General features: G+C 43.3%; 1 protein-coding gene across 1 annotated transcript; it reads left to right on the top strand.

Moving 5' to 3' along the window:
- The first annotated feature begins 33,852 nt into the window (after window positions 1-33,852).
- On the top strand, window positions 33,853-71,696 carry LOC308058469 (amine oxidase [flavin-containing] A-like). The gene is made up of 15 exons (XM_080374277.1): window positions 33,853-34,050; window positions 45,431-45,525; window positions 46,788-46,925; window positions 54,453-54,557; window positions 55,569-55,660; window positions 58,659-58,800; window positions 60,634-60,783; window positions 62,076-62,235; window positions 63,534-63,630; window positions 65,192-65,245; window positions 66,156-66,213; window positions 66,644-66,741; window positions 68,203-68,314; window positions 69,785-69,847; window positions 70,329-71,696. Exons 1-15 carry the CDS (start codon window positions 34,005-34,007, stop codon window positions 70,482-70,484), a joined length of 1,566 nt encoding a protein of 521 aa, XP_080230403.1. The 5' UTR covers window positions 33,853-34,004; the 3' UTR covers window positions 70,485-71,696.
- The last annotated feature ends 393 nt before the right edge of the window (window positions 71,697-72,089 follow it).

Here is a 72,089-nt window from a genome sequence, read left to right as displayed (position 1 = left end):
CACCACACACACACACCCACCCCCACCCCCCCCAAATGCATTAGGTTTTTAATGGTAAGAGACTCTGGATGACTGGGGAGATATTGGACTTTAACTTTTGAAGAGTGCTAGTAGTATCGAGCCTAATGGCTCTGTAATTTTAGCAGAATACCACATGGGTGGGAAATGAAGAAGAGATTTTTTTTATTAAGGAGATGAAATGCAAGGTGTAATCCTACAGCAGATTAAAACTGGAGGTATCAAAGGTATTTCAAATTATCAAATATGGCTGTAGTTTACCACAGAGATACTACCATCATGAATGCAATATATATCAGTGTAATTTCACTGGGAAACTTTTGAGACTTTTAAGCTTTACTTAAATAGTTTCGCTTTCTGTTAAATGCCACTCTTCAGAAGTTAAGTCAAATCTGAATTAATTCCATGGACTTTTCATAGGGGACTGTGGCCTCCACATCAGTGTAAGTACGAATAACTGACTGTTCACACTATCAGTGTGTTAATGACGGCAGCAGAGCTACTGTTTCATAAGAAGTATTACAAAAATGACATACGCTCCCAAGAACCAAAAAAAGGAGTGAGGAGCTATGCCAAAAGGTTTTGGAATGAGTATTCATATGCTGAGCACTTTCACTGCATAATGGCTTTCCTTCACTGCCAACTTTCATATTTTGATGAAATAGCACTTCATCCTTATTATCTGTGAGATGAGTTTTGTGAGACGTTCATAGGCTGAAGTCTGCAGACAGAATCATTCAAGATTTTCTGTGGGACTGATTCTGCACCAGGGAAGTTGATGTGAATTTTATTGCTGATTTGTCAGGACATCTAATGCTTTTATCTTAGAAAATGTTCATATGAAACAAAGTTTAAAGTACTTTTGATATTACAGTCCATTCTTCTAATATGCTAACAGAAATTAAATGAACCAGTGTTGATGTAGGTTTAGATGGTGTGGACTGTATAAAATTGGAAGTTCTGAAGAGCAGCCTCCAAGTAGCAGGCAAAAGTAACAAGTAGCAACCAAAACTGATCTTTTAAATACATTAATTTTTATCAAAGAAGATTGTGCTGGTAACACACTAGACACTTTTAGAATATGGGAGGCAAATTGCTGAAGTGTTCCCTGAAAACTATGGAAATGCAAAAGGTCTGACCAATCTGTCCCTCCTTCCCTGCCCAAGAAAAAGTGATAAATAACACTGAGAGTTTCTATACTTTCCTGGTCAGAATGTAGTTTTCAGCTGACACTTTGATGTGATATGCAGATTTTAAAGACAAAATATTTGTCTTTTAATGTAGAATGAATAGTAACTGTAAAATAGGCTATTTCCTATAATTTCAGATCTGCTGTTCCCTTTTGTCATCTAAGTCTGTTCTGCCAATTTCTGGGGAGACAGGCTGAGAAGCCATTCACTGGACTATACAAAATGAGTCAGGATATTGCTCTGTCTTCAGAGATCATCCTTTCTATCACTAAGGTTTGTATTATATTATATTACATTACATTATGTTATATTAACTTCTCGTTTCTGGTGCTGTATCTATTAGAGTGTTATGGGTAAGCTGAAAAAGCACCTGTTTACTGCTGCCAGTGTTTGTGACAATTATTAAAACCACAAATCTCTGCACTTCTGAAACTGCATTTCAAAGGTTCCTGCTGTGCACAAAAAAAGGAGGCTTGTCATGGTGACACAGTGCCGTAGACCAGACCTTGCAATAGGTCCTTGCTACAGCACAGACTACGGGAAGGGCTGGAGAAGCAGTGAGCAGGGCATCAGCCCCGGGCTCCCCCACAACCGTCTGCCTGACAGTGCTTCAGCAGAGTTTCCCTGGGTCCTGCACAGTGTCAGCAGCCCTGACCTCCCGAGCGCTCAGACACCGTGGAAAAAAAGCTAAGTGTCAGCAGCTGACTGGCTCTGGTCACCCTTAAGAAGTCCCTCTGTAGGCCATGGAGATGGGTTTTATCAGCCAGGAGTGTCCATTGGTACTCACCGGCAACCCTCTTACTAGCCTTGATAAATATAGAATAGTGAGTAACTCTAGAGATGCTAGCAGCTTGTATTGAGACTGATTGTGTTTCAATGAGGAAAATTAAATGTTCAGAGTTATTTATTCATTACATGGAGAACCTTGGTTTGAACCAGGTGCCCATGAGACATTCATTTCACATCCCAAGGTTTCCCAAACACACAGTCTGCTAGTGAAGGCAGTACATGATTAAGGGTCTCTCTCTCTCTCAAAAACCCAAACCAAAACAAACCAAAACAAAACAAAAAAAACCAAACACAAACCAAAACAAAACCAAAACACTCCCCCCTGCCCCCCCCCAAAAGCCCCACAACCTACCACAACCAAAATAGATACAGATCTCACTTTTTATCTTTAGTGCACACACACTTCGTGGTCTGACAAAGATGGTCTGAAGAGTTATCAGGTCCTTACACAGCTAAAGGCTTTAAGCATGAAAAACTGAACCTGACTATTTTAACATGGTCCACAGATATCTGCAATTTTCCAGAAAGCAAGGACCCTAGATACAGTTCTAATAGCTTCCAAAATGGATGCCATCAACAATCCCTGACAGGTTTCCAGTACCAAACACATGTAATTTTACTCACATAAAAGTATACCATTCAAGGAGCTTGTGCCATTTTCTGATGGACATCTATATAGTACCAACCCAGTCTGTTTCATGTGGGCTCTGCAATGGTGTTGAGGAACCAGAGTTCCAGCAACACTATGCATTAGTGTTTCAGATTAAAAAAAAGTCCTATTGCAATTAAGAAGAAACAGATTAGGCAACAAAATCCTTGTAAAACCAGCACATTGTCCACGTGGGGAACTGCAGTGGCAATGGCAGGGTATTTTAGTCTGGGAAGGTAATTTAGACAGTATCAATAATGCTCCTTGCTAGTGCAAGCAAATCCCAAGTGACAAAACAAGACTGAATTCACCCACATCAGAAGCAGGTGCCAATCCATTGACTGCAGGCTCCAAGCCAGCCTACATTTAGCTCGTCTCATCTCTCATAAGATGACGGGGTATTGCTGACAGATCCTTTTATGCACCTCTCTTTCTACATGCAGAAGATCCCCCCTTTCCATATACAGGAAAATCCTTATCAAGATCAGCAGACACTGGCCAAGATCTCTTGTTAGTTTGACTTCATTTCCCTGAATCACAGTATAGCACCATAATTAACCCTTCAGTCTGCTGAAACCCAGAGTCACATACTGGGCTTGGTGTCACTCAAACTGATATCGTAGTCAGTCATGGAGAAAAAAATCCTCTAAGACTAGATCTGAAGTTTTAGATGGCAGGCATTCTTTATTACAGTGCTGGGAGCACTGGGGCAATGTTTCCTCCGAGCTTGCTCACCAAGTTACCCAAGAGTACACATTATATACAGCAGAGTACTTGCACATTTTAGTGTATTACAGATTCATTTTCATTCACATGCAGGATTGGTAAGAGTTTCTGGCTTCTAATGCAAACTAGAACTCATCCTCTGTTAGCACTACTGAAGTTTTTTACTAACTACACATGGACCCCAAGGGGGGTTGCCCTGTGCCAGGGGGGCTGTTCGAGTCAGAGGTGATGATCTCCCACTGCTGCAATCACCTTTGTCCTACTTTCTACCAGCTTTCTGCGGATTGCAACACTTTATCCATTTGTCTCCTCTTGCAGACAGGACTTCCTCGCTTGGAGGCTTCATTCTGCATAACTTAAGATAACGGTGTTCTTTTCACCATCCATTCTTTCCTTCCCATCCTTCCCAAGACTGACTCCCTTGATCAGAAATCCCTTCATTTGCCACCTTTAACAACTTTAGAGTCAACTTGGCCTAAACTTTGTGCACAGACTTCTTTAACATACAGCTAAATGCTGTATCAGAGTTTGGTAATTCAAGAGTTTAGACGTCTTGTCCCTTTGCTGAGCCAGCAACCTGCCCTTAACAGACTAGTTTGACAGAACCATCCCAGCAGGCGCCTGTCGGAGCACCGCTTCCTCCTGTGTCTCCCTATTACCTTCAGCTCTCTAAGGCAGGTGTTTCCAGCTTAGTGTTTGTGATCTGTGGAGAGGATAAAGCAAGCTAATGCAATCTGGTTCCAGTTCAGCAGAGCTTATAAGCACATAGCTTAATTGGATTGGAGTCCCTGGGACTATTACGTTGTGTGTTATTAGCCATGGCTTACATGCTTTGCTAGCTTGGGAAAGTGCTTCCCAATTTTGTAGATCTCTAATAGACAGCAGGACTGTCTAGACAATGCCCAAAACAACTATCATTTTTCAGAAGTTGTTTGGTAGGAGTCTTTCCTCCTCCATGCATTTTGTAATGAGGCTTTGCCTGAATATTGCAGTGAGCCCAAGAACCTGGGGTCTGCAGTCACAGAATTTATGCAAGTCACATCACTGCATCCTGAAGTTCCAAGCTCTGTTAAGAGAAGTTTCAGAGGAGGCTGATTATATAGCTATTTCAATCAGTCAGCTGTGTTGTGTTCCCTTTTTGCTGCTCCTTATTGCATCACACCACTGAAGTGAACTACTGTAAGACTCTGAGAAAAATTGTGTTGCCTATGTATTTTTATCAGCTGGTCAATAGCTTACTTTTCTTAACCTCACAAGGTCAAGACTGAAGATGGCCAGTCCTTTAGTCAACAGATCTGATCTGCCCAAGAACTGGTCTAAATTTTACCTTCTTTTCAGTTTTCAACTATTTCTTTCATGCATAAAAGATGACAGGGGGCTGGGCAATTGTAGTCATGGAAGAGCAGCTCTTCTACCTTCACAGGACATTCCTTTGTGCTGAGCTTTGAGGTGCCAGGCCTCCCTATCCACTTGTTGAATGCTTTTCATCAGGGATGCCTCAAAAGCACCATGAATGTCTCCTCATGATGCCTACGATGAGGTAGGCAGGTGCTACTACCACATATGTACCTCCAATGAATGTCTAAATTAACGAAGCATAAAAATAGCCACAGTTCCTTGAAATCAATCACTGACTTTAATGGTACGAAACCCTAATGTCAGAGTCTTTCCATGGAAAATGAAATTTCTTCCAAGAGAACAGATATTAACATCATAAATTAAAACATACTGAAGTCATAAATGTCTGTCAAAGAAACTGATCATAAAGCTGCTGTGCTAGAACACTATCCTGTAAACTGGACAAGAGAGAGATATAGCATTTAGAATTATTAGTTGTAACATTTAAGAAAAGCAGTGCATTTTTCTCTTCTATGTATCATAAATTGAACAAATCAGTGTTCATTCCCTGGTTGTTTGTGCCATTTCAAAAGAGCAGTTGCAATTAAATAACATATGACCTTCTTTTGTCCTTGAAGGAGACTCACATAGTGCTTTGGTGTAATGCAGCTGGGTGCAGCAAATAAAAACTTGTAAGCCATTTATCTGAGCATAATGGTGTTATACTAAACCAAAGAAAACTTCCTCTAACCACGTGTGCCAATGCTGAACACGGGGGTCGTGTGGCAACATCAGATGACCCATAACAAAACTCATGCGGTTCACAACAAAAATGGAAGGTAGTAAAAACCTGTGGATATCTTTCTACACTTCAGACATGGTTTTCAATTCATGTTTTTCCCTGGCATTGATCTATCTAGGTCTTTGATGGACATATCCCTGATTTCCCACAGATACAAAAGACTATAAAGCTTAGTTCTTAGGTCAGCACACCATTTGCCTCCCAAAATATAAAAATTAAAGCGTGTAAAAATGACCTGGGGTGTGTGCATGGATGTGTGTTTACACAGAGGTGCACTATAGATTTTCAAGTGATTCTTTGCACTAGGATCACACAGTAGTAGTTCACTACTTAAACTAGACGGTCAAGCATTTTTTAATGCTTAATTTGGGGGGATGAGGCCACAAAAAAAAGGTAGGAAACAATGTAAGAGTTTGAGAATATATGAATTATAGAAATATAGAAACTAAAATAGGCAACCAAAATAAAATCACATGCTTCTGAACTGATGCAGAAGGGCTGCACTTCCAAGGAGTGTTGTGGAAATGCTATAAGGTTATGGAAATAGGAGAGCTGGCACAGCTGCAGGGAGAAAAGAAATAAAAATGGGTCCCCATGTCAGGCACACACCATATAGATTCAGGCAACCCCTCTTCAAAAGAGAGGGAAGGATTCTACTGTTACATAAAAAACCAAGCCCCAGAGCAGTGAGGTCCCAACCCTGAGTCAGCCAGTTCTCGTCCTAGTACACAGAACAATCAGAAGTGATGAAAAAGATTTGTGAGACTTTGTCTTTAGTTTGCCCTTCTACATCAGGAGGAAAATATGAATTGCCTCTTATTTAGTGGGGTTTTAGATGGAATTAGCTGAGACTGGAGCTCTTTCCTTGTAAAGACAGAACCATCAAGGGGCAGCTGTCCATGGAAAAGCAAATGGTTCCCATTGTCTTTCCTGAGGGAATAACAAAATGGGGATAGTTCCGTTTCTCTTTTCTTGCCACAGGAGAGGGGTAAAAAACCCCCATGAAACCCAACAGTAGGGATTCCTAAGTGAAAAAAAGGCACAGCGAAAGTATCATCTGATTTACATTTTATGGCAAATTCTGCATGTTTGAATTTCCAATGAGCTCACGGTGCAGCTGGATGAAACTAATGCAACACGCCTGCTGGGGGCGGCCGGCTCTAAGCAAACCCTGCTGTAAACCAAATAATGCAAAGGGTGTGCAAAACAGGGGATGCCAGGGGCCCTCGGCGCCGCGGCGGTGCAGGAACATCCTCCTGTCAGCCTCCGGCAGCAGAAGCCGCGGTTGCCATGGGAGCACGGATGCTTTCCATTGCATCGGTACAAAATCCAGTGCTCTGCCCTTGCAACCGTGTGGTCCTTTTCTCTGCAAATGCAGGTGACCTGACAGACTTCGGGAGTTTTCCGTGTTTGGTGAAAAGACGGTCGACAGTTAAGCTCTGAAATGATTTTCTGCACCGCTGGATTTTTTTTTTTTTTTTTTTTTTTGGGGGGGGGGAGGGTGGGTGGAGGTGGGGAGGAGTAGGGGCCATGCAGTGTCCTCTGTCTTTTGAGCATAACGCTGCATGCAAAGGGCTCTGTAAAGAGCCGGCGCTCGATGCCAGGCAGGGATGCACGGAGATGCAGGGGGCGGGCGGCGGAGGCGCGGAGCTGCGGCGGGCAGCCCAGCCCAGCTCAGCGCAACCCAGTCCAGTCCAGCCCAGTCCGGCCCACCCAGTCCGGCCCAGCCCGGCCCGGCCCGGCCCGGCCCAGCCCCGCTCCCGCTCCAGCCCCGCTCGCGGGTGCGGGGCAGTGGGGAGCTCCCGGCGGCTTTCCCGAGCCGATGCCGCCCTCTCGCGGGCTGCGGGGCCGGGGAGCCGGTGCTGGGGAGATCCAGGCAACCTTATTTCTGTGGAGGAAGAAGAAAAAAATTAAAAAAATCCGGTTACCCCCTGCTCTCCGGGCAAACAGACTTTTCCAAACTCAGGGCACACACACGTAGACTTAGCAGAAGCAGCACTTTCTTTTTTTTTCTTTTTTTTCCCCCTTCTTTTTCTTTCTTTTTTTTTCCTCTCTGGTTTTCTTCCCCCTTTATACCTTCATTTATGTATTTATAGATCTATTTGTATGCGTCTCCCACCGCTGGGATACATGGGTATCATAACAACTGCTAGCACAGACAGAAAGCTCCGGGCAGAGGCAATCAGCACAGGCAAACCAATTGTGGGTTTGCTGTGTTGTTTAATTAGAGGTCTGCCAAAGCAAACACGCTGTCCTTTCAAATCAAACACACATCAGGCACTGGGTTTCCCAGGCAGCTTGGTGAAGAAAGCACCATGTGTGAGAGCTTTCCCATGACAGTACGTTATCACTGGTTTCAGACACCAAAAAGCCCTGCAAAAGCCGCCCTGCAGACCTGCCTTGCATGCGCTGTTTAGAAATTCTTACAATAAAGAAATTCTCCCTGTGGTAGCAAAGGTCCAAGAAGGAAGGCAATCTGGAGCCAGTCTGAGATTTCAGACTCTGGTTTAAATCATCTGGTCAAAGGTAGATGGTGTCCCTGCCCTGCCAAAGAGTTTTTCTGTTGCCTTAAGCAAGACTCATGTTGCTGGGACTTGACCTGGGTGCCCGAACACCTCTGAGATGCTGATCTGGGGGCCTCGGGTTCTCACTTGGAAAACAGGTAAGATCGTACCTCTCTGCTCTGCTTGCACATACAGGAAAGAGAGAAGACTTGGCTAGTGCAAGACAGGACATATGAAAACTACTGTCACACAACTTCAAGCATCACAGACTGAAGCATCTCCAGAAGGAAACACACTGACTACCTGAGCTCTGCCTGCACTGTGTGGCCCTCTCAGGGTCCATAACTGGTGGGTTTGCACTGGAAGGGAGGGTTTATGTCTTCTGAACTCCCTTGGGCAAAGATGATTCATTCCCATTATCTGAGAATCTAGGATAAACATAAACTCCACTCCATTTATTTGTAAGTTGGATGTACATATTCCAACACTGTAACACTGGATGGTATGAGATGTTTTCAGGTTGCTGTGCTCTGTAGGCATTTCTTGGTTAGCAGTGGGCTCCAGCAACATAAAAGGCTGCAAGCCAGCAGCAACAAGGAAGTCCATGCTTGCACCCCACCTGGCCCCAGACTGCAAGAGGACCAAGGAGCATGGAGCAGCAAGGGGAGTGGATAACACTTTTTCCATTAAATTAAGCTTTCCATGGAAATGGAGTGCAGGAAATCCCAAGACTTCATCTCAACAGGTAATTCTGTTTATTTGCTACGTTATTCATGAAAACTTTGGATCAATGGTGCCCAGCTTTCCAGCTCCCAGCACATCTTTGTGTACCTGGGAGCTTGGCTGCACTTTGGACACCACAAGGGAACAGCACTGCAAGTTGCTTGTCTTGGAAGGTTTATAGCAAAAAAAATATAAGCATTAGTACAAAAGGTCTGGAGGATATAGCCATGGCATCAGAGGGACGTGTAAGCATTTTACACTAAGTGATTTTCCCTGAAATGTGAAGGGTAAGAAGACATCACAGAAACAGCTCCAGTACAAACACTCACTTGTCAGTGTTGAAAACCCTCCACAAGTGTGGAGGCTCTTCCCAGGGTCTTTATTGCTTATCATAGGCAATAACAATTTATTTCAGTGTCTTCACTGTTAGGTATAATAGCCAAACAGAGTTATGAAAGACCCGAGCTGACACTCTGGTTGAAATCTATTGCTCTGCCTAATCATTGTATAACTTAGTCACGGCTAAACAACAAATCACCAGTGTGGTTATAAATTGTGTATTTGCATAAATAAATAAACAGGTAGTCTTCTTGCGTGTTCAGCTTTCCCATTGCATAATGTGGTTTCTCTAAGACACTTTTGGGTCCTCCTAAGTATTGCTTCTTAAGCTCCCAATTCTTCAGCAACATCAGGACTGTCAGTTTTTCACCAAGATGAAAGGCACCAACATCTTGTTTTGCTGAGTCTACCGAACTTGGGTGCATTTGGACTGCATCCATTTTGGAGAAAGGGATCCAAACCACACAGAAGAGGAGAGATTTTGAATGAAAAATAGAAGAGAAGTCCTGGCCATCTATTGCCATGAAATAATCAATTACCCTCCTTTACGAAGTTAGGAAGACTTATCATACTGTTCCGGGCACTGCCCAATCCTGCCTCCAAACTGAAATCTTCCCTACAGCTTTACTGTTCTGTGTGGTTAAAAAGCTCCTGCTTTCCAGCCCACTGTGTACATAATTATTGCTATATATTCTCATTCGTAGCACAGTTTTGTATCTTTGGGAAACAAAAGACAACAAATGCATGCAGAATTTGATGATTATCCATAGATTTCATATTTTCTGGATGAATGGACAGAGCAGCAGGATACTAATCACATCTGTATCAACCTTTACATTGTGTTTTCTCCATCTCAGTCTCTTTGGTGTTCATTATTGCTTTCCATTTCTGCTGCTTGATACAGTGAAGTACACTTGGACACTTTGCAGTTCCTTTAATAGGCTCAGTGCAGCAAAGTGCTTTCAGCTCATGCATGCTTCTGTTGATTTCAGGGAAAGAAAAGCAAAGTTAAGAGTGTCTGCACTAGTGATTGCTGACTCAGTCCTTCATATTTTGCTCCAAATCCTTGTAAGAGCTCATTTACTTGCATTTAATGTAGGTCTGTAACCATCTCCTCCCCTTAAAAATGGTCCTTTGTCACAGCTTGTATCTACAAGTACATGGCTTGTTTTCCCCATCTTCTTTCATACACTCAGTGCCAAGATCTGCACTTTAAACAAAAACACAAAATAACAGGAGAGGAAGGGAGGCGTGGGAGGTCACCATAAGAAAGACAATATGACAAAAGGATGAAAGACTTGGCAGATCTGAATAATTTTTTTTTTTTGGTTGTTTTAAATCTGATCATCATAGCTCTGTTCAGGTATTTGTGTGTGTACTGAACATGTGGTTTACTTTTTCATGTTGTCAATGATATTAAATATAAATTAATAAACCCATCTGAAATAATGAAATTTGGCATTTAAAAGACATCTAATTTAAGTTATTCTATTTCTGTGGACACACTATGGCCCAAGAAAAGGCTCAGTTTGCCTCACTAGTTTAGCAATGGGCTTTTCAAACTGTCTAGTTCTCTGATCTGTGACCTGTTCCAGCTGCTTCAGTGCCTGGGAGCCCTGAGACCCACCAGCCACAAAAGCCCTGCAGAGCTTTAAATCCAAGGTTAAAGAAAGCAAGTGAGGGGGATCGTGGTATTGCCTGATCCATGTTAAAGACATGTTTGTGTGCTGAGCCTCAGACGTATTGAAGGAAATGTAATTCTTTTACACAGCTGAAAATCTCAGTAAGAGATATTTACCAACAAGCTGTTATCTCTAAGGTTCCCTAAATGATTTATTTTAAGCAAGTTTTTCTAGACAGCTCTAGGCAGGTGCTGCCTTGGACCTGTGTGATATCCATAGCAAAACCCCAGAAGAAAGCAACAATGGTCTGACTCCTGTAACAAAGGTGTGAGCTCCTACCCTCCTACCCTCCGCAACATGGGGGCATTAATAGCACACACCAGGACTCTGCAGAGGTTGTTGTAATCAAAATACTAAAACAACCATTTAACCAACCATAGAATCACAGAAGGGTTTGGGTTGGAAGGGACCTCAAAGATTACCTAGTTCCAACCCCTGCCATGGGCAGGGACACCTTCCACCAGACCAGGTTGCTGACAGCCCCATCCAGCCCGGCCTGGAGCACTGCCAGGGATGGGGCACCCACAGCTGCTCTGGGCAGCCTGTGCCAGTGTCTCACCACCCTCACAGTGAAGAATATTTTCCTTATATCTAATCTAGATCTACCTTCTTCTAGTTTGGCAAAAGCCAAAAAAAGTCCTCAGGTAGCTTCTTGGCCTCATCAGATCACACCATGGTGATGAACCTCTCCACGGCCAGCCATTTGCTTTACAAATGGCTGTAGGCCTCTTTGCCAGCACACTGTATGGCTCTGATCTTGTTTTAACAGCTTAGCCTGTCTTCTGCTAACACAGATAAAATATCTTGCCTTGTTCCTTTCTATTTTAGAAAAAGACTCCACTAGCAACCCTGTCAGATTATGACTTTTCTTGACCTGGCTTATTTTTCCTCTATTTCTACCCATGTACCTGCCACATGTAGTCTGGTTTAAGGAAGACCGAGCCATTCTGGCAAAGTCCAGATTTTTAATTCCAACATAAAAATTTAGAAAGAAATGCCAAACAAATTTTACATTAGCTAGCCGTGTCTCCTGAGTTCTTGTCACCCTTTAACTCTGTCCTATCTTAATTTCTCCTTTCACAACTCCTTCCATTTGGGGTCAATCATCAAACAAGACCAACTAATCTTCAGTAGATCATCTGCAATAAACATACTAGTTCTCATTTGGCCAGTACAAAGCACCTCCACACTTACTGATGCTGACGTAATTTTTGTTGGGGTTTCTCATCATTACATTGCACTCAATCAATTAAACAAGGAATCTCAATTGTTACTTGAGCCACAGTTTGGCTATGGTCTCTGACTTGAATCATCCACATGCGACATACTCACTGAAACAGAGCATCTGTTGTAAATGAAAATAACAAAAATCACAAAAAAATAGAAAGCCCATAGCATTATGTATCACTCTGAAAGAAACCAAAGACTGAGTGATAAACCTGCCTCTTCTTTGTAGGGATGTAATCTTAAAACACCTTCTTCAGAGGCACATTTTCCAACCCTGGGAGCAGATTTCAATGGAAGTTACTCACATTCTTGCTTTGTCAGGAGCTTATAGGTTCAGGGTGATATTCTCAGCTGGTACCAGTGAGCATCACTTCTTTAGAGCCAGGCCCAGGCAATGACACCTAGATGTGGTCCAGTGGCTGCTCTCAGATATTTAATTTTTCCCACTAAGTCACTAACCCGCTAAAAGCCCAGACAGCTTTCTTATCACTATTTGAGAAAGGACAGTATGGGTCCTTCATCTCAGGTGTCCTTCATACTCTTTCCAGCATCTACTGGATATTTCTTCCAGACAGCCCTGTCAGGTAGACTTAAACAAGATCCACCAAAGAGAAAATTGTTACCAGAAGCGGAATATTTTATTGATCCCTGCATTCATTTGCCACATAGACATTTGGGCTTTGGGCAAAGACAATCAGAGGTTTTTGGCTTCTCCTACATTACTCCCTTTTCTGGTTATCCAAGTCATGCATGAGAAACAGGGGTTAGCAGTACAGTTTTGTGCCTAACGAAGCTTGAAATTATCGGTGGTGTCCACTGGCGCATTAATAGTGGACATTGACCCAAATCTCATGCAGTTTAAGCCTTTTTAGTTCAGCAGCTCATTAGCAACCATCAGCATACAGCATGCGGGACATCAGGCATTCTTCACCACAGCAGTCGGTGAACTTTCTGTGCAGCCTGCCAAACCAGTCATCTCGGGGTGTAGCTCTGACAGCGCGGGCTGGGGCTGGTCCATGCGTGAGCACAAACCAGAAGAGCTGAGGAGGGGAGGGCGTGCGCAAGAAGATAATCCTGCCTTAATGACAGCATTGCTACGCAGCCATCACTTTTGTCACTGATGAGGGCTACATCTAATCCACATCACCCTGGGCATGTCTTTCCTTAGCCTCTTCTTCTCCCTGGGCTGTCATGAGCTAGTAAGTGACATCCTGGGGTTTGCTGGGTGGGGAGTCAGTGCGGAGGCCCAGCTGGGCTTTCATCCTCAGCAGAGGTGTCCCCCCAGGCTCACAGGTCAGCACAGCCCAACCTGCACGCTCAATGCTGGAGCTAGGAAAATGAGAGGACCCAGCTTTTCTTCAGTTCAGCAGCTACGAGAGCAACTATTTGCCGAAGTGTCTCAACAGTGTTGAAGCGTTTGAGGTGTGCATGCCAGCTCATACGTCAGTGCTTTTTCTAAACTCTTCCCTGGGAAGCTCCTTTTCTTCAACCAAGCTCTATGCATCTTGCTGTCCTCCTCCATGAACAACTTGTTCTGTTGGAAATGTAGGACTGCATTTTGTTTCACAGCATACTTATTCTCAGTCAGCTAGGAGCTTGACTTGGCACAGCATCTGGCCGTTCTGCAGCAGTAGACAGTTATACCACAGAGTGTATGTTGGAAAAATGCCCATTTCCAATGCTTATACCTGATAATCCCAAATGGAGCTACTCACACAAAGCAAATATTACCAAGAACCTTAAAACATGAAATGGGACCAGGTTGATTAGACCATGCATGAAATACAGAAATCTGGTCGGTGAAAAGTAGTTCTTTGTTGCCTCCCAAGGGGAGCCACTATCTTCTCTCAGCACCAAAAGCTAAACAGGCAGAAATGACCAGGCAGCTCCCAGTGCATGCCCACAACTCATTCTCCAGACCCTTCTCCTTCCCCTTGCCTCTCTCCATGTGCCTGTTGCACCCTGCCCCAGGCTCTCTGGAGTCTCCTGCTGGAGACTGGCCCTGCCTGGGCCTCCTGCCTGGACCATGCGATTCCCCTGCAAGCAGAAGTGCTGTGGCTCAGGGCCAGAGCCCAGCTCCAGCCCAGCTACCTGCTTCTCATCTGCAGTGTTCATGGTCCTGGAGCATCAATTAGTAGGAGTGCACAGATCTCACAGCATCAGCCTACCAGATCCCCAGACAATCTCTAGCAATATTAAACAAGCTGCACAGAGGTTTTCTTAGAGCACGTCTGAGTGCCAAAACAACGTCCAATGTAGAAACAACATTTTTTTTATCTGCAGGAATTAACTATTCAATTAAGACAGAGTGGGGCTGAATCCATGATACTGGAGGCTGGTCAGGCCTAAGCTTTGAGAGAATATTCTGCTCAGGATGCTGCAGGCCATGGGCTAGGTGGGATGCAGGATGAAGAAAGGTCACCAGAGTGGCTTTTGCTGTCCCTGTAGAGGGTTGTCCGGTGGAAGCCTTGAAAACACAGCTTTCCAGAGACTGTTCAAGAGAGGAAAGATCACCAGATCTTTCAAAAGACACAAACACATCCAAAGTTCTTGTGGCATCAGAAGTTGTACCATCATTTGAAAGACATGGTGACATTTTGTGTTTCATCACATGTGTTTATCTCATTTGGTTCTGTACAGGAGCTCAGTTGGGAAGGCAGTTTGGTTATGTTAATAGTATAATTTGGCGGGGCGGGGGTGGGGAGAAAAAAAGAAGCAAAGAAAAACATGATGTCTTTAAATGTCTAAAATCTTAGTTTGAGTTCAAAGACCAGGAGAGTTGAAGATCCAGTACAGTTCTGGAGGTTTGCTTTTCTGGCAGGCAGCCGGGCATAGAGGAAGATACCAGTGCCTTTACTGAAGTTTCTGACGCTTTCAGAGAATCATACTTTATATCCTGAACATGTGAAATGCAAGACATTGGGTAGCAAAGGCTATTGCAGCAGCAGCGTGTGGCAGCTTTTTAAAAGCCTTGTTATAAAGCCTCATTCCTTAACCATCAGCCAAGGGTTTGCATGCTCCTATGTCAGAGGACATCTCTCACAACTGAGAAGTGACCCATTGGGAAAGCAAATGCCTTGGCTTGTCCAGCCAGCCCATCAGAGGTGGCACGGGGCCTGGCAGCAGCCTGCTCAGCAGCTGGGTACTACAGGAGGCAGTTCCCCCAAACCTGACTTACCTTCTTCTCTTGGAGAGGCTTTCCCACACAGTTTGGAGGCAGAGTGCCCAGGGCATCCTATGGACTGCCCTCCCATCTGGGACAGTGCCCTCCCTGCTCACAGCCTACTCACCCCTCAACAGGTTGCACCCCTAAGGCTGTTCAAGAAGTCTACTCAGCAGGAGTAGGGATGGTCTAATCCATCCCTGATGCAGTTTGTGAATACACACAGTAACAAAACCCAGCAATCAGAAAAAGCACCCCCAATCAGTCTGACAAAAGGTGTGGGGGCAGGGGAAGAGGCAAAGGGAGGTATCCAAAGGCGCTGGCACCAGAGGAGTCTCACTGTTAGCATGTTGCAAGTGTCTCTGGGAAAAGCAACCGGTTATTATCAGAAGCGGAATATTTTATTGATCCCTGCATTCATTTGCCACATAGACATTTGGGCTTTGGGCAAAGACAATCAGAGGTTTTTGGCTTCTCCTACATTACTCCCTTTTCTGGTTATCCAAGTCATGCATGAGAAACAGGGGTTAGCAGTACAGTTTTGTGCCTAACGAAGCTTGAAATTATCGGTGGTGTCCACTGGCGCATTAATAGTGGACATTGACCCAAATCTCATGCAGTTTAAGCCTTTTTAGTTCAGCAGCTCATTAGCAACCATCAGCATACAGCATGTGGGACATCAGGCATTCTTCACCACAGCAGTCGGTGAACTTTCTGTGCAGCCTGCCAAACCAGTCATCTCGGGGTGTAGCTCTGACAGCACGGGCTGGGGCTGGTCCATGCGTGAGCACAAACCAGAAGAGCTGAGGAGGGGAGGGCGTGCGCAAGAAGATAATCCTGCCTTAATGACAGCATTGCTACGCAGCCATCACTTTTGTCACTGATGAGGGCTACATCTAATCCACATCACCCTGGGCATGTCTTTCCTTAGCCTCTTCTTCTCCCTGGGCTGTCATGAGCTAGTAAGTGACATCCTGGGGTTTGCTGGGTGGGGAGTCAGTGCGGAGGCCCAGCTGGGCTTTCATCCTCAGCAGAGGTGTCCCCCCAGGCTCACAGGTCAGCACAGCCCAACCTGCACGCTCAATGCTGGAGCTAGGAAAATGAGAGGACCCAGCTTTTCTTCAGTTCAGCAGCTACGAGAGCAACTATTTGCCGAAGTGTCTCAACAGTACTGAAGCATTTGAGGTCACTGAGGAGTCACCATGAGTGTCTTGCAAGTGACTCTGGAAGAGCAGCTGTTAGGGCAGGAACTGGAGGCTGCTGAGGTGCAGGTACAGTGCTTACCCTGCTGATGGGATGTAAGTCCATTACAAATGGCAGACAGGCTACATAAGCTAAAGGAAACTCTGGTAATTGGGAAGGCAGGGTCAGGAAGCTCCAAGGATGGGAAATTCATCTAAAATATTGCCTTTCCATTTCGTACCTCACAGCCCCCTCCCAGAGAGTGAAATACTCAACCAAAATTAAGTTGCAATGAAAAACATCCTTTGCTTTCCCAGAACGTGTATTTTCTTTTCATTTTATTGCATTTAAAGAGAAGCCACCTGACTCCAAAAACCAGGGCCTATCTTTTACTTCTCCAGAGGTATCCAGCATTAGCATTGCTATGCATCTACTCTGCATGTCTACCAGCAGGCAGGTGGGGCAATGTCAGGATGTGACTCCTTACCCACCAAGCTGGCAAGTCACATAGTCCAGGATGATCATAGAATCATAGATTCATACAATAGTTTTGGTTTGAAGGGACCTTTCAAGGTCATCTAGTACAACCCCCCTGCAATAAGCAGGGACATCTTCAGCTAGATCAGGTTGCTCAGAGCCCCATCCAACCTGGCCTTGAATGTCTCCAAGGATGACGCATCTACCACCTCTCTGGGCAACCTGCTCCAGTGTTTCAACACCTTCACAGTAAAAAAATTTCTTACTTGTACCTAATCTGAATCCACTGTATGTTAGTTTAAAACCATTACTCCTTGTCTATCACTACAGGCCCTATTAAGTTTGTCCCCAAATGGGGTGGTCAAGTAACCAGAAGCTTGAAAGAAAGAGGTAATGGAGTCCCATCAACCTATGACTGTGTAACTCTCTATTGTCACTCTTTTGGCTTACGTACCTTCCTTACTATTAATTAGTGGCTGGGGTTTATCACTGAGGTTTTTATTCATGTTCTGGAAGTGGGACACTGATTCAAGCCATCTATGTTGGACCACAGGCATGTTATCTTTTCTTTGCCTGTGAGATATCTGTAATTCACTATTCAAGGTCTGTTACAAGAAGCACCCATAGCTCCTGATCTTAATTATTTTAATAATAACAAATCTTAATAATAATGATCTATAATTATTTTTATAGTTTATTGTTATTAATATTAAAACAGTAATAATTCAAATAATAAAATAACAAAAGTATGGAATAATTAATAAATAGTAAGTTTAGCTTAGCCAGCTTATGATTTTAATTCTGAATGTCTACATATAAGCCACTGGTGTCTCAGCTGGGATGGTGGCTGTCACACAAGCACATACCTTGCTGTCTTTCTGTCTCCAGATACAACTGAGGTTGTACACTCCCTTGGGAAATGTCATGACGCAGGCTAAATCTTTGTAATGACAGCCCTTTTCAGTACGTTTAAGAATAAGAAGTCTGTCACATTCCTGCTCGTTGCCATGTTTTCACAATGTCTCAGTTACATGCCACTGAAGTGAAGGAGGTGAACATCATTATTTCAATTAAAAAGTTATGTGAAAGACCAGCAATGTTCTCTGCTGTCAGTAAGATCACCAGCTTCAGAAAGCCTGTTCCACTTCTGTGGCTCTTAATGTCCTGAATTTAAACAGAAGCAAAAGTGAAGCTCCCCCTACCTCTGGGTCACTTTCCCCAGCAGCATTTCTCCGACACCTGGGCCACCACCTCTGTCCTGAATGCTGGAACACCCTGAGGAAGGGACTCTGGTGGCTGTGGCCCTTTCCTCCTCAGGTCTATGCATTGCTCATGAGGCTGGGGAAGGGAAGTCCTGCAGCTTAGCAGGGTCCAACCCATGGTGACAGCACTTCAGGGGGTAACATCAGTGTAGGTGAGCATGTCCTCTACCCCAGCCTCATGGCTTCTGAACGGGAATGTGTCATGTTTTGGCCTCCATCCTGGTGCTCTGGGAGAGGAGTGTGGAACCTGGCAGGGGTGGCTCGGGCAGGCTCCTGGCCACCAGCGCTGTGGGAGGAGCAGACAAGGGACAAGGAGACAAGTGAACACAGCAATGTATTCAGTGTCCAGGCAGCCTGGGAGCCTGCTCTTGCTGCAGTCCCTGGGAGATAACCTGCCGTTTGTTGTGCCAGCTGTCTCTGTCCCTGCCTGCAAAGCAACACCTGGTTTATACCACATGTCTTATAGTGCTAACATCATGCATTAAGTGTATTTTGCATAACTTATTTGCAAATGTTGTATAAATATTTCACATGTCATCCAGCCTGTGTTTTGGTCTGGCAAGAAAGAAGGAAAGCATTTATTACAGCTAAATGTTAGTACAAGTGCTGTTGGTAAGTGTGGAAGGAGATCTGTATTTCTAATCGTCATAAAACATCTTGTCTCCAGAAGCTTGCTCCTGAGGGTGCCATTAGTTTTTATATAAATCATTATACTTGGACAGAAATCATAATTGCACTACTTGGAAGTGCTGTATTTTTATATCAGCTACCTTGGGCCTGACTATAGAGAAAAAGGAATAAAGAAAACAACCCTCGAAAGCTCAGGATTTCTCTTCTAAGAGCCATGCCAAAAGTTTGGGGTGTTTTCTCAAAGTTTCTACAGCTGTTGAATTCTCCATACAACTGAGATGCAAAGCAAGTACTGCCAATTTTTGTGACTCCACCAAAAATCTTGCAGTTATGAAACTTTGTCTTTACAGCTTTGGATTCCAGGTTCTTAGGATTATATGAAACTCTTGAACTGTGCTGTTTTTAAAGAAGCAAGCTTCTGCTGTCCATAGCTGCAGAGAACTGTAGCTGTAACATTGGTATAAGTTAACAATGCAAAAGAAACAGTAGAAATACCTCTTTTCTTTCTGGGTTTTTCCTTTTTTCTAAATCTCAGCACCTAGCAGGGCCTGTATGATAGTGCTTGGACATAGGCCACCCACAATCCTGGAAACTTTGTAAGAATAAGATCATGATTTGGGAGCAACCACTGCCCATGTGGTTCCTTTCTGTCACCTGCTTAACTCTCTGGTCATCAGGCTTTATACATCTCAGCTTTATCTTTATGGGTAGCTGGAGAAGGACTGCTCAGCCACAGAGAGGTCATGTTGTTGTGGATGCCCGATCCCTGGAAGTGTTCAAGCCAGGCTGGATGGGGCTTTGAGCAACCTGGTCTAGTGGAAGGTGTCCCTGCTTGTGGCAGGAGGGTTGGAATTAGATGACCTTTAAGGTCCCTTATAACCCTCTGTGATTTCTCACAGCTTACATATTATCAGATGGGCTGGAATAGTTGGGCAAGGAGAACATCACATCCACAGGCTGTTTGGCTTCAAAAATGCTCCTTAAACCACTTCCAGAGCATGACGAGAAAGGGTTACGAGAGGATGCAGTCTGAGGAGTGAGGTCTCTGATGGTCACCCTCATCCTCCTCCCCAGCACACAGTGGGACCAAACCCATTGCTTGGAGCCACTAATCCTCTGGAAGGAAAAGTGCATTCTGACTCCTTTAAGACGAGCCATCTTTGTAGTATCTCAGCTTTTATATTCTGTATTAATTAGATGGAGCATTGCTAGAGATGCATGAAAATGCAAAATAAGTGGGGAGAACTATGGCCTTTATTAGCCTAGGAGGTTGAAATGATCATAGCCTAGCTTTGTGGAAGCTGGAACAGGTTCAGCATCAGCGTTTCACCCACATGTGCATCAGAGTTGCACATCTGCTTCTGCAACAGGTGCTGTGAGCGTGGCAGCGTGCAGTTGCAGCAATGGCCACAGGCTGCCTTCAAGTCAGGCCAGTTTTAACAGTAGATAAAAGTCTATGCCATGAACTGTGTATGCCAAATAACACAAGAAAAAGCGTTGCCTTATGGCACTGCATCATTTTAATTACAGCTTTGCATCACCAACTTGATGATTAGGTTTTAGCTCTGCCTATGCCTATGTAATCTTCAGAAATCAGGAAGGTTTAAGAAGCAGATTTTTTTCTTGCTTGCCTACTTTTACAGTAGGTGTTGCAGGCACCTACCTGCTATTCATGGAAATGAGAGAAAAGTTCATCAATCTGCTACATTCTCTATACTACAAAAAAGTTCAGCAGCTGCTAACAAAAATTCAGAAATTAGTTACTTTTAGGAAATGAAATTATCAATTAATGTTTAACAGATACTCCAGGATTTTGATGTTTTCTACATTCACACCACCACAGCTGCAATCCTGGACAAGAGAAAAGCATCCTCATTCCTTTTTCTTTTACAGGTGCTTAAAAATATGTGCTGCCTTCTGAAACGGCTTTCTGCTAGATCGCCAGAAAACACATTTGTTAACTACCCAAATATTCTCTTTGTTAATGCATTTGTTTATTTATAATGGGCTTTTCCTTTTCTGAATTAGCATTTTAATTTTTAAAAGCTTTGTCAGCTTCTGGTATAATGGATTGTGGAAGTAATCTTACCATGTGGACTTTTGTTTATTCTAAATTCCTTCAGACTAGTGCTGAGCAGAGGCTAATGTGTGCTTGAGCCTTAAGGATTTTGTGTGTTTATGTGTGTACACATACATGTATGAACAATAAATTTTACACGCACACAGTTCCTTTGTTACAAGGATCTGGGAACAAGTATGAGATTTTGGCTACAGTCACCACTGCCAAGTGTTTGCTGGAAAATCTCTTGCCTGACAGATTCTGTACTGCAATATTAGCAGGTTGATGGCTGACAACTATCAAAATGCAGGTAAAACTAGAAGCATGAAAGCACTAAATTTAGGAGCACTAAAAATGAAAGCTGGATAGTTACCTGAGCTGTCCACACATCTCAAACTAAAAACCAGTACATCTTTATTTATTTAGACAAACTTGGTGATGGGCTCAATAAGAAATTTCCCCAAGGGAGAAAATAAAGTCAGCACATCTGCCTTGGGGATGATAAAATGGGAAATTTTTCACTTGGGATCTCAGCACTTTCCTTTCCAGTCTCAGCCATGCCAAAGAAGTACTGAAGTACACAAAAATATAGGAAGTATGAACCCTGATCCTGTCTCTTGAGCTCGTGCATCTCATCGCTGTACATGCACAACATGACTGTGAACCTGGAGGCAGCATCCCTACATGCTGTGCAGGGACTCATCAGGTCCATGTCATTTCCTTTCCATTTCTAGTTGATGCTGGAAGGAAAGTTTTTATTTTTCTGAAGGATCTTTGTTTTCTTTACAAGAATGTATTTCTATTGCCTACAACTGTCACACATTTACCTGTACATACAATTCAGGCAGGATAAATTGTGCATGTGAAATACACCCCTCTGTGAACTGTACAGACAGCCTAGATGTCTTCTTGTTAGATGAAATCAGGAGAGATGAATTGTACTCACAGTTACTCTCTCCTTATTTGGCCTGACAATAAGGGATGGTTTTAGTTATGGGTATCCTAGAAATAAATCCACATACAGGTGGCTTGAACTTTTAGTCCACCTGAGTGCTTAAGCAGAAGTCATGCAAGCAGGTAATCCAACTTCTCCAGGCTTTGGGAGGAGAAGCCCGGCAGCCAGCACCCTGCAGGTCAGCAGCTGGGCTGTTAGCAACTGCGCCATCGCACTTGCTTGCAACCTGTTTTCTTGCCCTTGGCTACTAGACTGTGGCTTTTTTTCCCAGCCAGAGGGAAAGCCCCATGCTAAGCATGGGCTGAAGGTCTGGGACCTCCCTGTGGGGCGTTAATGTGGCACTGGCAGGGGACACAGCTGCTGCAAGGTGCTAGAGACATGGGCAACCAGATTATCACCCCCACAGCACCTCGCAAGCTCTGTCACTGAATAGGTCCAAGTCTGTAGCAAGTTGACTGGGAACAAGCGGCTCAGCTGCCCAGCCAGGCATCCAGGAGGACCAGAAACACCATACCCTGCCTGGGGCGGTGGGTGGGGGGCAAAGCAACAAGGAAGACTGCATCAGTCCTTGCGCCTCGAAGTTGTTCCTCTGCTCAAGTCTCCCAGTGCAGCCTGTCCCTGGATGGCCAGAATGCCCCCTCCTCTCCCCCAGCTGTGGAAGATCACTGCAATGTGTTTCTCAAGTCACCAGGTCGGGGCTGCTCCACCTAGATGGCCATTTGCTCTCGGACAGTATTAACCTGTCAGCTCCGCGTGTGCACTGATTGCTGACTGCAGCAGGCAGGACAGCCAAAGCTTTTGTATAAAGGATTTTCTACTTTATTGCATAGCACTGAATGATATGTAAAAAAAGACCCCACATGCAGATAATCAATATATTTTACTCCATAAGTATCAGAATTACATGGCAGAATACCTGAACAGATACTTTTCTTCTGGGGAAAATAAGATAAAAAGTTCTAGCACAGTCCTGATAGGGGAATATTTAATAAATGGGATTATTTCCAATCAGATTAGTTACCAAGGGATCTGAATGTGAGCAGCACACCCCAGACAAACAAGGAGTCTGAGAGATGGCAAGCATGAACTAGAAAAAGAGTAGCTACTGAAATGAAAACAAGCATAGCTCTTCCACAAGGTTGTGGTTCAAATAGGCACAGAAAAACATACAACAAAGTGTTCTGGGGGTGGCTCATGCTAACACCCATGTCCTAGCGCCCCCCCCCCCCCCCCCCTGCAATTGTAGACCTAATACTTTATGGTAATGTTTCTTTCCAGGAATCTCCTGTCAGTAGTCATTCCCTCACCACATAACTGTTTTCTCAGGAAAAAAATTATAACCGGGTATAATCTCTTTAGAAATAAATTTGAAAGCCAGTCAAATTGCAGAGGAAGAAAAATTCTCCCTTCAAAAGACTCAGTGATTCACCACTGTGTAACCTTCAACGCCTGCAAACACAAAACCTCCTGCAGGTAAGAAGTTCAGGCAGATATAAAACCTCACATACAGGAGGTTCCCACAGTTCAGAAAGCGTACCTTCACACTGAAGAGCAAACACATTGAATTGTTTACTGCTGTAGGCTCCTTGTAATAGCTCTATGACATTCAAGATAATAAAACTAAAATTTGCCAGGAGTCAAAATCCAAAAAGCACCAAATAAGACATATGCTTCCTTAAGCACTGTACAGTTGATACACAGAAATAGTCTTCACACTGAGGCATTGCACCCCACATCAGTAGAGGCTAGCAAAGCTGCAGGAACTGGTTTCGGTGGCTCTGTCATGCAGACAAGAAAAAAAGTACAGAAAGGGAAATTAGGGTACAGAAAAATACCATGAGATCGGTAGTCAGACCACTTGGTAATGGTGTTTGCACCTCCTGCTTGGCTGGGCACTTCAGCCTGTGCTGTCACCCCCAGCCTCTGCAACCTGTGCAAGCTTCTTCAGAAGGGGCAGAAAGCAGTCCTTGGAGGCACCAGCTTCCTTCCAGTGCCTTCTCAATGCATTGCAAATGCGCAAGAGAAGGTGCTGTGAATCACTTCTCCCAGCCGGATGCCTCCACTTCCAAACCCTGGTGTAGGCATCGTATCACCCTGGGCTGATGGTGCAGTCCCCTGTCCCTGCTGCCTCCCCTGGGTGGTGGGCAGAGTGTTTCACCACGAAAAGTAGCCCTGGTGGACACTGCTGATGGAGCCATGCCCATGCCTGTCCAGACTAGCATTGGGTGACTGTTCCTCTCCGGCTGTGAACTAAAAGTAAGCGTACACTCCTATGTGTGGTTTTCCCTCAGTCCTCTTTTCACAGGTGTAAGATGGACATCGAACTCATAATGATGCCTGTATCTTATAACACTGCTCACAAGAATGAAAACCGCTTTACAGTTCTTTAAGAAATACCTCCAAATACCTAGAAAACCTGCACCAATTGCCCTATCTCTTAAACAACTTACTAAGAAAAGAGACAGCCGGCAAGGCGTTTTTCTGACTCAGGAGCACAAGGTACCCTGCAAAGCTTCCTGCTTCCTTGCTCATTTCCAGCTCTATGGATAGATGCACAGCTTCATGGTCTGGTCAGACAGTGACAGCAAGGGCTTTGCCACCCTGACCAGGCACCTGTGCTGGCAGTAAAAGTACTGTACTTGTAGTCTGTGGCAAAGGCATAAACAGAATATAAATACAGCTACCTCCCGCTGCTGTAAATTATCCTCACATCTGTGCTCGGCATTTTGGCTCTAGGTAAATCAGCGCCACTGAGGCAGGCAGCGAGCACTCAAGAACGGTTTTCCTGTCCTCCCTCTCTGTTGCCCTGACACTACAAATTGAGCTCTGATTGCTTTGCTTTGCCCGTGCTATACATCACCCCGTGAGGCTCTGCAGACTCGCACTGCTTGCCATGTACAGCCAAACGCAGCAGACCCACATACCTATTGATTAATCGAGAAGGTGTGTGCAGCCAGGCACCTCCGTTTGCCCTCTGGGGCTACCTTGTGAAGGTGGCAGTGACTACTGCTGAAGAGAGCTCTGAGAAACTGCGTAAGGTGCTGTCGATGGAAATCATCACAGGGTACATTCAATTTTTTCTTTTCTTTTACTGGAAGAACATTGCCCGACTTACCTTGACCAGAGATTAATTTCAGGTTTGCTTTTTTTTTAATCTAGAGCCAGGTTAAGACTTTTTTTTCTCTGAAGCAGTCAAAAAGTTTAATATGTTACTAAGTTGCATGAAGCAGAAGTAATCAATAGTATTCTAGAGCATGTTTTGATATCACCAGATAAGTAATAGTGACTATCATAAATACTGCTGAGATAATATAGTTACGCCAGAGGTGAATAAAAATTACGAATAATTCTCATGATTTTAACTTTAACCAATTTATTCACAGTTCTTAGTTACAAACTCTGCTAATTAATTTCTTTGGCCAATTTCTAATAATTTATTATCTAAATTTGAGTAATTGCACAAGGCAAAAGGATACACTACTAAATGCACTACTACTTAGGAACGAGCATGATGTTGAGATCTCAGATTCTCTATCTGGGTTTGAAAAAAAGGAAAACAGGCAATTAATTTTATTTACTCAATACAAGAATGTGATTCCTTGGGTCACGCTAGAGAGTGTGCTGCAGCTACACGGTAACTTGAAGTCAAGGACTTTCAAGAAAAGATGAAACGTCACTCTGGAAATTACTTTTTCTCTCCTTCTCAGCTCAGCTGCCTGACAGGGATGGGGAAATGTGCTGTGTGACTGATTTCTACCTGGTGGTATTTGAGGCTGGGTCCAATTGCAAAGTGCCAGGGTCACTGCACAGGGAGAGGAGGGCTGGCAGAAAGGTTGTTCATATCCCAAACCCCACAGTAAATTTGCTTCTTGGGAGGGGTTCTGATGGTTTTAGGTATTCAGTGAAGTAGCCATTAATCTAGAAAAGAGATGAAGCTTTCCACATGGCTTCAGCTGGCTGCATCCCATACAGGATTTGCAGAGGAGAACAGTCTTTATTTCCTTTTGGATGCTTTCTATAGGTTTCCAGTGCTGTTTTACCTGATAGACAGTGTGAGGGCATGACAAATTGCTCTGACCTACTTTTAGAAAAGCTTTTTGATATTTTTTGTTGTTGTTGTTGTATCAAAGGCTGGAGTTCAATGGCTAACTGGATTCTTTATTCTGGCTGGTGTTTCCACCATGGCTTTTTTTTTACTCTCAGATCAAACCTTATTGCACTTCCTTGGTATTTAAATGTCTCCACTAATGATCTCCACTGATCTCCCTGTATTCCTATAATGGCTGCTGTACTTCTAAAATCCTGTTCAAACTGCAGCCAGGCTTTGTGATCTATAACGAATCCTTGTTCTCTGAATGTACTACCATGTTCAGCTTGTTGTTATCTCTTATACAAGCTTTGATCTAATCTCAAACGATACCAGAAATCCATAAGCTATATACAAACCACTTTTTAATGGAGCTGGTAATTAAAGGAACATTTTGCTAATATCACTGAAAGCGCATTGTAAAACATGACGCATAAAAATTATCTGATAGTGTGACAGTGGTGAAGGGCACAAAGAAAACTTGATAGCAGCAATGACACTTCACAGTATAAATCTTTTTCAGGTGCCTTAAAGAACGTGAGCAAAGTTCAGGTCTTTGCATAAAGTCCTCTCCCCCAGCTGGAGCATATGTTGTGCAATGCCAAAACTCTCCCCTCCAAAGGTCAGAAGGCACTTGCACTCATCTGGTATCTAAAGCCTAAAAAGCAAGCCTGAAAAGTGCCTGGGCAAATCAGCAGGAGCTGCTAAACTAAGAATGGGATTAAGTCCATTTAATAAGCCCTCAGAAATACTGTAGTGTAAGTCTGGGACACAGTGACAGAAGAGACCTGAGATGAAGAGGTTGAATGTTAAACCCATGCCTGCTGAGGGGCTGAGCCCAGGAGGAAAGACTCAGAACTTTCTCCTTCTTTCCAGAGGCCAAGCCTGCTCCATCATGGCTGCTCCTTGCTGTCACCTGTATGTCTGCTTGGAGTCTTTTGTGCCTTTTGGCCAATACTCTTGCAGATATCTCCCACCACCAGCTATTTGGTCAGCTCCTTTTGAACATGACCTCATGCTCTGAACTGCTTGCATGGCCACTTTGCCTCCAGCTTGCTCCTTCTTTTGTGCAATGAAAGCATCATTTGTGCTGCTTAGCAAGGTCTTAACCTGTGAAGATGAAAGGAAGGAGCTCCAGAGGTCTGAGCAGTACCTGAAGTCCTTCTTCTAGGCCTCCTTTGCAGTTTGTCCCACCTACTGACTTCCTATTGGAGCTTATACTGGAGCTGAACAGTGTTAGTAGCATCCTGAAGGGTTTATTTAATTTAAACTTGTTGAAATAATTCCAGTGCTTCTTTTATTTGAAAGCAAATGAAGGCATACACATGTATTTGAAATCCTCATTACTACGGTCAGTGAGTATATTTTATCTCATAGTTATTAAAATAAACTCCCTTTATACACAAATGAGTCATGAAGGTAAATTAGAAAGACTTCATGTCTGTCTTAACACTGGCAGTTGAACTAATGCACGTAATAAAAGACAAAGCCTAGTGAGCTAGAGATTAAGAATGAGTTACCAGCATAATCTTTTTAGTTATACATGCTGACTTTAACTTGAATTGCCTCTATTTGTTTTATTAGCGTGAGTCATATATCTGAAGCTGTTTCTTTCACATCTTATGTAAAAAGCCCACACACACAGCGGTGTGTGCGTGCGTTGTAAATTTTTAAAGGTGACAATAATATGTTGTGATCACCTAGCACAGCCCCCAGAGGATGTTTATCAAGAGGTGGTTTGGAATCTGCTGGTGCTACTGTGGTGGAACTTAACTAGCTATGACATTACAAAGATATCTAAAAATCATTGCTTGCTTTCAGAAAAGATCTGTATGGGAGAAGGCTAAGTTCTGAGAAAAATGAATCTTGCCGCACTTCAGCTACTTCTTCCTGAAGCGCTGTGTCATGTCTTGTAGTCCCAGGAAGAGAACTCTCCTCTCTCTGCCTATGGCAATGCCACACAACCACTCCTCTGTGCCAGAGCCGCCTGGGCATATCTGACTTCTGGTACATGGAGATCTGTGCCTTATTTCACCCACTGATGAGCCTGCCTGCCCAATGGTCATTAATATGATGCTCAAATTTTCAAGATCTACTTCATTAAAAAATATTTAATGATTTTGAGACTTATACAAAGAGGAGCGTTTGACGCTGTTAAAAGATCTGTAGCTGTTTCAGTCAGCCTGCAAAATCATGCAGGGAAGTTACCTTAAAAATGTTTAATGAGGTAATTCAGTTTCCTTCCCAAACTATCTTCTGAATTTTTGCACTCCACATGCAAAAATATGTTGTATTATAAAATGAAATCAAGAGTTGGAAATGTTTCACAACATGAAATTATTGATGGTATTCTACACAGAAAGAAAACATTTACCAAACTCTTTGGTGGCTACAAAAACTTAAAAATTTTATTCCATATTTCTGTAGAGTCAAAACAACTTTTGGTGGCCTGCGGTAGCGAGACTTTATCCAGTGAGTATGTAATAGGTTTCTCTGGGGGAACAGAAAACTTCATTGTGTGTAGCTGAAGGCATTCCCCTTTAGGGAGTAAGTCTCAGCTTCTCTTTTATTTTCCTGTTTCCAGGTGTAGAGGAGAACTTTGAAATTTGGATGAATGGTTTAAATATAGTCTAGTAGATTTACCTAGGACATTAAACTCATAGTAGTTGACCTTTTCCTCATGGTTTTAAGAAAACTCCTTACATGCATTTGCTTATTTTCCCCATTCCTATCAAAATTTTCCCAACCCCCAAATGCAGCGCAGTCACATGAATGATGCCTTCTGCATCCAGCACTGCCAAGGGAACCAATGTCTATGGAGTGCTGCAGGGGAGGGAAAGCGAATCAGTAGGTCTAGTGTTGATCGGTCACTGAAGAGCAGAAACCCTGCCAGTGATGGGGGCTGGCTCACAGCACCCCACTCCTCATGTGCCTCTCCACATCCCACTGCCACCGTCTTGCACTGAGGACAGGTACCACACCAGAAGGTCTGTTGGACGCTCAGTAATTGAGGGAGTGGGAAACATGGGTCAAGGAGAGGGTGAACAGTGAGGTTTTATTGCCTGTGTTTATATTTCAGAAGACTCCTGGTTGAGGTTATACGGTAAAATGAACTAATCAAATGTTAATAGCCATGAGTGATGATAACTTGCTTCAAGGTGATTATTCATTGATTAGAGTTTAGTGTGGTGCCTGAAATAGAGCTAGCCAGGAAGCATGAAGTTGCTATAGTTGTTGAAAACACACCAGTAAAAATTAATAGTGATGAATAAAAATGTCACATCCATCTTTGTGTACAAAAGCATTTTTCATACAAGCAAAGACTGTTTCATAATATCAGACTGGTGATTGTTTTCTGATATTTTTGGATACACACCTAAGTAAGAAAGTGGACTTTCTTAGTCAATTAAAATATCCATTAATACTGTACAATACCATTCACAGCTTACCAATTTGATTCTTACCGATTTTTACCAACATGTTGTACAATTTTCTAATGAGTCCCCTGCTGGGACCATTCCAGTTAGTCTAGATAACTACCTACTTGATGGACCAGAGAAAGGCAGAGAGGTTGTATGAACATCCCCTAGGGGACTCAGTGAGGACATGAGATCATGATGGTTTATGTTTAAGATCTATTGTATAGTGTCATGTTTTTAATGCTTCTTGAAATACCTCCAACGGAAGACGTTGAGAAAGATTTGTTCCAAAAGAGGAAAGCATCCAGGGTGCCCTGCAATGGGAGAAGGGCAACCGGTACAACCTGGAGGCATGCAAAATTCCAGCTCAATATGAGGAAAAAAAGGTCCACTGCAAGGGTAGTCAAAGCCTGCAGCCTAGGCAGGTTATGGAATCTCCATCCTTGAATGTATTCAAACTAGACAAGCCCTGGATCTGCCTTGGGCAGGAGGCTGGACTACCCCTTCCTTGCTGTTTGGGAACATGAGTTTTCTCTATTTCCTCTTTCTAAAAACCCTTGGGGACACTATGATCTGGGGTTGGTTGTTTGGAACTTGTTTCAGAGGAAAGTGCTCTAAAGCCCAAAACATTTTACAGAACATTTCATTTTTATTTTACTCATGGTGTACAACATTGTCTATTTCCATGTGTTACATGGTCTTCTATCATTTCCACTACTGATAAAGTTCTGGGGAGTAAAAAAACCCCAACCAACTACTCTGTAAATATCATTAACATTGTAAATTAATTGATGACCCCAGATTTAGCATAAGATAGTCTAAGATACTGATCCAAAATAGAAAACTGTCCTTAGGAAATACACCTACAGCTGAGGTTTGAAGTTACTCCATACCATGCACACTGTTGCCCAAGAAAGGGGCTCCCAACAGAAGTACCGTGTCTGATGTTTGGAAGAGTTTGAGTTATTTTTCAGTTTTTCATATTTCAGCTTGATGTAACCCAGAGTACTAAACATATAATTACCAGAATTAAAATGTGTGTGAATGTAAATTTATGTGAATCAAGCTTTGCAAAAGGCTCTGATACTCTCTGGAAAGCTCATCTTTGTGCCTGCAGAGTAGAGTGCTAATCAACACAGATGATGAGTTAATGGCAAAAATTTCAGCTGGCAGTAACTCTTGAGATGGCATGTTCTAGGATATTTCAGATAAGCTCTGTTGATATCATTAAGATACAAAAATGATATGACTTGAGAGGTCGTTAAGTGGTGGTAATTATGACCTTAGTAATGATAATCAGTCTTCTAGCAATAATGCATTCTTGCCTTACAGCACTTAAGTTCTATTTACCTGTCAAAAGACATTCATAAAACAAATAACTAAAAAATTATACTGTATACATGAACAATAGATAATGTTTTTTTCTTTTGACAAAAACATTTTATTTTACTACCAGGGTGCTGGAGTTTTTTCTTTTGTGTTCCAGTTTTTGGATGCATTGGCAAAACAGCTAACAGTGAAAACAGGAAGGAATGTAAAACATCTGTGTCTTCCACAATAATTATGACTGATTTTACTCATCATTTGGGGTAGTGATCAGACATAAAATAACACATAACTGTGACTACTGATGACATGACCTGAGAAGTTTGACTTCCTTACATCAGCAGTTGGCAAAGCTGAAAGCAAAACACTTGTAGTATAATAAAGGACTCGGTGATGACACTTACCTTTGGTTATTTTTCTTCACATTCTTTGATCACGAAATTGATGCATTTTTGCCCATTCTTGGAGCTACCTGACAATTTTTATTGCTGCTGACACAGCTGTGATCTCAACTGAAAGCCTTGCTCTGGATGTTTCACTGTATTTCTCAGCAACTTTCAGTGCTTTTTTCCTGGTAAATGCAAAAGTCAGTGTCAGTCCTGTGACCTTCTATACCTTCACATTAATGATCACGCACATTCTGCAAGCTCAGCAAATTACTAGTACAACTCATTCACTGAATTATTTTTACTTATTATTTTCTTTATTTTCTGCTGATTTCTAAACATATTTCAAATTCCTTTTTGAAAACATGGTCAAAACATTTAGGAAAGAAGGATCACTCTCAATATGACACACCCTTCCTTCCCTGCTTCTTCCATTTTCAGCAAGTCCTCAGCAAACCCCAATGGACCCAGCTGAGAGGTTAACAAGATCTCCTTGACTATCTCCCATTGGATTCAGCCCATTGTTCTCAAGCAAGGTTTTGGCATCTGCTTGGGCTTTTTCCTAAATCCTCAGTGTCTGCAGGTCTATACAAGTTGAGGCATAATTATTCTGAAGCCTCTTATTTGTATCATACAGATGGTAAGGGCTTAGCAGTTACGTGGTTCTGACAGCCATTGCTACCCCTGGAGGCTGCTAATGCCCGAGATAATCCTTGGTAGCCCCTTAGATACTATTTCCGTCCTTACTTCAAGAGCTGAGGATGCCACAATTTGTACAATTCACACTTCGACATCATCTCTCATGGTTAGAGCTGCTCTAGGTAAAACCACTTCAATTTCCATTGCTCTTTAACAAGCCTGTTGCAGCTTTAAGCACTAGAGATTTTTTGGCAAGCTTATCTACCAGCAAGTTATCTAGAGAGACACAAGTTTCCTGTTCTTATCACAGAGGATGTTTTTGTTGTTTTCCTCCAAACTTGGCTTCTGGATTATGAGGGAGGTGCTGCCTGGTGAAGCTTTTTATTTGGCAGATTCCCTGTGACCTGCTCACTGAGGCCAGCAGAGCTGTGGGAGCCGGTATCTTTATACACCCTCAAGAGGCAAAGACTTTTTTCCCCATAAGCACAAATGGCTGGTGGTACATTGCATTTTCTGTCTTGGAATCCATATCGCTCTCACAGTCTTGGACTGTCCCCTTTTTGCTCACTTGCAAGCAGCAGCAATCTTGGTGATAATGAGCTTCTATGTCAGCAGACAATCTCTCAGAGCAGTAGAGATTTTGTTCTTATTATGCTAAAGCACCTGGCACTTGTGTGTCTGCAGCTAGTACAACACACTTGATTAGCACTGCACATGTACTTTACTTTTTTAGAGTACCTGGGTTCATTTTTGAAGAAGGTCCATTATTCTGCCTCTCATATAGTTGCTTAGGGATTTCACAGATGTTTTTGCACTCAGTCATTGCGGTCATAGAACCATAGAATGGTTTGGGTTGGAAGGGATCTTTAAAGGTCCTCTACTCCAGCCCCCCTGCAATAAGCAGGGACATCTTCAACTAGATGAGGTTGCTCAGAGCCCCATCCAACCTGGCCTTGAATGTTTCCAAGGATGACGCATCTACCACATCTTCGGGCAACCTGCTCCAGGGTTTCACCACCCTCATGGTAAAAAAATTCTTATTTACATCTAGTCTGAATCTATCTTTGTTTAGTTTAAAGCCATCACTGCCTGCCCTGTTGCTTAGGCTCTTTTAAAAAGTCTGTCCCCATCCTTCTTATAAGTCCCCTTTAAGTACTGAAAGGCTGCAATAAGATGTCCCCAGAGCCTTCACCTTTCCAGGCTGAACAACCCCAACTCTCTCAGCCTGTCCTCATAGGAGAGGTGCTCCAGTCCTCTGATAACCATTGCACTTGATGATCTTAAAGGTCTTTTCCAACCTAAATGATTCTATGATTCTATGATAATTTTTATGGCTCTCCCCTGAACCCACTTCAACAGATCCATGTCTTGCTTATTTGGCACAACTAGCATAAATGAAAAGTCTTAATTTTTCCCACTGTAAGAGAGCCAAGGCATTTCCAAGGACACTGAGTGTGTATTATTGCACTCTGAGTTCTTTGGTCCTACCCAGGTATGGCATATGATTGCAGAACTGGGCAACTCTCAGAACTTGTATCAATATTTACACGAAGTAGCATTAGGTTTTTCTGTAATAGTGTGAATCGTAAAGGTCTTCTGTGCTTACTTGGAAGGGGATGGACAGGCTCTCTGTTTTTTCTACTTAGCTTCACAAAGGTGACATTTACACTTTGGCAATAAAAATTGTATGAGCTGTAAAATGCATGAAAAAATCACAACCGCCATGTATTTCAGAGCAGTAATAGCAGCTAAGTACAAACAAAATTGGTATTTTGGCAAGCAGTTATTATCCCAGGCATCATCTTTGGGAAGCTACTTTCATGCAAAGGTTAACCCTTCATTCCCTGGCTCACTGACCAAGTGCAGTTTGATCCTAGTCCACGGTGAGGCTTGTATACTGCTGCAAACTGTGACACTCCAGCTCCACCGCTCTCCTCCCACACTCGGTGCTAGCAGACTTGCTAAATAATAGCAAATAAAAAGGGGTTGGTGAGCGCAGGCTGGTATTGCTGCTGCATCCCGCAACCGGCACGCTGTCGCCTATCAGCCCCCAGCCCTTCCGTCGCACCGGGGACGGGCTGGTGCGAGACCGAGCCGGCACCGAGCCGGGCCCAGGCCAAACGCGCGCTCGGAAGCAGCGTCTGGCGGCGCTTTGTCCCGAGCGGCCCCCGCCGCCCTCCTGCTCCGCCGCGGCCTCGCACCGCCCCGTCGGGCCGCCCCGGGCGTGGGCGGAGGGTCGGGGGCGTGGCGAAGCGAGGCCCCGCCCCCCCCCCCGGAGCGTCCATTGGTGGAGGTGGTGTGGGGTCCCGCCCAGGGGCGGGTCCGGGGCGGGCGGGACGGCGCGGGACGGCGCTGTCCGCCCGTCAGAACCGGGTGGGGGCTGCCGCCGCTGGTACCGGAGGGAGAGAGCGGACGGGACGGGGGGCAGCGACATGGCTGAGAAATACGATGTGGTCGTGGTCGGAGGCGGCATCTCAGGTGGGTCTGGTAGCGGCGCGGCCACCGCGCCGCCGCCGGCCTTCGCCGGGGCATCACCGCGGAGCGGTCCCAGAGCCTGTCCCGCGCTGCGGGGGGCGGCGGGGCCGGGGCGCGCCCGGCTGGGCAGCGCGGGGCCTGGCGCGGCGGGGCCGGCGGCGGCTTGTCCCCGCGGCTGGCCTTGAGGCTCGGGCGGTGGTTCACGAGAGCGCCAGGTCTGCAGGGGCAGCAGACTTGGGGGAAAAACCGGGGGAAATTATCCGGGTCGGCGGTTCGGGGCGTTTTTGCTGGTGCTGGCGCGGGTTTGTGCGGCCGGCCCGTCTGGGGGCTGCGGGAGCACTGGCGGTGTGAGCCCGCAGGTGCTGGAGAGTGCAGGGGTACAGCCTTGGGATCTTTGCATCCCAATAAAGACAGGGTTTTGAAGTTCTGGTTTCTTTAGGTTGGCCTTGCAATTGTATTCTTTTGATAAATACTGCAGAAACGTAGCTGGAAATATCTGGAAAAACAGGTTAAATCTTGTTACTATGAGAAGAGCTGTACTACAGCCAGCCAGATGCCCCCAGTGCGATGGACTTATCACACTTTACTAGGAAATACTTCCCCAAATACTCTTCAGATCTACTTTAACACTAGCAAGTGCAGTGTGGCCTCTGGTCCTCATGCTTAGAAAAGAGAAGTAATGATTCTTATGGCACCTGATGGTACCTAAGGTGAGAACGTTGCTATGTCAGAGGAAATCTGTATTTGGTTTGTTTATCAGATAAATTCTGTGCTAACAGCTCTGGCCAGGTTTCAGTTTTCAGGGATTCTTCACTTCGCCGGTGATTCAGAAAAGGCGAGTTATGTGACCGACTGACTTCAGTGATACTACAACCAATATTGCTATAGGTAAAACTAGCTTTTATTAAAATTAAGAAGGAATCAGAGTTTCTTTTCTTTGATCTGCAGTGAATGAATGCACAAAACAGCAACTTGTTTACTTAATTACATTATTTTATTTGCTAAAACAACAGGAATTGTTTAAATAATTATTTGTGACAATGTAATTATGTAAATAATCTGTAGTATCACTGAACAGAAGGAAGGAGTTTGAACCTAGTTTTGCTTGCTTTTTAGTTTTAGCACATGCCTGGGTATTTTTCTGCTAGCACAAGTCATTTGGTCTTCATTCTTAAGGTTCCTGTAATGCACGGAATGTCCTTAGGGAATTACCACCTGTACTGTGTGCAGCTGATGGTGATGTGATCCTAATATGTTTTTTAGGGCTCTGAAAGGCTCTTCTTCCCTTGAAGGTACTTTGCTTCTCTGGCTTTCCAACCTGTAGAAGTGTTTTGGAAAACGCATCAAGCATTTCTAAGTGGTAGCCTCACTAGTACAAGAATCAGTAAGTTACTTCAGAACACTTAGGCCTTGGACTAAAGCCTGGTGTGGAGGCTGAAATGGAGCCAAGCAGGAAACTTCAAGGTGTTACAGTCCCTGAAAATTTGTCAGTGGCATTAGGAAGACAAATAAACATGTCACAGCACTCTTGGGGTACAGGAATGTTTTTCTTGCCAATGGAAACCCTTACGTCAGTGACATAGAAATTGGTGTTTGCCTGTTATGAATTAGAACAGGCATCATTTTAAGAAAGCAGCCTTAGAAAAACTGACAATAAATGCCTTACTTCCTAATTAATCCATCTTTAACATACGGTACCGTTCATAGCTGGGCACTCTAATTCCTACAAGCTCCTGGTTTGTTTTGGTTTTCACACAGCTTCTCTGTGGCTGCTGTTCCTGTACCAATATACCTACACTCAGTTCTGTAAGAGGTTAGACAGTGCTGCTTTCTGGTCTTAAAAAAGTAATCTGTATCTAGAATTTTTCTTCTAGTGAGATAAATAGTAAGACATGCTCCAGTATGGACAGGGTTTCCCTCAACATCTCTATGACACCAGTCTTGACTTGCTGCTGCTTCTTCTCTGAAGATACATTTGAAGTTGCCTCATCTGGTAAGGTCCTCACTCCTCCTACTGTATTTGAAATGCTCACTACAGAATGCTTGCAAGAAAGGATAGGAAACTAGTTCTTTACCAGTAATACATGAAATGTGTGTCAGGTATAAGCAAGGTGCGTATTACGTAGTGTGAGCTTCACAGCAGTGAGATTGTGGCTTTTAAAATTATTTGTACAATATTTGCAAAATGAAGCTCACGTCCTGACTGGCATCTCTGGAGTTACCTGTTCCTCAAAGTGAAGCGTGGTCTTGAGAGTCAGTTTCTGTACAATATAACACACTCTTCTCATCTGTGCTCCTGGCCTCTGCCTGCACGTGGCTGTACGTGGTCATTCACAGGGACACAGAATCAACCCTGCCTGTAGGAAGCTGCAGTCTAGGGATGGAGGGAGATTCTGCAAAGAGTGCTTCGCAGTAGGGAAGCTCTTGGAAGAACAGCTTGGCTCTGGTGGCCTCAATCACTGAGATTTTCTTGCTGTACCCCATAGAATTGTGTTCAAACTGTCCAGATTGCATCAGCAAGTACAGTTAAGCCCCCACTGAGAGAGCGAGCAGAGCCGGGGCTAGATTCCTCTTTTCACATGGGCATGTATGTTAAACATGTGAATCATGGCCTGGAAAGGCCCCAGGCACAAGTTTGTATCATTCTTAATGGATAATGCCCCCTGTAATACAGTTAATATTAATTATAACATTTGCTACTTGAGCATATTAAACAAAATGATGCCTGAAGTTAAATACTTTCCCCATACCAGAGGGAGTTCTTATTTATATCCCTGGAGTAATGCTCCCATTTTCTATTTATAGAGTTTTCTACGGAACTGAAGAGGGTGTTCTAGGTTGAATTGATTTTGAACTTTTGCTTGTGCATTTTGGTTTAGGCTATGTAATTCCCTCACTTGTTAAACACAGCAAGCTGACAGCACATAATCTGCCATGGATGCGTGTCTGATTAATCGGCAGGATCGTAACTCTGACGTCCCATCAGAGTGTCCTCTGCTGCCTGGGTCAAGGGCTACACTAGTTGAGGACTAGGAGATGTCATCCTCTGTGTGGACTAACTACTACTGTATTGATGGCATCCAAAAGTTGTCCCTTTTATGCAGCAAGTCACCATACCTCTCCTGACACGCTGTCCCCATCCCAGCTCCATTAACTGCTGTGCATACTAAGGCCATAGTTACAAGGAGATTCAGGTTTTGGTTCCATAGCCCTAGGATGCAGCCTGCACAGGTGCTCTGAGATACAAAGAGGTCCAGGATGCTCAGTCCTCATTCCTTGAGGACTGCTCGATAATGACTGGGCAGCTTTAAGTGCTCTGAGAGTTTTGATAGAAACCTCAGATATTTGAGCTTTTCAGATCTAGAAGATGGCTGCTGCCTATGTGTGACCTGTAGTCCCTCAAAACTTTCTTAACTGACCTTATTGGGACATATTTTCACAACGATAACAAAATGTGCTATGTTGACTCAAAGGCTGCCTCCTTGCCAGATTTCAAGGGGCTGCTAAAACTTCCAAAATAGGAATAAAAAAAAAAGCCAGGAGTTTTCAAAATTGAAGAATGTTTGTTTCCTAGAGGCCAGCCAGTTGTGACCAAGATTTCCCAGCAACAGAAAATCAGCCTGCAAACCACACCCTGAAAATTCAAGCTTAAATAGTTCATAAATTGGCAAAAAAAGAGCATAAGCAAGATAACCCATTTTTTTTCAGCAGGAAGTTTGGGGTATTTTCATGTGCAAGCCTCATCTTACTTACATGTGATGTTTGGGCACTGGAAGCCAAGTTTATCAAAAGAAAGTATGGAGAATTGAGAATGTTTGTTTACGTAATGCAGACATTTTTGTCTACATGGTGCATAAGATACGGATAAATATGTCCAGAAGCAGGCAAGTCCAAGAAAACTTGTACACAACTATCTTTTGGAGGAAATTTCAACACATCATGTTACAAGCACAAAGCACAAGGGAAAAACAATACAGCCATAACTGAAACTTACACAGAAGATTATAATTCTTTGACATGGATAGTTCCAGATAGTTCTCCTCTTCTTTCACATAAACCCCACATTTGTTCTTAACCTAGAAACAAGGAGATCTCGTGGCTCAACAAAACAGACACTTTGATTTGCTAGCCACGTGCAGGAAACAGCACTGTTTTCTGTTGCACTTACGAAGGAGTCCAAGGGCCACAAACTGCAGAAACTGGGATGTAAAAATAGTAGTAATTAGTCTTTATATTGAAATAAAACATACGATACACTATCAAGGCTTTTTTTTTTTCCTCTGCATGGAAGAGCATGTTGGCATTTCCTGCTCCACAGTGTGTGATTGGTAACCTTACCCCTTGAGCTACCTACGCATTGACTGTGGTCTCTGAGTGAAAGACTGAATGATGAGGAAATGCAGATTTTCCTTGCTTGCTATAATGGCAGCACAACTTACGTTGTATACTGCTCTGTTTGTTTTGACAGCATGCCAAGCTGCTGGTGGGTGGTGGTGTCAGATAAACTGTCAAATACACGGTTACTCATAGAAGATATAATCAGTCCCACCTGTGTAAAGCTGGAGTCGTTTTCAGTAGATTTTTTTTTCAACTGATACTTCTAAATTTACCCAGAATTTGAACTATGGGAATGCAACAGCTGGTTCCTAAAATGTATCCTGTGTTTTACATCTGCTCTGTGCTGCACCCCAGCTATCCCATTTCTTCCCACTTTCTTTTTGGATCCAACAGGGAAGCTGATAATCCGTGCTATTTTCACTTAGTACCAGAAATTCCTAAAGATCATTTTTTGGCATGCAGAAACAAATAGCAATATTTCATAGAGCTCTCAGTTCCCCATGTACTGATAGCAATCTGTCACAATGAGAAAAAATTGGCATCAGGAACAGGACTATCAGAATACCCTCACATAAAGTGTAATGGTCATTTTATACAATACTTGCAAATAAGCAGAAACACAGTTTTCCATTTACCTCCTTCATAATATGTTCTAATGTTTTGGTGCTAAAGATGCAAAACTTTATGATGTGGGGCATGAGTTTTAAGACACTCCTTTGTGTTATGCTTACTGCTAGATATTCAGTTTTGGCCAAAATATGATTGTGACATGTTCGTTACATAACCAGGTGTAGAAATATTGTTATTTTTTTCATCTTTCCATAGTTTTCATGTGTTTTTTTCTGGTAAATGCATGATTTATAAACATTGTCTAACTCAGGGGCTAAGCTAAGTAGTCACAGCTGGTTCTGCTCCTGAATGAAGAATATGTGAGATTTGTTTCTGGCAAAAACACCAACACGAGTCATAGGTTAGCAAATTTAGAGCTCCTAAGAGAGCACTGTAAATCTATGGTTTGTCCTTGAGGAGCAGATTTTGCATCATACCTCAGGTTTAGGTGAAAGGTGTTGAAAGGTAGGAAAGAGTATGCCTGTTAGCTGGGTAACACCTGAAGTCTTAAGAGCACAAGAAATAGCCAGGTCGTTAGGACAATCTCTAAATATCCTAGCATAACAAAAATGGGCATGGGACAGGCATCATGTCTTTCCTGGGAACACCAGTGCTGATGTTCATGATATTTGTGGCAATGACATTGATCAGAGTTTAGCAGCAACATTTTTTCACGTACTTATTCAGCGGAAGATCACCATTTAGCTAACAGGAATCTACTCTGCATACTGACCCAAACGATTATCTGTAGTTAGAAAATGTGTGCAATTACCTTAGATGTTTGTGTTAACTAGATGGTACCAAACCATAGTTATCTTAACTGGTGCTACACATTTTAATATATAAGGAGAAGGATGCTGCTGAATTTCTAACCCCATGCTTATACCAATTACCTTTTTTCTGCCTTTGTTTTTGGGGGAAGGTGTTATTCTGGGGAAGAGATGTTCACTGCAATGGAGTTTGGACTTGAAAATTCCAGTGGATTGTATGGAGGAGTGGATTCATCCTGAATACAATTCCCTGTTCCTGCCCACTCTGTTTCTCTTAACACGGTCTGTGAGAACTGTCTTTGTACCCTTCAGAACAAGACTTGCATCTGTTGAAAGTGTTTAGACAGTAGTACCATTGAAACCGGTCAGAATGACTTGATCTCAATTGGACAATGTGGTCTGTAATAGAAAATATTTGTCCTCTTTTGGTTGAAATCTTTGCTGAATCAACTGGATTATTCTTGCTAGAGATGAAAAAAGACCTGATGAAAAAGAAATGTGAAACATTTTCCTGAGGATAACAAAATAAATAAATGCAACCTTATCCCCCAGTATCAAGTAATCTACACCAAGAATTTTGAAAGAACATATGCAAAGATAAAATACAATTTTTGACAAACAGGAAGTTAGTGATGTTATGGTAGTAGGCAATACTGAATAAGAAGTGAATGTAGACTTGTGATCCACACTGTGTATTCTTGCTGTTTTGTGCAAATGTAAGGGGCTGTAATTTAATTAATACTTTTTTCCATTTTCAGTGACTATGTAAAATATTAAAATCCTTAGTCTGTGAATGAAAGCAGTTCTTTCATTCTCATCCTTCTTTAAGTTGTTGCCCATTAGTGATTTCTCTGGTCAGTCTGATATAACTGAGTGCTTTTAAGCTATTATTTTTAAATTTATGTAAATATCATGGTGTACACAAAAAATCCAATGAAAAGAAAACCAGGAAGGAGGGAGAAGAAGAAGAAGGAGGTGAGGAAGGGAGATCTTACCCTATGGTCATGGCAGAAATGTTTTGCATCTCTTAATGACAGGTTAGTGTTTACTTGTCAAAGAAACTTCTAGCTGAATAATGAGGGCTGATTCTATGTGTGCCATTGCCAGATTTAATTACTCGATTTTGTTTGCAAAAAGTTAAGTTTTCCATCAGTGAAAGAGTAAAAATAATCACAGCATTAGCGAGCTGTTACAATGAGGATATATTGGCAATTGTCTTACTTTACTGATGTACATTGGAATAATGAGCAAAAAAAATGTAAAATTATTCTCCTGCCTAAGATCTGAAAAATGGAAAGATTTTCCATAAATATTTTTTCTGTATGTTGCTCAATTAAAGCCTGCTAGAACACTACAGTAATGGGTTAGTCATCTTTCACAAGATGTAATTATCCCACGCCATGTACTGTAGGGTGGCTTAACAAGGATTTATGAAGGTACGTTGTATTAAGTTGGTTTTGGTAAACTTTCAACCTGATAGTGGATCTATAAAAGGCAAAGAAACTTGTCAGAGAAGCTAGCAAGTAGGCAAACAATGCATATAGAAAGCCAGCAGTTACCTTTTCAGTAGTAACAGGTAACTTTCTCTGCCGTTGTTTCGGTATTCTCAGTATGGCACATACATAGTGGCCTCAGTTTGAAAGGTTAATGGTTTCATACTGTCATCGCTTCCCTTTGTTGCCCTTGCATGTTTTGGAGATGCTCAGCATGCACCAGGTAAGAAGTGCTGTCTCTTGGAAAGATGCTCGTGGTTTTTGCTTCTGATCATGGTGTTTCAGTGGATCTGTTTGATGTGGATTTACAGAGCCTCGATTCTGAAAAGTAGAATTACTATACTGTCACTACAGAATTACTATCGCATTTCTAGTAAAGTAACTTTTTAAAAACTCCCACCATTTGTGCTACAGACCTCTTACCTGTTCATATGCCTTGTACTAACACCAGTGTTGAGGCAACTTGGAATTCTTGTAAATGCTTCCCTGAAAAATATGGAAACATTCCCACATTATGGGGCTCAGCTGGGAATCAAGCTGAGGTCTCCTGAGTCCCATTCTTGTGTACTACTTCTAGAGCTGAACCTTTCTGTCTTGTGAGGTAGAGACATGTTTTGTTGTCTTTACCATCAGGCTACATGCAAAAATCAGTATCTCTGTGTTTCAGCCATGGTGTGTGTCTTGTAGTCTGCAGATTGGCATAAATTCATCTTAATTTCTTTCTTTTTTTTGTTTTGTTTTGTTTTTTTAAAACTGTGTATCCAGTGTTTTGATGCTCTTGAAACTGCTTTGCTTGATAGGATTATGACAATTTTCTGAAATGAAAGCAGCGGCAGTACGTTCTGTGGCAGCAGCAATTCCAAGTCCTTAATAGCACTGCAAAATCAATAGGAGTAGAGCTTTCCTGCATGGCGTCTTCACACAGGGGGAGGTTGTTGTGAGATTGCCATAGAAACCCTTCTGGAAGATGTATAAGTCATCTCGCCTTGTTTATTCTCATCTAATAACAAGTGAATTTCTGCAGCCAGATACTTGACATGAGGCATGGTTTTGGAAGGCTACTTTCATCTCTCTGAGGCAAGAAGTATATTTCTAATTCACAGGATTAGAGCGGTATTGGGAAGGAGTGCGGCCAGTGATTTGGGCTGCTTGGCAGCTTTCCCCCTCGGCTGCGCTGGGAGGCGGTGGAGGCGGCCATGGGGCACCGCAGCGGCCTGGGCTGTGGCAGGTGTGTCTGTGCTGCAGTCGTACAGCCATTCAGGTCTGTTTGAAAATACCTGAGCCTTGGCTGTGGCCCGAGCGGTCACAGCCCAGGGCTCGGTTTGGCCCGGTACAGCACGCTTGCAGGACACCGTGGATATCCACAATATCCCAGGACTCTGTGGCTGGGGTCAGAGCCCACGCGTGGCGGAGGGCCATGGCTCTAGAGCAGCGCTGGTGTTGTGGGAGGCCCTTGTGGTGTGAAGGTCCTGCCCTCTCCCTTGATGGCTCCGGGAAGATGTGGGGTGTCCTCTGGGGAAGTGGCAGAGATGCCGGAGAGGAGGTGAGAGGCTCTGCGGCCTGAGGGAGGCTGAGCAGGCAGAGGTGGGGCAAGGAGCTGGGAAGGAGAAGGCCTGGTTCCTTCCTTCTCTCATTCTCAGCCCGTCAATCAAACAGAAATAAATGGTCATTCTCTGAAGTCCAGTCCTGTAGAGGGTACTGAGACAGCAACAAAAGTCTTGATAATTCAAGTTACGGAAAAGGTAAAGGGAAAATGTGCAATCTATTTGGAGGTTAATTGTGTGTCAAAAGCATGCAGGCTCCATGACCTGTGGGGTGAAGACGTGCCTGTGGAAACACGTGTATTTGGTGCACTTTGGTCACACCAGAATGGAGCTGAAGAGTTGGGTGCAATAGACAACTACATTGAGATACCTCATGTGTGGGTGCTGTTGCTAGTCCTCCATTTTTAAAGCAAACTCTTTCCGTGCTTTAAACAAATAAATGTGTAGTAACAATCTTTAATCAACATATTTTTGCATTGTTTGTATTTCTGAGTCAGGCTCTCCCAGCTGCCAGTAAGCCATCGCTGTCCCAGTGTATCTCTTACCCTTTCCCAGCCTGTGTAGCTCCAAAGCCTGTTCCTGGTTTTTTTGGATCCGTGTCTTAAGGTGACACTTGGGTTAACAATAATGAAACTGAAAGCCTGTAAGGCTGGAGTGCAAGAAGTATAGTTTAACAAGTAAACAGGCTAGAGAACCTCAGTCATATTTACCACGTGTTCTTCATCCCTTAGCAGTCCTTCTTCATTTGGATATGGGATATAATTAACCTATAAACAAGTAGTAAGCTTAACTTCCAACCCAGTCCAGTGCAACCATTATTCTTCCTAAACAGCTGTGGTGTGAATATAGCTATCATATACAGCATGAAGTGATGGTTTTACGCACTGAAGGTTTGCATACAATGTTTTTTTCATACCAAGGCAAGATTTTTTGCTGCTTCTTCTTCTATACAGCAACGCAGAATGTGCTGTGCATTTTTTCAGTACTTGTATATCTACAGTAAACTTTCTTACAAAAGAATTTCCCACTTGTGCCCGAGTGATATTTATGCAGAATAGAGAAATTGAACCTTTTATTATGTATCTGTAGGAAATTCACTTTTTTTTCTGACAAAACACACTGTATATTTTGAAAAATCTTTTTTCCTCATATGAAAAATATAAATACTTGTAAGAAAATACTGCAGTTTGTGTTTCCAGTTACAGGCTTGTGTCTTCTATGTTTATGTTGAGGAAGAAGGGAACGCCATCACCGAAAGGATTAAAGCATTAGCTATTAGAAGCCTGTAAAATATTCTCTATAGACTTCCATGCAGGAAAAAAATGATTAAAAACTACTGAAAGAAATCGGGTTGATTTATCAGATGTTCACTCCACTGACAAATGGCTTGCATTTTTAAAAATTCGTTTATTAAATTGACAGAATTAAGTATACTTCTGCTCTAGCAGCAATCTAAAGAATATAGTGTAAGGAAATAGTTATTTTTAGAGGAGTATGGAAATTGTATATATAACTTTTGTCAATGTAAGTAATTTGAACTTCCTCAGTTCTGGTTTCCAGTGAATGTTGTTCCGCTTCCCCATTAAAAGATTATGCGCACAGAAGTTTATGGGCAATTCTGTATTGTCCTCAGAATAAATGAGTACACTTGACGCTGCCCAGAATGATTCCTCTCCTCTGGTCTTTTCAGACCAGACATGCATTCTTTGTAGGCTCATGAACAGTTGTTTTTAATCGCATTTCGAGGTAGTATAATAAACATGAATATAATATTATTATTCCTTACTGCAGGGTATCTTGGAAGTTCTGATCAATAAGGCTGGCTTTTGTATACTCAAGGAGGGGAAACAATGCCAAAGAAACAATGCTTCAGTACCAAATTGGCCTGCAGGCCAATGAGATAATCTGATTTCAAAAACTCTTGATTGCTTTTTACATTTTCAGCTCGCATTTGTCAGAAGCAAAGAGGACTCCTGTCCTGTTGAATTTTCAGTTGTCTCTAGTGCCTCCATCACAAAGTCCCATAATTAGATGATTTTTTTCTGAGACCATAATTCCTTTTATAGAGTATCTTCATACTGCCTGTTTGATTGCCATGGTCAGACTCCATTGCTTGAAATGAATCTTGACAGTGTAGCAGCTTTACTTTCTGCATGTCAATGAGGACAATGGATAGCAATAGAGTCGAGAGTTGACGAGTGAGAGAAGTTGGAAGCCTACCTTGCTAGAACATGCCTATTTAGTTTAATATTGTCTCTATCACTTCAGTGCTGCAAGCCCCACGAGCTGGGTTCTGCCTTTCTATGGACTGCACAAACGAAGAGTAAGACGCGTGTCCCTTAATAGCTGAGATTTTAAATTGCCAGTTGAAGTTTTTAAAATGCCAAAATGCTAACCTGAAGGAGGAAACGTCAGTCTGTGAATGCTATTTATAGAGATGATTATAACATGCAACTCAGCAGCAGCCACGATTTCTGTGGTAAGACACCACAAAAAGTTTTTGACTTCTCTCAGGAATTTTTGAAAACAGTATTGAAATCTCTGATTTTGAAGCTTTGGTTGAAGTTTTGACCATTAACGTGGCTGATTGTTATCACTTGCTTTAAAGCACTTTCTGTTCTTCTGGTAGGTTTGTCGGCCGCCAAATTGCTCTCTGAGTCTGGGGTCAGTGTGGTGGTTCTTGAGGCCCGGAACAGAGTTGGAGGAAGGACATTCACTGTCAGGGTAAGTTCTACATGAGATGCTGGACTCTCACTTGTGCTGGTCTACAGTGTGGCAAATACCACTCCTAACTTCAAGAAGGATAAGGAGGACCCTACCCTTTGTCCACGGCAGGATCTACTCTGCCTTCAGCATTCCAGAGGGAAATTATCATCTGAAACCATGAGTATCAAAGCATTTCTCCTCATTCCCATCTCACTTTGCATACTGTAGCAGGTATGATAACTAAGAGCCTATAAGAAGCAGCCTGAGCAGGGCCAGACATCACTACAGCTCAGACATACATTTTAACACAGCTTAAAATTATCTGAAATAACACTCCTGCTTCTCAAAATGGACCTCGTCTTGATTGCCATTAAAAAGAAACTGAAAGAAATGATGAGTCACCTGTGGCGCAGGGTAATGTAATACAGACATCACCTCAGCTTCCCACCCTGGAAGTAAGAGAGGTTTAAATTATGTCAGATGCCATTGCTGGGGAACCACAGATAAACAGTAGTGTTTCAGCAGAAATCATTGTGTGTGAAACATGAAGCATAAACACCATCCTTCTGTGATAGTGAGAATGCCTAGTTTAAAATGCTCACCATAAGCAGTGTTTAAAAGAGTTACTGTCTTGGGAAATGAGCCTGCTTGTAATAGTATGCTCCCCTGAAAATTTTTGCTTTCTTCCTGCTTCCCAAGTGAGAGCGATGCTGGTCTGAGGGGTGTGTGGAGCACCTTTGGAGGCAAGCATGGCTGGGGGCTGCTAAGCAGGGCACACCGAGCTAGAGCCAAGGTGTGCCATGCTGGAAAGGAGATTACCCTCCTTGAGTACTGCAGTGCAGTGCTCAGCATCTACAGCATTAAGTCTAGGCAGGTATCTACAGAAAGAAAACAAGCCTTGGTGCTGGAGGTGAATTCAACTTAGAAATGTTTTTGCAATGACAAGAAAAGAAACATGAATTCTGAAAAAGCGTGGTTAGACTTAACCAGAGTATTGGTTTGGTTGGATATTTCACCGTATTTTCATGTCTTTTGTGAGACTAAAAAGTCAGTACTGAAAATTAGTGAAATTTAAGCAAGAGTTAAACTCAATTGCACACATGTGCATGGCAGAGTGAAGGCACTGAGTGATCTCTGTGTGTCATGACAGAGCTCAATACTGCCTGCTTTTAAGTCAATTGCAGTGCTAGTCAGTATGGAATAATTTTTTCTACTTCTCGATGCGTGTATTGAGGAGCTTCCTGCACAGCTTCTGATTCCTGTATTCTTTCTTTTGATAGAACAATCAGGTTAATTACGTAGATGTGGGTGGATCATATGTGGGACCTACCCAAAACCGGATTCTCCGACTGGCAAAAGAACTGGGTGTTGAGACCTATAAAGTGAATGTCGAAGGCGATATGATCCATTATAAGGGGGTAAGTACTGCATCTTTCATGTTGAGATACCTAAAGGTATCACTGAGCTTTGGAAATTACTGACAGTCATTGAGTTTCATTTAAAGCTCACTTTCAGTAATCCAGTCAGCACCTGTTTGAAGTGTTGTTATTCTATTTTAACTTACTGGGAGTGGGATCAATGGTTCTCATTTTCTTTTGAAAAGTGTTCAGAAAATAGGACTGACAGCCCTTAAAAAATTTGGAATACATTTGGCACCTGATTATTTTTGAACATATCCTCTAAATAATTTTTTCCTGAAATTCAGTAAATACTTGTTTGGAAATAAAAGCCAAATTTAATTAAGAAAGAATTAATAATACTGTTGGATACTATTGAATGATGACACCGGACAACAGTATCATGGGACTAGTCTGGGAATAGTATAATGTATTTGCCCCACTTACATAACTGGATTCACATGAGATCCCTCCCAATAACGTAGCATGGGATTACTTACAAATGGGTCTCTGGAAGCTGGGTGTTTAATTTGAGACTCGCTGAGATTCCCTCACTAGCTAATGGTGAGAAACAAGCCCCTCCCAAAGCTTGCTGTAAGCTTCATGTCTGAGATGTGTCTGGGGCAGCGGGAGTCCCAGTGGCCCCTCTTTGAGTAGGTACTGGTGTAGCTAAAGTGAACTAGAATGGAACCTGTCTTCAGAGCAGATATCCAGCCCTTGTCTTAGATCTTTAGCCCATGACTTCTTACTCAAGTCCTAGTCAGGACCTACTGCCAAAACCAGTGCAGAGGGAGAGTGGTAGGAAGAGGGACAAAGGCCTAAGATTCATAGGTATGGGGTACAATCTCATATCTATCTCCATAACTCACAACCTACTTTCTTTCCAAAGATCACTGCTTCTTAATTTTTTTAATACTCCTTAGTTTTGGTACTCCCCAAACTCTGGCACAACAAGGCTTGAAGCCTGTGTGAGTCAGAGTTGGCATACTTGATAGAGGCAAGGCTATGTGATGGATCTGGTTCCATTTCTGTTATCTTCCCAGGTTTTCTTCCAAGAATTAGAGCAATGTGTTCACGTTGCAAAGTTTTATCATCGGGTTCTGTAACCTCTCTTTACTGGGCAGATTCATGCCATAGTCATAAAATAGTCACATCTGAAATAATTGCATAGCCACTCCATAATAGTAGAAAAGTTATTTTACACTACCTGGTATAAAACTGGTGTAGTTCTACAGCAAGAAGGCTGGGCTGATTTGTACCAGCTGAGTGTTTGGAGCTCTCTATTTAATTTAAGCTCAGACATGGATCTCTTAGCATCCTAAAAGGCACTGATCTTCTGTATGTTAAATAAAAGGCTCTAATGGGTTACATGAATTTGAGCCCTTAATCCATTTTGACACTGAAACTGCAGCTTTTTTTTGTCCCACATTACATTATGCATGTCCTTGCTAATAAGCATGTAATTTTGTAAGTTTTCTTTGAAGTGAAAGCATGTTTCTAAGCAGGAGGCAGGATTACAAGCTGTTCTGCTGGATCACAGGCTATGGATCCATCAATCCTAGGTTTGGCATTGTGGTCCTGCTGAGCTAACCAGGGTCCTCAAGGGAGGCGTAGTTGTTGGACCAGGGTGACAGTAAAGGGGCTTTAAGGGACAGACTTAAGCACTGGATAAATAATAATAATGCCTTTCCTCCCGTAGGTCTCATGTCTCCCACATCTTTTTCCCATGAATTGCAGGCTTTTTGTTTTCTTTCCCTAAGGTTTTCCACAGCTGCTTCTCCTTACACTTTCCTTGAGGCATTGTGTAGTCACCGTGCCCTTTGTTTTAGGGATCTGTTGTTGGAATGCTTTCTTGCATCCCACTTCTAGAACAAACCTATTGAAAACCCTCTGTTCAGTCCTGGCTCTTGTCTGGGTTGGTGGGTGCTGGGGGCCCTTAGGGCTTGTACATTTTACCTAACTGCTGCACACTGTTATTACAGTGTGATGGTGAGCTGGCCAAGTTGGGATTTGTGCTCTCCTGGCTATAGATGTGCCCCCGATATTCAATAAAGATTCTTCAGGAACCTGCACGTTTGTGGTGTTTCCTAAGTGATAGAAAATGTTTTAGCAAAGAGGTGATTTGGTATTAAAGGATCATTGCCCCAGAAATTAAATATTAATCTGAAAGATGGTTGTGTTCAGCTTCTTGGGCTAGTATGCTGTCAGCCGTGGGCTAGCTGCTGCCTTTCAAGTTTGAAAAGTATGTCTAAAACTTTTGTCCTTGTGTCTTATCTGCTGTTTCTGTCGGCTGATGGCTGTTGGGGAGCATGTAGCTGGGGCCAGACAGGAAGGTCTTTTCCCAAGGGCATTTCTCCAAAGTCTGCAACACTGTGTGGTTTTGTCACAGGCGAGAGGGAAGGGATTTTAAGGAATGACTAGACACAGCTTTAGATTTTATTGTGACAGTCCTTTGACTTTATATAATCTCCAGCATCCTCAGATAACAGATTTTTGGGGGTTTGGTTACCATACTAATCAGTTCAGTTTTGCTCTTTCTGAAGATTTCCAGAATACTGCTTGGATTGAGTTAGGAGAAAGTGAGGAAACGGTTTATCCTAGCAGCAGAAGCAACCAAGGGAAAGTGGAAATCCCCAGAGGGATTTCATGAGCTTCTCTGCTCTGACGGGAATTTTTCCCATATGTCTGTGGAAAAATTCCATGTACTGCAAGCTTTAAAAACCATGTTGCTGCATGTGGGCAGGTTTCCTTTATAGTTACGGTTTATTTGAAAAATCCAAATATGTAACTGTTGTTTATCTTTATTTTTGCTTGTTCATTCTTTCCCATCAGTTAGCATGGTAACATGGACTGCTTTGATATCAATCAGGAATTTGTATCCTTTCATTGTAAATCTGTACCTTCAAACTGAAGGTCCTGTTACAAAACCCGGACTTTCTTTCCAGCCAAATTGTTCTGTGGCTACTGTCCCATAATTCATCAAGAATGCTTTAGGATTGAGAAAAGGCAGATGTTCTGGAGAGTACCTTCCCAAAAGAGGTGGATAGCTTTAACTTTTACAGAAGTCCTTGAAGGTCACACTGTGCTCTGTTTTCACCTTCTTTTTAGTAGAAGACCCCAGAAGGTAAAGGCATTAGAGCTTTGGTGCGGTATTAATCTTCTTGTGTAACTGCAGTCCTCTAATATCTGGTAGCAGCACCCAGCTCCAGTATATATACATAACATCATTAAATAAGGACTGATATTGCTTATTTGTTTGCTTATGATTTTCAGAGCAAGGTAACACTTGACAAAAGATGAGTGTTTCTATGCAGTGCTTCACATTGGCCAACTAGTCTTTTCTTTCCCTTATCTAGCCTTAAGATTGAGAGATGAGGGTTCAGCAAGTAAGTCTGTGCAGATTGCTGTAAATCTGCAGTTCAGACACAGGAATCTCAGGCAGTACAAGGCGCTGCAATGCTTGCAAGGCTAGACCTGCTGGAGATCCTGAGTAATGAAGGATGCCCCACCTGAGGGCTCACACCATAGGGAACTGCTGCTCTACCTGTATGCCCTGTACATGGCCCAAGGGCAATAGCAGTCGCTGCTCTGGGGCACAAGGGATGCCTCTCCCGACATGTAGCTTGTCCACAGCACAGCAGACAGGAGCTAGACTCGCCTTTCTCAAGACTGGCAAAGCTGTCTGCTTCTCTTACACAAACTGGAACTTGGGGTGGTGTCACAGCTGGGGTGGCTGGGGCTTAAATCCTGTAGTTACAGCTACAAGCCACAGCGTAGCCCCGGGCAGGGAAAAGACAGACCTGGCACAGCACATCTCTGCTGCCTTTTTTCTAACCACTGAGGTATGGTGCTTGGGGATATTGTTTCCTTTGGATTGGTGGGGAGTAGCTAATCTAGGCAGGCAGCAGGACTCAAATCTGAGGTCTGCTGAAAAGTGTTTGACACACCATGAAATGAAAAAAAATAATTAGATAAACTCTGTGGGTCAGTCAAGCAGCCTTATGTTAGCATGACAACACAGCCAGTAGGTTATTTGCCTTTCAGTTAAGAAAAGAGTAGTTCTCAAAATAATACACCCAGAATACTATAAGCTTCTTTAAAAATGGAATATTGCAAGACCTTGTGGGTTTGCAGTGAGCTCATCTGTGAAAAATGCAGCCAGAGCTCCTCTGCCTAGTAGGGAGACAAAATTAAAAACAAATTAATAACTTACCAGCCCCAGGTCATTTGGCCTAGATTTATTCCCTGCTGTGGAGACACTTGTGCAGAGAGAGTTAAAAACCTGGTGTGGCTAAAGCTGTTTGGCTCACACTCTCTGGTGGGCAGTGGGAATTTATCTCCTTGAATTTGTTAGAATTGGGCTTTCCTCTGATCAGCTCCCACCTCTTACAGGCCCAGCCCCCCTGCACAAGGGATTAGTGGGTCTGTGAACTATTTCAGGCTCTCTGAATTCAGTCTCCACTTCTTCCAGGTCTGTTAGCACTGTTGTATTTTTCCAGCTTTTCCTGCCCTTGGTCTCCAGTCTTACTGAAGCTGGTTTTTTTGCATGCAGAGGAGAGCAACAAGTAATGCAGCTTGAGACTGGTAATCATCAATTGGCATTTCATAGTTCTCAAGGGATAAAATATGTTTTCTCATTGATCTTCCTTGGCCATGCCACTGACCAAGATGTGGAGGTGGTAACATTTTCAGATCAGTAATGAAAAGGTAGGGTTTTTTTTTCAAATAGCAGATAAGCGAGTATCCAATGTGATACATGTCATACCAGTGGCCAAGATTGTGAGATTTTTTGATCAGTCCTCAGCAGTTTGTGTCATGTTGTTCTAGAGCTAGTATAGAGGTGGAAAAGTTGGAGGAAAATATTAGGTAGCCAGGCAGTGGGCAAGTTCTCTCACCAATGGCCATATCTGCAGCAATCAGGATAGTTGGGGAGTTTCTCAGCCAGCAGCTGTTGAACACAGTAGAGTTAACGCTGGGTGCTGGAAAAGCTGTTTTGGCACAGACCTTGTCATAGAATTTCTGAGAGAGACTTTCCTTCACCTGTTGTTTCTAGCAATATAAGGAATAGGTTTGGCTGAAAACAAGAGGGGAGGAGCCTTAGAAGTTACTTTTTTGACTTTCTTTCTGAAGAAATGCTTCTTTTTTTGAGTTAAGTGAGCCAAGGATAGGAGAGGTGCTTCCAGGTTTCACCACTGAGTACAAGTGCCGTCACTTATCAAAAAACCTGTTGAAAACGGGTGTCACTGAACAGTGAAAAACTGGGAAGTTTTTGCTGCTACTCCTGAAAGGCAGGCTTATCTTTTCCTTTTGTCCCCTTGCAGTATTGACGTGATGGAACTGCAGTAATAACTTCACCTGTTGTTGGGTGACCTGACAGCATCGCACCTCACCTCTGCTTAAGGGCGAGATTATGGTGTTGTAAAGCACATAACTTGTGCAAAAGACCCATTGATAGCACCTGCATTCCCAACCAGAATAAAAAGTCTAGCAATGAATGAACTTTGAAGGATCAGTGTTTGATGATCTTTTTGAAAAACAAAACTCTGTGCAGTAGGAAGAAAATGATAAGCAATATATTACTGCTTTGTATCAGGATTGCCTTGTTTGATACAGCATTGGTTTATGACAGTAAAAGCTGTAGCATGCAGTATATCCCTTTGCATGTGTTTTTTGGTCCTCTTTTCTGTGGCTGAACACACAGTGGCAGTGAGAAGCTGTGCTCAAGGAAAAGGAAGAGGCAGTGTTGTGCAGAGGATTCCCTTGCTGGTAGTTCATAGGAGCATTTTCTCTGCTTCTGCTGTGGCAGAAGCATGTTTTGCATACACATGTGCACCTGGAGAAGGCTGGAGCAGCATCTCCAGCCCACCTTCCTCCAACATAACTCTCTAAAACAGAATGAAACGGAGATAAAAGAGAGAGAAAAAAGTATGTGGTACACAAGATTAAGATTACGTACCCAGAAATCCAGAGGTAACCAACCACATCCAGAGTCATTCTGCTGACTTGAAAACGCAGTGTTTGTTGGAATTTAAAAAAAAAAACCTTTAAGCACTTAGATCTCAAGATGAACTAAGTGCTGAGTTTGCAACCTTGTGCTTTGCTTGGCCCAGAGCAGAGGTTACAGTGTCTAAGCTGAACAGGAGAGTATGTTTGCACTTGCCCTGACTGAAGATGGTGGGGAGGTCCAGCACAGTGGGCCATGCGCCCAGAGGGATGCTGGAGCTGGGGCACCGCTGCAGCCGTCCTCTGGGGAGAGAGGGAACAAGTGGTGTTGGCTGTAGCAAGACTTATGTCCCATACCATGTGCCATTGTTTCCTCCATTGTACCTGTCCTGGGGTGACAAAAATTGACCAAAATGTGGGAGTTTGAATTTTTTACTGCTTTTTCAAAGTCTGAAAGCTCACTATGGTCTTGAGTTTCATCCTGCACCTTTCATCTTTGTTACAACCTTTGCACAAAAGCGTTCTGATGAATATCAGAAATCCGTATGTATTTACAGAGAGAGAGAGAGAGAGAGAGAGAGTTATCAGTGGGGAAGACTGATAAGTTATCTCTCGCCGAGTGTGGGGAAGGCACATTTGGTTCCTGCTTTGCGTCTCCCTGTCCCTGGGTCACCATCTCATGCATTTGCAGCACTGCAGCCTCTCACTTGGTCTGTGACTCCCACCTGCCAGGTGTGATGGGCTGGCATGGTATACATGGCACTGAAAAGCACGTTGCGCACTGCTTAGCACCTCAGCTCCTAACTGTCATGGTCCAGTGTGTTCGCTGCATCCTACCACGTGACCTCATGCAAACTTCTGACACACCTGGAAGAGCAAACATTAAAGAGGTTCAAAGCTATTTAATAAGAGAAAATGCTGCCTGCTCATTCGTTCCTCTTTCAGATTAAAGTTATCACAAAGAACCAGGTGCTATTAGATTGTTTTGCTTATTATTATATCACAGGATTATCTGAAACAGCCCATGTTCCTCTTGCACCTATGTGTCATACATATTGTAAGTGCTGATACCATTTTTGCAAGTGTACAACATTTTTCTTCCTGCAGCCAAAAACTTTCTTCTTGGCAATTTTTTTTTTTTTTTTTTTTAGGCTAGGTTTCTCCCAAGGTACTTGACGTAATAAAGAGGTGTGTTTTAGGATGCACATTTCAGCAAGCAGGCAAAGATTAGATTCATTCATATGTAATAATGAAGAATGCTTAGGAAAAAGGAATATTACCTCCTTGGCCATTGCTTGAGTCTCCTTAGCCCAGAATGTGACAACCTGCTCAGAACAAATGTACCCCTCCCCATCCCCTCTGAATAAAAAAATGTATTATTGTCCTTTTTAATGTCAGTTCAGCTGCTTTTCCCCCTCATATTTAGCTTCATGCATTCCATTGCTTACAGGCATATTCATTTTAGAAAAAAGCGGGGCGGGGGGGGGAGGCTAAGTGTTTTGGGGCAAAAGGTGAACCATGTGATGACTGAGAATTTTGTGTTCTTGAGTAATGAAGATAAGCTGTGTTTTGTTTCAGTTGCTTATGTTCTTATATGTATTTTAGGGAAAGTCACGCTATTTCACAGGTATTTCCCCTTCAACATGGAATCCCTTCGTTTATCTGGATTACAATAACTTCTGGAGGACTATGGACAAGCTGGGAAAAGAGGTAGGCTGTGTAAATTGCATCTGTTTCTGCAATGCTGATGTCACCATGTGTAAATCTAGTTTTGTTTTGCTTCTGGCAGGCTTTTTTATTGCTTCTTTAATATTAAAAAAAAAAAAAGAAACATCTATCAGGAAAGGTATCTATGTTGCCCACAAACTATCGGGAATAACAGAACTTCCTTACTGAGCGGGAGTTGGTCCAGGTGACCTCTAAAGATCCTTTCCAACCCAAACCATTCTATGAGAGGATACAAAAAGATCTGGAGGTGTCTAAGATACCTGAAAAAAAATGAGCCTGAACTTGGTGTCTTTCAAATTTTTATCAGTTGCCTTACAATCTGTCTACAAACCAGGGTACCTACCTTATAATAACCTTCAAGCATAACTAACTGTATTCCTGAAAAGTTTATTGGGTTTATGTGGTTTTGTAGAATCAAATCCATGCATGATACTAGACATTTTTTTTGTCAAACAATACATGCTTTTTAAAAGATTCAAATATACAGTAGCATCCTCACATGTCATGGTACTTACATGCAATGGATTATGATTAAGAATTTAACTGTCTAAAAATAATGTAATAGTATCTAGGCATTTTTGCTCCCTCTGTAGTTAATGGAGAGATACAGGGGCCTTCGGATGCCCATCTCGGAACTGACTGAATCTCTGACTAGAGAAAGAACTTTTCCCTCAGCTGTTAGAGGACACAGAGGCAACTGAATTAGAATAGAAACCTCACTTCTGGACAACCAAAGGCCAGATGAGTCCCAACATAAGGATATAGTTCATTGGTCAGACAAAGACAGATTTGGTGGTCACAGTAGAATTCATGCCCAAAGGTGTGAACAGATAATATTAAATTCGGTGAATTTATTCCAAATTTACAGCTATATTCAGGGGACAAAAGCAACTCCTGGCCAACACAGCAATCAGTTCTGTGCTACTAGCTAGCTGTGAGTGGGCAATGATACAGTCCTGAATAATTTATTGAATATTTTGCCTCTGTCTCCAGATTCCTCTTGAAGCACCATGGGACGCTCCGCATGCTGAGGAATGGGACAAAATGACCATGAAAGAGCTGATAGATAAGATATGCTGGACCAAGTACATAACTCTTTCTTCATTTTGAAATCCAGCTGCAGAATGATAGTGGCTCCCTGGAAAATTCTGGGGTACAGCTGGGGTACAGGCAGTGCGAGAACAGGAGGTATTTGAGATGACGCTGGTCTTTGTGACGGGCTGTTGTCAGGCGGTGGGCGAGGGCCTGTGGAGGTTAAGGTGGTACAGCAGAGCTTGGGCTGGTTGGCAGATGGGTTTAAAGTTGCTGGGGAAACCTGGGGTTTGCCTCGGCAGGACCATGCACGCAGGAATGACAGCATGGGTTCTTCCCACCGTGCTCTCACTTCACTCAGTTGAAGAGCATCTGCCTTTGTGTTTAGGAAAAGCAACATGCAGATAAAATCGTGCTTTGTAGGCATGAGTAAAGGTCACTTGCAGGCACAGAAATGGAGCCAGAAGGAGGTGAAGGGACTTTCCCACACACACGGCAGGTTAGTAGCTGAGTGAAGTCCTCTGACTCTTGTCTGTGTCCGCTCCTGCACAGTTACCATATGTGTCTGCTTTTACTGTGTGAGCTGAATCGCATGTACAACAGAGCAGGCAGGTGCCGCTGGCAGACCAGAGAGCATCACACTGTGCCAGAGAGCAGCAGCTTTCCAGTGGTTGCTCAATGGATAGGGCAGCGTGAGACCCAAGGAGGAGTAATGAGCAGCTGTTGGCTCTGGAAACGGGAGAAGTTCAAATGCTGCTGCTTGTTTAAGCAGTAGTGCCTGCTGGGCCTCCGAAACCCTCGGAGGGAAACACGGCAGCTGAGGCAGCCTTTCTTGTTGCCTTTCACCTCCCTGGCTGGTTTGTGCCTGAGCCCAGTCGGGTGCTCTGTGTTTGTCCCAGCACGCCTGTTGCTGCCCTTGCTCAGCTCTGCCCATTGCAGTGCACCCTCCCTCTGCTCCTGGGAAGCTGTCTTTGAATGCCAGCCATCTCTCCTAGGCCTCTTTGCCCTACAGGGTAGTTTCCCATGAAATGCTGCCAAGCAGGTCCTTGAGGAGGATAAAATCTGCTCTTCCAAAATCCAGGGCTGCAATGCTGTGCTTTGTCTTACTCCTCTCAAGATCTTAAACTCCACAGTCTCACGGCCACTGCAGCCAAGGCTGCCCTTCACCTTTTCATCACCCAACAGGTCTTCATTGTTTGTGAGTAGCAGGTCCAGCAGAGCATCAACTCTTAACTGGTAGGAAGAGAACCCGAGGTGTGGTATCACCTAGAAAATTGCCAGTGTGTTTTATGTCTACAAGGGACCAGACTGTACAAATAAAAAAAGAAACAATATTCAATATGAGGTGACAACACCTGGAAATACTCTTCCTTTCTTTTTTCAATTAGTTCTCTTTATAAGGCAGAGAGAAGTGTGCTTATACGAGCATTTGTGTCCCCACTTGCTGTGACGGCCCCTGTGGTACTCTGCAATGCTCTCCTCCCTTGCAGTCAGCGTCTCTTATTTGTGCGGCAGTGCCGTTTGCTCTTTCATTCTGACTGTGGTTTAGCCCGGTGCCTGCAGCTTCCTGACCAAAATTTTCTATTTGAAATTTATTTTGCTGGCTTAAATCTTGCTACAGCTCCATGTGATACATGCCATTTGTACCGTGTGGTACAGCTGTTTGGACTTTATCCATCTGTGGAACTGCAGCTTTCTTTACAATTAGTTTTATGAGCCGTTTGCCTGCAAGCTCGGATACTTTGAACTACCTTTTCTGTTGCAAGTGCACTGGCTCTTCCTCTTCTAGTTTTTACTGTTCCTCTTAGTCAGGGAGATGGTGGAGTATAAACAGAACTGGGTTTATAGTGGTCTCTCCTGTAACATGCTTCTCTGCAAGACTGCTTCTATTGTCAGTGGTTTTGTGGCACTCCAGTTTTAATGGATGTGCTCAGCTGAAACATGTTAAAAACTCAGTAAAAAGCTGTTTTAGATCTTCAGGCCAACCCAGATCTCTCTACGCATAATTAAAAAACATACTGCACTGAACAGAAAAGCTGTTCTGCAGCATTTTCTATATGACTTTGGTCAAGATTATAAAAGATTTGTTTGTCATGTGTCACAGATCAGCATCTACTGACCCTGGAGACTTCACATTCCTCAGGCCTGAACCTGCTGCAGTAGTGTAGTATCGTGGTGCTTTCAGGACTGTGGCAGAGGGTTCTTGTGTGCAGGATGTTTTCATATCCTGGCTAATGAAATAGAAGTGACCGGACTTCATACCCAGGGAAATGAGGTTATAAAAGTTTATAAGTTACAAGGTTCCTTCCTTTAGCAGATAATTATAAATTAATGTTGTTTTATAAAACTTCATTCAAGTCAAAGACCTTTCATCTTCTTTGCAAAACGATCTCAATTCTCCTAGCAATCTCTAGCCACAAGTGAAAGAAATGGGAATAGCCAGGTCCTCGTTTCCTGCTGCTATAACTCAGTTTACGTTCAGAGGGCTTACTGTGGTAGAAAGCTGACCCTCTCCTCATGTTTACAGCAATGATTGCCAATTTGGTTTCTCTGGGTTATTTACCATGTCTGATTCTTGGTTTCACGAAAGGTCTGTGCAGCAGGTGAGAGATGGTGAATGTCTTGGCCATGTGGCTGACGGAGTCCCTTGGGATCTATCAGACCTTGGAAGTTATGTGTCCAATGAGCTCCCCATGGAGGAGAAGTACAGAAGAGTTTCACTAACTGGTTACCAAATGCATTCTCCTGTTGAGAAAAATACTTTGTTATGATACAAGGAATAGCAGCTGGGAAACTATTTAAAAAAATAACTAAGGTGAAATCAGTGGGATTTGAAACTGAGTGGGTAAATTATTTGGGAGGGAGGGAAGTGCTGATATAAACTCATTGAATCAGTCTCACTACAAAATAAAAAATGAGATTGATATAAATCATCTTGGCTTTTCTGACTTTAGGAAAGCAGCCCTTATCGAGAATAACAAAGAAAATCCTGAAAGCAGTCAGGAAGTCATGTTTACTTACTACCTGTTTCTGCTCCTGTTTCTCATGCAGAGCTGCTAGAGAATTTGCCACCTTATTTGTGAATATCAACGTCACATCCGAGCCTCATGAAGTCTCCGCTCTCTGGTTCCTGTGGTATGTGAGGCAGTGTGGGGGCACAGCCAGGATTTTCTCCATCACCAATGGGGGCCAGGTACAAAATGTCTCATATTCTTCCTCCTCTCTTGGAACCATAAAGAGCAAGTGTGTTGTGCTCGTCAAAGGCCTGCAATTAGTGAAGAGAGGAAGAAATACCAAGTGCATGTGGCACCAGAAACAGTTGTGTTCTCACGGGGTGGAACAGCCCTCTCAGCTAGCTCTGTACAATGAGGAATTTTATTAGCTAGGCTTTGAGATAAATTGGGGCAATTGAATCAGTTGTTTTTTCCTGCATTCACATCAGCACAGTCCTTTTGTTGCTGTTTTGTTGTTTCTTGGCCAGTCTGTTTTCTGTGGGTTACTTAGCACTTTTGAATTTTTTAATGAGTTCAAAGCAAGTGTAATTCAGAGTGAAATAACTTTTTCTGGCATTAGAACCTCTAATGGCAAGAGTTGGAAATAGATAGCAGAAGGCCTGTCCTTCTTGGGACAGCTCACATGGCAGCATGTTTTCTGAGCTACTTTAGACTGTTTCAGGTCATGGCTGCCTGCAGAACATCATGGTTTATATTATTGTTCTGGATGAAGTTTCAGAAAAGGGGAGAGGGGGCAGTCAAAGTAATTTGGATGTGGTATGTTGGCACCCTTTACTAGCCTCCTACCTCAGTTAACATGGCCTCAGGAAGCATGCATAGCATTTTAGACCTAACCTACTAACAGCAAAAGTGGAGACAGTACCGCACCCTTCCAACTGTGGGGGATAGGGAGGCTGTAGGAGAAGCTGCTTGGAGAGATGCAGCCTCCATTAACGTCTGTCCATTGGGGTAAGAGTAGACAACTGTGTGTCAGAAAGGATGTAAATAGAACTAATGCTGCCCTGAGGCAGGAGCAAGACCTCGGAGCATTCCTCCTCAGGAGCACCTCAGCCACATTTGCTGTCCCATGTCAGCAACTGCTAGATGTTGCAGCAGGAATTAAAAATAAAACTAATCCTAAATTACATGTAGCTAAACAAGACATGTGGAGAGGGGAAAGCTAGCCTGGGAAGAGCACTTTGTTTTCTTTCTGCCTGGATGGGGCAAGCTGTCTTGCTTTCTACCATCCTTCCCACTCCCCCCAGTCAAAATCATTTGGGCAAAAATGCTAAAGGTTGCTGACTTAGCAGCCATGATGAGTCTTGTAAGACTTCCTCAGGCAGTATTTCAGTCTTTCAGCACAAAGAGACTCTGTGAATCCTTTCCTCCCTGCCAGTACCAGCATCTTCTATGTAAAAGTGAGCCGCTTGATGTAGCGCTGGTGGCCGGTAGATAAAAGAGGGTTAGTGCTTCCCCTGAGCCTCTGCACAGGCATTGCAAGGAAATATGTGTCACAGGTTGTGCTTTTTTCCAGACAGCAATATCTTTGTGTCTTCCCAGGGACAGATAAAGCTCATTGCCTGCTGCACTCGAGGCCAGACCCAGTTAAAAAGATCCGTCTTGCTTCTGAGCTGGTGCAGGCTTTCCCTGTACAGGTGCAAGCTGGCGTCTTTGTCACACATGAGGGTGTCGGTAGCACAGTGATGGATAAAATACTCAAAACCTCTTTTTAATGAACCAATATGTTTACGCTAGCTAGCATACCTGTATTATAGATGTTTGTTCACTAGGCTTCAAGAGTCTTCAAGCCAGCTAATTGAGGAAACCATTCCAAAAGTGGTTTAGGCAGCAATCCTCACTGAGGGTCAGGTTTATGGCTTTGCTCTTCTGAAAGTCTGGGACTCTTTATGCACCCTTAGGACTTGCTGGTTTGGCCTGGAGTTTCTTGATTATGAGCAGAAGTCATATTCAGTGTCATTGTGTGTGATTAATGCTGGTGATTTTTTTGTGTTTCTTTTCTGTTTGTTTTGTAGGAGAGGAAGTTTAAAGGGGGTTCTGGTCAGATATCGGAGAAAATAATGGAACGCCTTGAAGGCAGAGTTAAACTGGAGAGACCTGTGGTCCTTATTGATCAGACAGGTGATAATGTCATTGTGGAGACTCTAAACCATGAGAAATATGAGGTAATTTGATCAGAATAGAAGTAGAGTATGCATTTGGTGGGGGAATATATCTGCTGTAGCTCTTAGCCAGATGTAATCAGGAAGTACCCATTTGTGTGTGTCTATTTCTCAGACTACACTGACGCTCTGTGAAACCTGCTTTACAGATTTATTTATGACTGGGTCTCTTCTTGGTATTCTGCTAGTTAGTTTCTGTCATTACTCTGCTTTTTCTGCCCTAACTTTTCCTGTGATTATATATTTTTACATATTAGTTCTGCATTGAGACCATTTCAAAGAAAGGAAGGTAATGTTCCTGTTCATACCTAAGTTTGTGGTTTGCAGAACAAAAAGAAAAAAGAAAAAAAAAAAAGACATTTCAAATGCCTTTAGTAAGATTTTGCCTCTGCACAGTGGTGCTGTGAAATGCTCCATCAGTACATGACTACCCACGGTGGCACCCATGGAGTGGCAGCTCCCTTCTGCACACACAGCCCAGCCTGCCACGGGGATTTGTGCAGGACCGTCATGGTCTGCAAAACCCCTGTCTCACAGGTGGCAGTGTTTGGAGGGTATTTAGAGAAAGATAGCAGAAAAGGAAGGGGGTGTTTGACAGAGAAGCTGGTCTAAGGATGTCCTGGAGAAGGGACCCTTCTCTCCCTCCCCCAGGGATTTTTAAACCCCAGAATTAAACCACTGGCTTCTCCCTCCACGCTGCATGAGTGACAGCCAAGTCAGAGGAGGCTGTCTTCCTGCACTCAGTGGCCCCATCAGTGTGAGAGCACCTGAGAGCAGCAGCATCTGTTGTAATACACTGTTACCCTGAGCCCTGAAACCAAGCATCCTTCATCGCTCCAGTCAGAAACAGGACCTGCAAGATGGATGGAGCATGTTCAGGAAAGCTGAAATCACCATCAGTGTTGCTTGTCCTGAAGTAGTATCCTGTGAATGTGCATGACTCTTTTTAACAGCTTATAATTTCGAAAAATGTGGGTCGTGTTTTCCTGGGGATGATAAAAGGCAGTTTTACCTATGCTAGATCATCTATCTTGCCCCATTTCCCCGCCTGCCTCCGTCCAAGTATCAGCTCTGGTCCTGTAGTATCTGGAAAGCTGTCAAGCATCATCTAACCACAAAACAACATGTTTTTCCCAGATCCTTTTTCTGAAGTGGCAGATTTATTTTGGTCACCTGGAAATACCTGTGTGGGAAAGCTGTTAACAACTAATAAGGGTGTCTTTCAAACATGTCCTGTAGGGCAAGCTCATTGAGAGGCAGCGCCTTGTCTGTACTGACTGTGGTTTGTGTTTCAGGGCAAGTATGTGATCAGTGCTATCCCTCCGATCCTGACAACGAAGATTCATTACAAACCAGCACTACCTCCAAAGAGAAACCAGTTAATTCAGCGTTTGCCTATGGGGTGTGTCATAAAATGCATGGTGTACTACAGGGAGGCCTTCTGGCAGAGGAAGGGTATGTGGGGAAAGTGAAGGACTTGGGAGCCCCATGCGACATGAATTTTGAAGCTCTGCTATCTGTCAGTCAGGGAATAAATCTAAGGCAGGGTTAAATGTGCAAACCTCAAACTGAAACGCACAGAAAAGTGAAAGGTAAAGCTCCTTAGAAAAGAGAGCTCTTCCTCCAAGCTTGAGTGCACACCTTGTCCCAAAGATGAGTCTGGACCCAAATAGGATCCCAAATCTCATTGTTGCTAGCTGAGAAGGGATGACAGAGAACAAGCAAGGTTTCTCTGGGAAGCACTGCTGAAACTAATGCACAGAAGCAGTGACCTTGCAGCAGCAGGTCCCCACTTCTCCCTGCCAGGGACAGAGTTAGGGCAGAGAATTTATAGCAGATGACAAGGAGAGCTTAAGGTGTAAGCAAGACCTTGCCCTGTTTTTAATCCTCTGATCTACAGACTTGATATCTCAGAGTACTGGGAAAAGTAGCTTAGGTTTTTGTTTAACTCCGGATATTTTTTCTATGTGTTACAACATCATGTGTTTCTCAGCTTTAACTGATACTATTTCCAGAACAGTTTGTATGAACAGATTAGTTTCCAATTCCTATGAAACAATACTGAGAGTTGCACTGGGTGAGAGTATTTCTTAATCAAAAGAATATCATTTTGTATGTTTCAGGGCATAAACCAGCCCTTTGGATTAGAAGAAAATGTAGGCAGGTTTATGCTTTGTTATCTATATGAGATTTTTTTGTGTGTTCATCTGAAACATGTAGTGTTGTGATACTAGATTAGACAGCCTGTGTTTCTGCCACTTTGCTGTTATGGGACACTATTCCTGACAGTCTTGTCATCAGCAAAATCAATACAGGGTGTAAATCTGAGCCCGCACTGACAAGATGTAATTACACTGGGTTTTGTTGCTGCTGTTGTTGTTTTGGCCAAAGTAACTCATGGAATGAACCATCATAGTTCTTGCTACATCCATTTATTTTTGATGTTTATCCCCCCTAAATAGAAAGCCAAAGAGACTTGCAACAATCCACAGAATTTCCTTGCTAAATAATAATGGAATTTAAATATGACTTGTGTAAGTCTGTGTATAAGATCTCCCAGAGTCAGAGGGAAGAGAGGAAAGAGACTGTTACAAAAACACTTCAGACATATAGGCATTATTGGTAACAAAGGAATTTCTGTACAGTTCCTTTTGTGGATAATTTTATTTGCTCATTACTGTCAGAAAGAATGGTCAACAAGTTTCTCTGACAATAATTTTGTTTCCTCTCACCCCCCCACCCCGCTGCCTTAGGTTATTGTGGTTCCTTCCTCATTGAGGATGAAGAGTCTCCGATTGGAATAACCATAGATGACACGAAACCTGATGGATCTTTCCCTGCCATTATGGGGTGAAGAGCTTCTAGCCTATACTTACAAATGTTTATTTCTTTTTGTCTGAAGGAGTGGGAGGAGGAGGAAGAGGGGACACGGCCAGGTTACATCAGTGGGGACCACTCCCACAGTCTTCACAGATGGAGGAGAGCACTTCTGACAAGCCTTTCGTGCCTCTCTAGTCCGTATAAGCTTTCAGATTAAGTATCTGCTACAGATATCCCAATGCAAAGGAGATGCTTGGGAAGGAGTTCCTGAATTCAGCTGTAGTTCATTTTAAGCATTCAGTTAATGGTTTTTTGCTGTGTAATGGATTTAGAAATAAATCCTTTTCTTGCGTAGCTTTGCGAGCCTGTGTTCAGCTTATGTTGGACCTTGTATTTAGTGCCTGGGCCAAAATGAAAATGCAGTTGTCCAAGAAATCCTCATTTGCCTCCTCTCCCCACGGACCCGAGGCAGAGCAATGAACATCAGCTGGTGGCTGAGTGGGGCAAGCAGCCATGCAGTGAAGAAATCAGGCTTCTGAAGAAACTGCCAAGTAAAAAAGTTGTAGTTTGGACAAACAGATAGGAAAATATGTAACAGCATTGACTGGCTTTTAGAATAGGTTAAGCCAATATGAACAAACAATATTTACTAAAGTTTCCACTGGTGACACTGCCAAAAAAAGGCCAATATAAATATCAGGTAACTACTTCTTAAGTATCTGGCAAGGAAAGCTTGCCACTTCTACTGAACTGTACATGTTTATGGCATGTTCAAGGCTTAAAAACTCCTGTGACCTGAGAGCAGTAAGCCTCCTCCAAACCGCATATGGCAAACAGGCTTCTCCTTTCTCCTTGTAAATTGATGCAACTTTCTGAAAGAGTGCAGGAACATACTTCATCCCCCGGGTATCTCCACTAAGGTCAGATTAACTAATTGCCAAATCTGTTTCCTTCAAGCTGAGTAAGTATTCACCCCGGTTCTTACAGGACTGGTCCATGACGCTGTGCAGTGCTTGTCAGAGCAGCAGGCTCCTGTCACTTATTGACACCAAATGACGCGGGCAGTGGTACAGCCAGCTGTCTGCAAGACTTCAAAAGCTCAGGAGAACTCAAGGTCTCAGTCCTTTTGAATAAGACCTAGGTGTAAGAGGGTAGGCAGTGCAGGGTACTTTGCTGGATGCTGTCATCTCTCTGCCCACTTTTGGGTGTGACTTTGCTCTCCTGAGTCAGTGGGGATGGAGAGAGAGTTCATTCCCACAGAGCAAAGTGAGGCCAGCGCTGGCAGCTTTGAAAATGCGCTTGCAATCCGCAGCTTCCTCATCTGGTAGCTGCCAGGCAGTCCTCTCTGCCTGCCCGCTGGGAATGCATGCACTGCCTTTCAGCTGACTCCCCAGGGTACCCTGCACAGGCCTTTTCACCCATGTGACCTGTAATTATTAAGTGATAAGGTATGATGAAAAAATGTCAAGCCCATTACGTACCGGTGAAGTGATCTGCCTGTCTTTTTTTAGAGTAATTTCAAGTAAGAGCATGCAAATCAGCTGGGGTGCTGACACTGCATGATATTTATATGCTATATTTTCCTTTTCAGTTTCATCCTTACCAGAAAGGCCGTTAAACTGGCCCATCTCAATAAGGAAGAGAGGTAAGAGTTCAGAAACTGTGAGTATTTCAGAAGCCAGTCAGTTCTCTGGGATGCTTCCCTACAGGAATGTGTGTGAATATGTGTGTGCGGGTGCATGCATACACATGCACAGTGCAACTACCAATACTGGAAATTGGGGCAAAAATTGAGCTTTTAGTATAAACAGGCCAAGACACTAATGCTAATATCCACCCAGTTGTGGATATTTCTGAGTTTCCGGGTCCTGCCCGCTCTTCCGTGTTATGACAGACTTACCAGCTCTGTGTCTCTGTGTGGACTGAGAAGGTTTTCCAAAGACGTTCCCAGACTGCATCACCACTAAATGATGCTTCACCCCAGGGATATAGGGAGCGCTGACATGCCTAGTTTTGGATGTCCTTCACATTCAGACTGGGTGATAAAATTTTTAAATCTCTACATTTTCAACAATATGATTTCACCATTAGTCTGTGAAATGAACAAACAGGACTTTCTAAATGAGATTTTTGGTACGCATGCAAGTGAAAGAGGAGTTCTGCTTAGGAATGTGAGCAGTTTTCTCTCATATTTTGGTCTCAGCTATAGCAAATCTGTAGGGATTTCACTGATTTATATTGCTTCTCTTCTAGTCTTACACCAGTGAACAAGAGAATGAATTGGCTTTGCTTCCTAAAATAACAAAGATTTAGTTTTTTAGAGCTCGTTGCCAAAATCAACCTTCATCTCCATTCCCTGGCCCATCTTGGATGTCACATTTATGCATCAACATGTGAAATATATATGTTAACAACTTAAAATGAGACTTAAAAACAAAGCCAAGCACAACTTTATTTCCAATGTATTGCAATAAATGTGATTTTTTTTAATAAAAGCAGTAAGTGAGAGGTGTTTTTCCACCTTTTTTTTCCTGACTGATCTTATTTTCCTATAGGAAGAAGAAGATCTGTGAGGCATATGCCAAAGCAATGGGGATGGAAGAGGCTTTACATGTAAGAAATGAATGCCTGCTTTCACTTCTGTTGTACAGTAATGTTGCTTCTTTGTTCTGGAGGATGAAGCTGAAATTCCTGGTACCTAAAATGTGTACCTAAACCTGCATGTTGTGCCATACAGTCTGTAGTCCCAAGGGGAGTGCAGCAGCATCTAGTACAGGAAGAAAAGAGCTGCCAGTCTCACTGTTTACAAGAAGAGAGAAGGGAGTACATGGTTTAATTTGTCCTGTCATTTCCCCATGGGAGGCTAGTGCTTCTGTAAAATGCAAAGATTTGTTTTGTGCAGATGAATAGCATTAGCTAGATGAAATGGCACTCCTTTGACAGGTATCCTTAGCTTGTTTTTTCCCTCTTCAAAGGAAATGGATTCTTTATTTCCAATTTCTCTGCCACTGTTTCACTCTCTAATATTTGCTGATACTTACAGCCAGTGCATTATGAAGAAAAGAACTGGAGCATGGAGCAATATTCAGGAGGTTGCTACACAGCCTACTTCCCACCAGGCATAATGTATTCTTACGGAAGGTAAGACAGAGAATGCTTTGCTCTCTAATGCACATTTCTTAGCTTGTGTACGATGATATACCTTATGCAGCAAACTTAACAGTATATGTAGCACATTGGGGGAACTCCAACCCTCCTTCCACTCCCCTACTCCCCACCTAACAAGGATCTTGCTATTGACTTTAATAAGAGCAGATTTTCTCTTGTGACTTTCAAGGAAACAAAACACAGTCACAAAGGACCCATTAGAGCCATGAAACCTTTCCCCACTAGATTACTTACAATATTTGCCACTATGCAGTATTTGCAATAGATCCCTTTAAAGCTAAGACCTTGAGGGCACACATCTTGGACAGATGAAGAGTCCTTGTCTGACTGTGTAGGTGGAGCATCAGGTTCTGGTGAAGCTGGTTGAGTCGCATCTGGAGGGGAAGGCACAAAACCCTTATAAGAAAACTCATTTGCTTCTCCCACCCAGCAAAGCCTCCCATGCTCTCCCCACGCATAACTGCTGTGTTCCTAAAGGAACATGTTAGATGATACTGATTAATACTAGGTATAGCACTGAAAAGTGTGTGGAAGGCATGGTTCAGCACATAATGGGAACAACCAGACAAATCTTGTATCCATAGCCAAAGACCAGACAAACCATGTAGCACATCACAGCGTGAGCTCCTGAGCATGTCCATCATGGAGTTACACCCTGCCTCCGTGCCAAGACACGTGTGGGAAGAAGTCACCTCGTGCACTGGCTTGTCTGTTGTCATTTATCTGAACACTTGGGTACTGATCAGTGAGGCCTCTGGCCTGGGGAGGCTGGTGTCAGGCAGACAGGGAGAACCTAACGGGGGGTTAGATGGGAGCCCTTAGAGCAAGCATCTCTCTCTATGGGAAAGGGAGCTCCTTGCCTGTGGCTGGGTTGACCAGTATGCTCGTGCAGCTTTGCACAGCTGAAGGGCTGGCTTATGTGACCCTACAGGGTGAATGCAGCTCCCTGAATGCTGAGGCTTTCAGCTGCTCTCCCCTTTTGGCAGGACTGGCAGTCAGGCAAGTCCAGCCCCCGAGTAGAAGCTGGTATTAGTGACCTATCACTGCAAAAATGTCATTCACATCCTATTGTAATGGCAGGATAACAACAAAGCTGCCATGCGGAAGACATAAATCTATCAGCTGCCCTGCATTTCTGGAGGCTGTTAGGATTATCCCTTATCCCAGCACTAAAATAAGGCTCATGTTATTTTGCACAGAAGCTGGGCACTGATTTATGCCTTAGATTTTCTCTGTCTCAGATCTTGAGTTTTGTGTACAGAAGCAAGTAGGTGGTCCTGTGGGTACAGTTCATGGCACCATACTCTCCAGCCCAGGTTTGTAGGAATTCTGCAGAACTGAAGTTGAGTGCCCCATCAAAACCCGTAAGTTGCTTTTAGAAGGATCATCGCCTTCCTGTTACTTGTCATCTGACATTCTCCATTTATTTTGAAGGATCATTCGGCAGCCCATTGACAGAATCTACTTTGCTGGCACAGAGACAGCTACCCAATGGAGTGGATACATGGAGGGGGCCGTACAGGCAGGAGAGAGAGCAGCCAGAGAGGTACAGACTGTTGGTTTGCTTTCAACGTTTCTATTAAAAGGCTAAAAAGGATTAAGTACAGCTTGGAGAGTCTGATTTTGTGCATCACACCCTGTAATTGTGCAGAGGTTCCTAGAATTGATGGGGAAGAATCCCAGAAAAGGTTGTGAGCCAAAGCCTTCTTTTTTTTAATTAACTTTACTCAGTTTGCTATTGAATAAAGTGAAACCAAAAATCTCACCTGAGTCAGAATGTTATGCGGTGTGTCTCTGCACTGGAGACTTAAAATGCAGCTCTTGCCATATACCTCAGGTCTAGAGGAAAAAACCTCCAACCTGATGCTGCCTTTAGATATACTACCACAGCTTCTAAGAAATTAATTGCTGTATGTTTTAAAAGCCATTTAAGTCATTACAAATGCTCACAGCTATTTCCTATGCAGCAATCTGGAAATCTGAGCGTTGTTCTTATTTTTGATGTATCCCTTCTGCTTCTTCTTTTACGAGGGAGTGCTGTTAGCTCAGCTTTATGAATTCATAATGGTTGGCTCTGATAATGTCTGAATCTCCTCAGAATGACACACATTGGACTGGATTCCCAGTCACAGTGAAATCCCTTTACAACAGTCTGGAGGGAGGGAAAAAAGCCATTAAAGGGTGTACATTACAGTTACAACTACTGTATGGCAGAGCCACAGAGTTGTTATTTAAGGGAAAATCAGCCCTTTGCTTCCATTTGACAGAATGTCATACTCACCTTATAATTCTCATTACCTGCTGCGTTTCATATCGCCTAATTTCTCTTTTCTTTCTCCATGCCTGCGAGCAGTAGTTACAAAGACAGTGAGCTGTCTCTTCTGGAGACAGTCGTTTGCCCCTGAGAACCTCCATGATTCTTGCACTCAGTTTATTCAAAAGAAAAATCCTTAACGAGCTTTGTACTGCCAAATACTGAATAGCCAAGAGGTAACTTTGTCATTGTATGCTTTGAAAGACCTAGAGTTGTATTTCTCCTTTTTCTAGTTTGTGATCCAAGCAGCATCACTCCTAACAGACTTTGTGTCCTGAGGGTGTGGTGGTAACCTCACCTTGCTATTTCTCCAACTGTCATGTGAAAAAGCATTTTCACTTGTACTCAGAAAAAAAATTAAAATAAACATCTAGAGAAGCTGTAGTTTTTGTGGATTCCTGAGTGAAGTCCTACTTTTTACAAACGATTCTGTGAAACTGTCCTTGCTTAAAACACTGGTTAGGCAGAGGACTGTTTGATGACCAGCTGTCATATATTTACACAAACTACCAAAACTGCCTCCATCTCTCTTTGCTAATATTAGCAGAGAGATCATTGTACATTTTCTGGTTTACTTTCAGCTAGTCATAGTTGTGCCTTTTTTAAATGTCACCTTGCTCTGACTCGCTCTGCTCTTCCAAAATGGAAAGTAGTGTGGGTTTTAATTTTTTCTCACGTGGTACAAATAATTTGTTTTCCTAGATACTGCACAGGATGGGGAGGATCTCAGAGAATGAAATTTGGATGCCAGAGCCGGAGTCAAAGGTAAGCCAGACTTTCTTGTCACACAGTCAGGCTGAAGCTCCTGCTTCAGTAATTCCTATGGAGCTGCCCCCAGGTGAGGTTTGGGTTACGTCACATGCTGATGGTATTAATTGTTTTGACTTGTCCGAGGAATATTGTTGCCCCTGTCTGAGGAGTGGATGGCCGAGAGCCAGGGACAAAGAACTCGGAGCCTGGGGGACTGCAAAATGCAGGAAATAATCCTAGTTCTGCCCATTCCCAAATCATGGTCTTAAGCCAAATATAACCTCCTTCCAGTCACAAGCAACTCCACCTTCACTGTCCTGTAGCTGTTCAGGATGACAGAAAATACATTTCACAGCCATGACCCTCCACCCCCATGCTCCAGTCTGGTCCTCAGGAGAAACCTGTGATCTCCCCAGCCTAGGTGGGGACATTTGCTGCCTCCCCTCTCATGCAGTGAGGGAAACTCTATAGCAGTACCATCTCCTTTCTCCCCCAGGATGTCCCAGCCCGACCATTCACCACCAGCTTCTGGGAGAGGAACCTGCCCTCCGCACCAGGATTGCTGTGCCTGCTTAGCTCTACCATCTTCTTCACCTCTGTGGCTGCTGCAGGGCTGTTTGCCTGTAAAAAGGGACAGCTAATTCGAAACTAGCGGGGACCACGTGTCTGGTGGAAGCTGCATACTCCCTCTTCTTCCCTTTTACCAGATGATTGTTGGTTTTGGAGAGAAGTGCCACGGACAGCAGGAAAGGGCAAAAGTCATTCTTCTTGTGATTTTTCTTTTTAGTACCATAATTAATGCATCAAATCTACTGCAGCTGCTACCAGTTAAACAGAAATAAATCAACTGTGGGCACATTTTTCTAATTTCCCTTTCCTTTTTCCATCTGTTTTGATTGGACATGATCATATCGATGGTGCATTCCTAATACAGGCAAGGCAAAATGCAGATCACACCTTTCCCAAAAGGCAAAGAGGCCTTGGAGAATGTATTTGTTTCTACTCACTGCTTTATTTTTTACCACACAAGATAATAAATGCCCTTATGTATTCACTTCAGTTAGCAGCTCAGAATATCTGAGGTTATTCCCATAACATCCCTGCTGCACGGACGAGATTACCGTGCCAATCAGATGTAGAATTGCCAAATTAATTTTCAGATGCGTTTGATTAATTATTAATCATTGCAATGTGAAACTTAACCACGAGCTGGATGAAAAGAGGTAATTAGCACGAAGCAGCTCACTAAATGGTGAGAGAGGAAGCACGAGTGGACTTTATTCTGCCCGCTACCGAGCAAACATCTGCGCTTCTCTGTTCTGCAGGGTGCCTTCGCCAGCACAGCACGGCCACGGCGCAGCTCTCGGTTACTTCCTGGCCCAAGAGCATCTGATCCAGCCAAGCCGTTTGCTGTTAAACCAGAGTGAAATGAATTAGCAAAGTTAAATCCCTTCTGACTTGCAGCAGGTGCTAGCTGTTATTTTCCAAATGGCAGCAGTTTCCTGGCTCCCTGTCAATTTGCTGCCCCTCATTTTGCTTGTGATCTGCACCGCCTTCCTCCAATAAGGAGAAATATATTTGGGGCTTGAATTACTGCCTTGTAGATTACAGTAATTGGGTGCATCTGCCTGTTCCACTCTTATTATGTACATGATACACTTAAAATAATCACTTTGGTGTTGAACTGAAGTCTGGAATATATGTTTCACAACGTACCATCATTATGCAGTCTTTTTGCCACGAAATGTGAGCATTGTATGTGTCCATGAACTCATCTGTCAATCAACATGGGTGAAATGTGCCTTTCCATAGTCCTGAAACCTTGGTAAGAGGAGCTCTTCTATAAACTTTTCTTGAGATTCTTTCTTGTGTTGTTTTTGTGAGTTTGTGGAAGGTGATGTTTCTCTAGCGTGTGAAGTCACTAGGCGCAGCACATGCAGCAGCCACTGAACCCTTGCTTTGCTTGATACGATCCATATGTATACACCAACAGAAACACCTACCTACTCAAGATGACGTCGCTCCTGGCCTCTACTTCAACCACATTCGTATGCACACAACAAGTGCAGGCCAGTCTCAGCCTAGGTGCTGGTGGGCTCCAAACCAGAAGCTGTTTCCAGAGGGAAGGGGTGCTTCAGGTGGCCCCTTGTCATCAGATGTGAGCAGGTGCTCATGGTGCCAGTGTTAAGCACTGCACAGGAAAGGTTGTACTGATGGTACATGTCTCCTGAGCTACTTTGTTCATTGTTCATTGATC

Source organism: Falco punctatus (assembly GCF_963210335.1).
Source record: "Falco punctatus genome assembly, chromosome: 2".
In the NCBI taxonomy this organism is placed as follows: Eukaryota; Metazoa; Chordata; class Aves; order Falconiformes; family Falconidae; genus Falco; species Falco punctatus.
The sequence above is the reverse complement of the archived record's forward strand: the minus strand, read 5'-3'. Positions and strand labels throughout refer to the sequence as shown.

Excerpts from the sequence above, each read along its gene's own strand:
- LOC308058469 (XM_080374277.1), top strand. The coding sequence starts at position 34,005 with ATGGCTGAGAAATACGATGTGGTCGTGGTCGGAGGCGGCATCTCAG. Across the intron at positions 62,236-63,533 it reads GGCCTTCTGGCAGAGGAAGG|GTTATTGTGGTTCCTTCCTC; the intron begins GTATGTGGGGAA and ends CCGCTGCCTTAG. Across the intron at positions 65,246-66,155 it reads CATCTCAATAAGGAAGAGAG|GAAGAAGAAGATCTGTGAGG; the intron begins GTAAGAGTTCAG and ends ATTTTCCTATAG.